A 72,089-nucleotide genomic window follows, 5' to 3' on the forward strand; every position below is an offset into this window, starting at 1 on the left:
AGTTAGTGGTACCAAACACGGGGGAGGCTGGGGAGTTAGAAGCTGTCATTGATACTGGGTGTTCCAGATGTCTTATCAGACTCCCCATCATTGAACAATTGGCTGTAAAGACTAACCCGCTAAAACACCCAATCAGATTTGAGCAAGTGGATGGAACCTTAATTGGTGGGGGCCAACCACTCAATTGACAGAATTAATCAATGGAATTAGGGCTCCATCACGAGCTCATACGCTTCATAGTGGCCCCCAAGATGTTAGAATCAAGAATACTGGGACTTGCTTGGTTAGACAAATGGGCCCCAATGATCAAATGGGAGGATGGATTCAGAAAAATCCTCATTGGACTCGGCCCATTGTCCCCTCTTCCACCCACTACAAAGCCACCAGTCAGCTCGAACCCAGAGCCTGAGCCAGCATCCACGGCATCCCACCTTCTTCCAGATAACCACCAGGTACCCGACCAATACAAAGATTTGGTTAAAGTATTCATTGAAGAAGAGTGTAATGTTTTACCTCCCCATCGAGTCACTGATTGTGCCATAGAATTAGAGCCTGGGGTGAAATTACCAAAACCAAAGATTATTCCATGACGCCTGCTGAAATGGCTGAATTAAGGAAGTACATCAACAGTAATTTGGAACAAGGTTTTATTGAGCCTGCCAAATCAAGATTAGCTGCCCCCGTGTTGTTCAAGAAGAAAGATGGCGGATTGATATTGTGTGTTGACTTTAGAGGCATGAACGCAGTATGTGTCAAAACCATGTATCCTCTCCCTCTTATGAAGGACTTATTGAACCACCTGTTGAAGGACAAAGTATTCACCAAGCTAGATCTCATGGAAGCTTACTATCAAGTCCGCATGAAAGAGGGAGATTAATGGAAAACTGCTTTTAACTGCCCTCTGGGTATCTTCCAATTCAAAGTCATGCCTTTCAGACTTCAGGGGGCTCCTGCAGTATTTATGCAGCTCATCAATGAGGTGCTACACTCACACTTTACCAGGGGGTCCTCGTGTACCTGGGTGACATCCTTATCTTCAGCGAAACCATGGAAGAACATGTTCAATTGGTCCGACAAGTTCTAGAAAAACTTCTTGCCACCAAATTATATGTGAAACTCTCCAAATGCGAATTCAACAAAGAGTCACTAGACTACCTAGGCTACTGAATTCAATAAAGAGTCACTAGACTACCTAGGCTACTGAATCTCCAACCTGGGGATTGAAATGGACCCCAGAAAGGTGAAAGCAGTGCTGGCAACCCACTAGAACCCAAAAACGACTTCAAAGTTTCTTGGGGTTTGCCAACTTCTATAGACAATTCATTCCATCCTTTGCTGAAGTTGCCTTCCTGTTGACAGAGCTATTAAAAATGGGCCGTCACCCACCAAACCAAAGCCGAGTCAACCCCTAGCTTGGATATGGACTGTCAGAAAGCTTTCGAGACATTAAAATGCCTCTTTGCAATGAAGCCCATCCTCAAGCACCCAGACACGACCAAGCCTTTTATTGTCCAAACAGATGCCAGTTGTGTAGCGGTGGCAGCTGTTTTGCTACAAAAAGAGTCTCAAGGCCGACTGATGCCTTGTACTTATGTGTCCAAAAAGCTGACAGATGAAAAACGAAGGTGGGCGGTCTGGGAGAAAGAAGCATTCGCTGTTTGATGGGCTTTATTGACTTGGAGGCATTTTCTAGAAGGAGCACCAGAGGCCTTTGAGGTATGGACTGATCATAAGAACCTAGAGGCTCTAAAGACCCCTAGGAGTTTATCACCCAAACAAGTCCGCTGGGCCCAATATTTCAAATGATTCAATTTCAACATTAAATATATCCCCGGAGGGAAAACATACTGGCAAATGCTCTGTTCAGAGAACCTCAGTTTGACAGCCACCAAGAGGAAATAGTACAAGCCTTAATTTCAGATACTCAATTGGCCGGCCAAGTAACCACTGGAACCCAAGCTAACCACAACCCCAAACTCCTAGAAGATAAACTGACTGCGGAATTGAAAATGGCCCTATTAACTGATTCTTGGTTCCTGGACCATCAAACTGAGTTGACAATAAATGATGGACTAGCTTGGAAAGAGACTAAGCTTTATGTGCCCAGAACCCTAAGACTACTGGTACTAAAGCGTAGCCACGACTCCTGGCTCGGAAGCCACTTCGGATTCCTAAAAACCCTACATTTACTGAGAAGACAGTACTGGTGGCCAAAAATGAAACCTGATGTCGAGGACTATGTAAAAAGTTGTTCAATTTGTGCCATGATGAAACACAGAACTGGAAAAACCCCTGGCCTCCTGCAACAAGTTGCTGAACCAACCCAACCTTGGGAAGAAATCACAATTGACTTTATTGTTGAATCACCTAAGAGTGAAGGGAATATGGTCATTTTGACTATAATTGACTTATTCTCTAAACAGTCCCATTTTACAGCCTGCAAAGGGCTTCCATCTGCAAAAAAACTTGCAAAGCCGTTTGTGAAACATATCTATAGACTACACAGTACTATTACTACTTCACAGAGTAATATCAGACAGAGGAGTACAAATGATCTATCCCAGAAGAATGTACTTTCTGTTCAGAAAAAAAACTCCCAGAGCTTGTGGGTATTAACTTAGTAATATGGGATGTAGGCTTATCTTTTCAGAGGTTCTACCAGTATACAAGGAACAAAAAGGGAAAGGGCAGTGTGTAGCAGAGTTTAATGTGTGGCTAAAGGAGTGGTGTAAAAGGGAAGGCTTTGGTTTTATTAGTCATGATGTCTGCAGCTGGTCCAAGGAAAAACAATACAAAAGAGATGGTTTGCATTCATCAAAGAAAGGGACTGAGTTACTTGGCATTAAATTCACAGATTTCCTGGATAAACATTTAAACTGAAAAGCGGGGACAGAGAATTAATGGATTCACAACATCTCTGTCCCCAGCAACCTAAAACTAATAAGGATACCAGTGCATGCAAAATAGATGTTTGTGCAGGTAAGATTATCAACCTTGATGCCAACCAAAACCAAGCATTAGAAGTGAGTGCCATACCATGTGCACTAATCAAACAAGTGGCAAGAAAGTAGGGGCAGGCAGGCACCACACAGGTTATGTAGACAATAAACATAGTGTCAAACATAAAGATCTCAAGTGCCTATATACAAATGCATAAAGACTGAGGAACAAACAGGGTGAACTCGAACTACGAATACATGAAGGTAAATATGATATAGTTGGAGTAACAGAAACTTGGTGGGATGAAACCCATGACTGGAACATACTGGTAGAAGGATACAAACTATTCAAAAAAAAAAAACCATAAAAGAGGAGGTGGAGTTGCACTGTATGTAAAGGACCACTATATTGCTACAGAAATGCATGAAACCAAAGATGAAAACCTCCTAGAATGCATATGGGTCAATATAAAAGAAAAAAAAGAATGACATGGCCATAGGTGTATATTATAGGCCACCCAATCAAGCAGAAAAAAATAGATGTCCTTTTTGCCAGCCAACTAACAAACATATGCAGGAAACACACAACAATAGTAATGGGAGACTCCAATTAGCCTGATATCAATTGGAAAACTAATTCTGCACCAAGTGAGAAATCAAATAAGTTCCTAACCAACCTAGCTGACAACTTTGTGTCCTAAAGGTAGAGGGTGAAACTAGAGGGACAGCCATACTGGACTTAATTCTTACAAACAGAGAAGAAGTGATAGAGGGAGTTGAAACTGCAGAAACCTTGGGTGATAGTGACCATGTCACACTAGAATTCAGCATAACACAAACACAAGCAACAGAACATAATGACACCAGAGTCTTGGATTTTAAAAGAGCTGATTTCAACAAACTCAGAGAGAACTTGGGAAGGATTCCACGGATGAAAATTCTAAAAACAACTCAAGAATCTTGGGAAACTCTAAAAAGTATGATCACAGAAGCCCAGACCAGCACAATACCACTGAGAAAGAAAAACAAAAAATCCAAGAAGAAACCAGCATGGCTGCAGAAAGATATCTCTGGCAAATTGAAAGAAAAAAAGGACAAGTACAAAAAATGGAAAGAAGGACATACAACTAAGGCAGAATATCAGCAGATAGCCAGAATCTGCAGAGACGAAGTCAGGATAGCAAAGGCTCAGAATGAACAAAGACTTGCAACAAAAGTCAAAGATGATAACAAAGTTTCTTTCAACATATAAATAACAAGAAAAAAATCAAGGAAACAGTTGGTCCACTAAAGAGAGAAGATGGCAAGGAAGTAACAGGCAACAGAGAAATCAGAATTGCTGTACTCATTCTTTGCATCCATCTTCACACAAAAAGAAACTATAGCTCAACCCACCAAAAACATAACAACCTCCAAACACCTGCAAAACACCTCTGAAGGATGCAGCTGCTTCAAGACATGCTTTACTTATTCCAAGATGCTCTCCAAAGTATCCTTTTGAATGCTGTGCATAGTGCAGATAATGTATGCCCATGACTAACAAACTGAAGTGCAGCAGAACTGGTCCCACAGAGAGAAAGAATGGTGCTTTCAAACATCTTTTCCAGGAGGTCAGTGGTCTTCACACCCTGATCCTATCTTCTGTTGTGGGCTAACTGTTTGGTAATTATTGTTATCACTGTCAATCTTCTAGTACAGGAGTCTGAAACTCACAGCCCGCGGGCTGGATGTGTCACACGCTGGCCGCATCCACCCCCATTTTAGCAAAGGGGGAAAAAGTTGTGATATGTCATGTGACAATGTGACGATGCAAGTTTGACACCCCTGTTTTAGTAGAACTACTCACTGGCATGTGAGAAAGATAGGGCTCCAATAATCTGTTGCTTTTCTGGAAAATTTTTAAAAAGAAAAATTAAAAGAGGAAAATGATTTTATTTTTCTCTCAAGGAGGAAAAGGTTCAAGGAAGATCTTTCTTTTGAATTATGTGGATTCAAAACTAAACACTATCTAGATTTTATATGTTTATTTATCGGAATTGTTTCTATTTATCACCTTTCATCCAAGAGTTTGTTTATTTGTTTGTTTGTTTATTTTAGTTTGTCAAGCGTGTATGAGAAAACAAGTATAAGTAAGAACATAACATATAAACATATAAGTATAAGCAGGTATAAGTATATACATAATAAATGAGTACAAATAAATGGGAACAGTAGGACAGGGACGGTAGGCACCCTGGTGCACTTATGCATGCCCCCTTGTTTAAAATGAAGTTTAAGTTTAAGATTAAAGTTTAAGATAAGTTTAAGATTAAGTTTAAGATAAAAGGTACAGCACAACCGTCTCCAATTTCTTCTCCATAGTGATAGGTTTGGGTTGAGAGAGATTAATTGGACTAACATCACCTGGTGAACTTCCATGGCTGAGAGTACTTTTGAATCTCCTCCTTGTCCAGCACATAAAATCTTGCATTGTTCAAGATGCCTAACTCTGAATGTGGGATGCATGCTTGTCCAACCCAATTACTACACAAGTGAAAGAAAAAGTAATTCAGGTGTGAGAGATGAGATGTTTCAAGCCTTGGTTCCTGATTTGCAGATGATGGGTTATGAGGGATCCAATTTCAGGGTATACCAGATGCAAAAAAAAAAAAAAAAAGGTGGAATTTGAAAGTTAAATTTATGGAATTTATCAAGGCCTACCCTTCAATGAAAATGAGTCATAGAAATAGCTTCAGGCAATCAATGTCAAATTAAATCTTTAAATAAAATTTACTCCAGTTTCAGCACATGTACAGAATTTTTCTGGTCCTTCCATATAATGAAGAATACCTGATACATTGCATAATGTCCAATATGTATTTAGAGATAACCAGGGAGTCTATAGCAGATCCTGCTTTATATGTGCAGATATTATTATAGCATATCAAAATGAAATCATATTACTTTTGCTTATGGTATGGATAAACATTATATTGCAGGGCACTTCATAGGTGCAATGCTAGTTATGACACAGTACATGAAAAATTATAACATAGCTCATGATAAACTTCTATATGTAACTTGATAAATGCTAAAATCTTGGAACTGAAGGGAAACACACAATTTTTACTAAAATTAGACTTATTAGATCTAAAATAATAAAAAAGTTATACATATGTGATATACATACATATGATTGATTATTAGAAATGACAGTGGGGATATTGGAGTGATAGATTGCTTCTGCTTTAAGACTAATAAACAAGAAATATGCCCCAGAGTAATACTTTTCAGTGCAGTAAGGAGAGGATTAGAATACTGTGATATGTCTACCTACAATGATCAGAATCATGCAAGCAATAATAATAATAAAAGCTGTGGTGGTGCAGTGATTAAAATGAAGTATTGCAGGCTAACTCCACCAATGCCAGCAGTTTGATTCTCACTGGCTCAAGGCTGACTCAGTCTTCCATCCTTCCAAGGTGAGTAAAATATGGATCCAGATTGTTGGGGACAATATGCTGACTCTGTAAACAGCTTAGAGAGGACTGTAAAAGCACTGTGAAGTGGTAGATAAGTCTAAGTGCTATTGCTTAGTTATGAATGCTTCAATACTGGAAGTTGTTAAGAGATTGTACAACCATTTATCTGAAGTGGTATAGGGTTTACTGCCTAAGCAGGGGGTTGGGCTAGAAGACCTCCAAGGTCCTGTCCAACTCTGCTATTCTATTCTATTCTATTCTATTCTATTCTATTCTATTCTATTCTATTCTATTCTATTCTATTGTTGACGTGGTATTCTCATTCCCTGTGACATACCATGGAAGTGAAGATTGGACTTTAGAAAAAGATTTAAGGCACTTTTGAATGAAGGTGATGGAGAAAACTCCGGAGAATACCATGTACAGCCAAGAAAACAAACAAATGAATCACCAATCATATAATCCAGAGTTCTTATTCTGGACAAAAATAACAAAGCTCAAAGTATCTTATTTTGATCACATTATACAGAGACTTAGCTTTCTCGAAAAAGGAAAAGTAGAAGGAAAGAGAAAAACAGTATGACCAGCAACAAGATGGATGGGCTCAGTAATAGTGGTATGAGTGCATCATTGGAAGTCATGATAGAAAAGGTTAGGAAGAGATGGAATCATGGAAAAGATCAATGATTAAATACTGATGTCAAATCAATAATAATTCTTAGTGGCCACATATATGATCAGTCTCCAGCCTTGCCTTCCAACAATGTATCCATTGCCCTAGTAATCAGTTTCACCAAGAATCAAAAGGATCATAACATAAAAAAAATGATAAAACTGTGTGAATGGTGTATATGCAAAGCTATTGTTTGACTGCAATCTGAACTCCATCTACAAACTGGTGGATTTCTGAAATCCATTTTTCATTAAGAAAAGGGTGGTGGTGGGGATAAGAAATGGGACATATAGCAATTGCATGTATTTTTCACCAAGATAGAGAAATTATATTTATTAAGAGTTGGCAGTATTCTGATTCATTTGGGACTGGGGGAGGGGGAGGAGACAGCAAGAGAGAGAGAGAGAGAGAGAGAGAGAGAGAGAGAGAGAGAGAGAGATTATGCCCTCAATTTCACTGCACTGCACTAGTGTTCATTCAGCTGATGAAGTTCTCAACTCAAAGGGCAACACAGACTTTGTTCTAAGTTCCTATTGGAATGGAAAAACTGACAGGGGAAAACTTACACAAAGGATATTGTGCTGTGAAAGTTTGTTCAAAGCGACACTTGTCAGATCTCTTCGAAATGAAATTGAAAAGGAAAAACCAATTTTCTTTGAGGACAAAGTTCATCTCATTTGGTGTGCTGCACCTGTCTAATTTTCCTCTGCGTAAAAGAAATCTTGACTAGGAAAATTTGAAAACATAGTTTATACCACCGTGGGTATATATCAAAATGTTTAATTTATCCCAGTCTAACATTTCCAGGCAGTATAAATGAATTTCCCTCTGTTTGAAACTGTGATAAATACCTGTTTGGATGGAAATTATTGCACTTGTATTCTTCTCTCTTTCTGAATGTCACTTAAGGGCAATGACGTATAAAAATCTAACATTTCTGGAAGGAGACAAAAGTTTGTTTTTTATAGCTGTTTTACCACTAATGTCAACAAATGAAATACAGATAGAAATTCAGACTATCAGCCTGTGTCAACTGAGGTAAATAACATGCTTTTTCATATATGTGACATGACAGTCACTAGGACCAGAGATAATCTGAATATTCAGTTGGGCAATTGTAAGAAAAATTAAACAGTTATAGTTGTTTCCCCTCCCCTGGCTCTTAACCCTTTATTTACAGCTGATCACAACCAAATCAGTAGCTTTTTAAATATCTTTCAGCCAGTATAATATTTTGTTTCTGAATGTATGATACCAGCTGAGAATTAGCATCTCTTTCAGTGGCTTAAGTGCTGGATAAAAGAAAAGCACGGGTTCCAGCCCTCCCTGAAGTCAGTTGAGTTACTTTGTCCTAGACACTCCCTCTGAGATTTAATCTACGTCAGGTTCCACAACAAGATAGCTTATAACATCTTCCCATACCCTGTTTTGCATTATGCCTAGATAAAGAGAGTCCTGCAAAACAAATGGACCTTGCAATCATAAAGGACAAAGACTAATGCAATAGCAATAATGCACACCATTCCAAACAATTGAAGATATATTGGCAAAAGAAATGGAATGCTAAATGATGATTCCGGTATTCTGAACTCTGGATACTATGTACATTAAACCCAAGATTTTGATTAAAGAGCTGTACACATGAAGGCAATTTACTGCTAAGTCCCTTTTCCATTAATTGACCTTACAGCTAATTCTAAGTGATATATTACAGTATATATTAGTTTGTTTCTGTATCTCTCTTTGTGATTCTTTTGTTAGGGTATTACACTATCTTTGCAGTCTAAAATTGTTCCAAGATCTTTGGTAGTGATGTGTTCTGAACATTAAATTGATAGCCCCTTTGCAAATTTAGTTCATAAACTAGTTCAAAACTATTATTTCAGAAACATGGATATTTACATTTTGGGAGCATCATATTTCACCCCAAATGAATCGAACAGAATAACACAGTTGGAAGAGACCTCGGAGGTTGTTAGGAATATGAGTCACCTAACAGCTATTTGGGTTAGAAATATATAAACCAGGATAAACATTTTAAAACTGTATCTTTAAGAAAATGCAAAACTGTAATTAGGTGTGGTTTCTCAAATGGACATAAGATGGAGCCAGAAACCTGGGTTGTTTAGTCTGAGTCTCAGAAGAGAGTGTGAGTGTATCTCTATTTCCTTCTGTTGGAAAGTATTGCCGTTGCTCCATTTCTTCTAATTGACTGATATTACTGGATTTAATGTAAGTCTGTCACTGAACTGTTTTTTGACACTGGACTTTGATATTTGGATTATCACTGGATTGAAAACTGACTGATTTAACTTGTGAATGACTTTGGATTGCTTATTTTGGACTTTGCTTAAACCTTTCTGGAAGTAAAAACCTACATTTACTGTACTGTGTGTGTATTATTAAAAAAACTCTTCTCTCAAATACGTCTCCCTGTATGCGCTCATTCTCCTAACAGAGAATTACCTCAACAGAGGTCTTCTAGTCCAACCCCCTGCTTAGGCAGGAAACCTTATAACATTTCAGACAAATGGTTGTCCAATCTCTTCTTTAAAAATTCCAGTGTTGGAGCATTTACAAATTCTGGAGGCAGTTGTTCCGTTGATGAATTGTTCTAACTTTCAGGAAATTTCTTCTTAGTTCTAAGTTGCTTCTCTCCTTGATTAGTTTTTATCCATTGTTTCTTGTCCTGCCCTCAAGTGCTTTGGAGGGTAGATTGACTCCCATTTCTTTGTGGCAACCCCTGAGACAGTGGAACACTGCTATCGTATCACCCCAGTCCTTCTTTTCATGATTTTTTTTAAAAAATAATGCTGTTCATCTTTTCCCTTCCACCTTTCTCATCAATATAGATTTCTCATAGGGAGCCAGGGCTAGAAAAATGTGTTCCAAGTATGATAAGTTGAGCCTGATCATTTATGCCCTGAGGGAGCTCATTTCTCAGCTAGACATGATTGACACAATCAAAAACCTTTCTATAATCAATAAAACACACTGACTTCTTGTTGGCATTCTTTAACTTTCTTAATTAACCAGCATGCACCAGCAATAATATCTCATGGTCCTTGACCTTTTCTTTCTTTCCTATTTTATAATTGTATTGAATTTTTTTTTCATAAACATAGCAAAAACAAATGCAAACTAAATAAGAAAAAAGAGAAAGTGCAGAAAAAAGAAAAGGAAAAGACATTAAAGACAATGATAAAGAAATAGCTTCCAACCTTGATCACATCAATAGCAATAACAATAGCACTTAGACTTATGAATAAGACAATCTAATCTGGGCCTTCATTTTACCAACCTCAGAAGGATGGAAGTCTGAGTCAACCTTGAGCAATACTGCATTCTAACCACTGCACCATGGAGAATACTAATATAATAACTTTTAACCTACTTGTAAAATTACAAATAAGAAAAATCTCTTCTCCCCATAGCCTAACTTTTAACAGTACACAATCCAGGAATCTTCATATTTTCAGTCCTAGCTCAGCAAAAAGTCAATTAGAAGTTACCAGAAATAACAAACCAATAATTTTTCTCTGATGAAATTTCTTCCATTGCCACTTTTCTTTTTATATGTATAAGGAATATAGTACAGTAATAGGGCTCCAAACTCTGGAGAATCACAGTCAGTATTTTTTTTTAATCTGAACTGGAATGTATTGGGTAAGATTCTGTCTAATGTGGCAGAGTCCAGCCAGATGCCTGTAGGAAGCTCATAGCAGGACCTAAGATTGACATCCCTCTTCAATTGTTGATGTACAGTGACTGTTATTTAAAGCTTGCTGCTTGTGCTTAAGGAGGTACCATATAACTGTCAAGGCGTATTGCTCATAACAGCTCTATCTTATCTGAACTGGTCGGTTCTCTTTTCACAAATGTCTAAATTGGTGGTTAGCATCATATCTTATATGCACTGCTCAAAAAAATAAAGGGAACACAAAAATAAGACATCCTAGATCTGAATGTGTTGTAGAGAGATGGTAAGGAAGAGGCATGAGACCAGAGCGTACAACTAACAGGCTTTATTGCAAAGAATAAAGGGTTGTCGCATCTGCTTGCTAACTTGCAGACCAGCGGGCGACAACGGCTGGCTCTGCTCGACAGCCGGCTTATATAGCTGGCTGTCAAACGGAGCCAACCAATGGGAGCTGCTGGTGCTCCCGCTCAAACAGCGGACCTGGTTGGGGACTCCAACCAGTTCCACAGACATAACACTCCTTTCCCCCAGCTGGGAACATGCGTAGTCCTGTAGATACGAGGGTTGTCTTCGCTGGCGACCAGAACGTCGCAGTTCGGGTGAACTGTCGGCCGGTGTCAAGTCCTGGTCTTCGGAACGTGCCTTGGCGGTCGTCGGGGCGAGGGTTTGCCCTGCCGTAGTGTCCTGTGGTGCTGATGAAAACCCCTGCTCTGGTCGGCCCGGCTGAGTCTCGAGGTCCGGCTGGTCAACTGGGTCACTCGGTGGCTGGATTGGTGACTCTGGCCAGAAACTCGGGTTCTCCCGCCAGTCCTCTCGCTCGTCAGGGAAAACCAGGTTCCGCAGGGGATCTGCGTCAGGCACTGGTGAGGCGTCGTTGGCGCTGGCAGGTTGGCACGGGTTGGTATCTGTCACGCCCTTCCGCCGCCTTCTGAGTTGATCCATGTGTCTCCGCCACAAACGTCCATCCTCTAGGAGGATCCTGTAGGACCTGGGACCTGTGACTGACACGACTTGTCCTGGCACCCACAACGGATCCCCCGCGTAGTTCCTGGTGTATACCAGGTCTTGTGGGGCGAAGTCTCTGACCAGACTGTCGGACCCTAAGGGGATGTCTGGGCAGTAGTGGGGGTGTAGCCTGTCCAGGGTGGTTCTAAGGCGTCTCCCCATTAGAAGTTTGGCAGGAGATTTGTTGGTGGTGGTGCAGGGCGTTGTGTGCTGGCTGAGCAGGAAACGAGACAGTTTAGAGTGCCAATCCTCCTGGCCAAACCTGGCGAGTGCCTCCTTGGCTGACCTAACTGCTCTCTCTGCCATCCCATTGCTAGTGGGATGAAATGGTGCTGTAAGGACGTGTCTGATGCCCAAGTTAGCAGTGTACATGCTGAATTCACACGATGTGAACTGTGGGCCATTGTCTGAAACCAGCATGTCAGGAAGCCCGTGGGTGACAAATAGACGGGTTAGGGCCTTAACTATCGCCTGGGTGGTGGTTGTGGGAAGTAAGGCTACATCTATCCACTTGGAGTATGAATCCACGACCACCAAGAAGGTCCTGCCATGTACAGGCCCAGCCAGGTCGACGTGCAAGCGGGACCAAGGGGCGTTTGCACTCTCCCATCTGGTGGGCGTGGCAGCTGGAGGGGCAGCCCTGGTTTGTTGGCAAGGCTGGCAAGAGCTTACCCAGTTGGCGATTTGAGCGTCCATGCCGGGCCACCAGACGTAGCTGCAGGCCAGGGCCTTCATTCTTACAATGCCCGGATGACCCTCGTGAAGCACCTTCAGGATGGGCACTCGAAGGGAGGCTGGGATGACCACTCTTGTTCCCCACAATAGACAACCTTGCAACTTTGACAGTTCCTGCTGGCGGGTTTTAAAGGGAACAAAATCAGTTGTACATTGAGTTTCCGGCCACCCCCTTCCCACCCAGTCCAGAACCTGGGCGATGATTTTGTCCTTCTTTGAGTGCGCCGCGATGTCCTCGGCTGTCACTGGGAGCTTGAGTTCATTGACCTCAAAAATGGCGTGGATAGGCGCTGGGTCTTCGACTGGGACTGGCAGGGGGCAGCGACTAAGGGCATCGGCGTGGCTCAAGTTCTTACCGGGATGATGCACTAGCTTGAATGAGTAAGCGGCCAGAAACAAGGTCCATCTGGTCATTCTGGGTGAAAGTACCTGCGGGGTTTGCTTATCTCCAGACAGAAGTCCTAAAAGAGGTTTGTGGTCAGTCACTGACTCAAAGTGGTGGCCAAACAAGAATTCGTGGAACTTCTTAACTGCAGCCACTGCAGCCAAGGCCTCTTTATCAATTTGGCTGTAGTTCCTCTCAGTTGGAGAAAGGGTTCTAGAAAAGAAAGCAATTGGTGCCTCGGAACCGTTGGGGAGTCTGTGGCTCAGGACAGCCCCAATGCCAAAAGGAGATGCATCAGCAGCCAGGACCAGGGGAAGGCATTGATCGAATTGAACTAGAACCGCTTCTGATGTGAGCAGGGATTTGACCGACTTGAAAGCATGGGTTTCCTTGGGTCCCCAGTGCCAGGGCGAGTCTTTATCAAGTAGCCTATGTAATGGTTCAGCGACCGATGCCTTGTGCGGGAGGAATGAGGCATAAAAGTTCAGGAGTCCCAGGAAAGCTTGAAGTTCAGTCTTGCTGGTGGGTGTGGGTGCCTCATGGATGGCCTTCACCTTGGACTCAACGGGGTGGATGCCAGAGGCGTCTATTCTATAACCCAGAAAGTCCACCTGCCTAGTGGCAATGGCACACTTCTCCCTCTTAAGTTTAAGGCCATGCTGCCTAAACCTCTCCAGTACTGTCCTGACTCTGAATGAGCTGGGGGCGGTTCGTGGCTGAGACTAAGATGTCATCGAAATAGGGGACCACTCCTGGGAGACCCTGGAGAATTCTCTCCATGAGTGACTGGAAAATGCCTGGGGCCACGCTGACCCCGAATTGGAGGCGCCTACACTTGAATGCCCCCCTGTGCGTGACTATGGTTTGTAATTCCGCTGTCTGCTCATCGACAGGGAATTGTTGGTATGCCTGGGACATGTCTAACTTGGTGAAAATGGTGCCGGGTTCGAAAGTGTGTAACAGATGCTGAATAACGGGGACAGGGTATGCGCTGACCTGCAGATAGCGGTTGAGCGTGGTTTTGTAATCCGCACAGATTCTCAAACTGCCATCTTTCTTAAGTGGGGTGACTATGGGGGTCTCCCATTTAGTGAAATCAGTGGGTTCTAGCACCCCTTGCTTAAGTAGTTCGTCTAGTTCTGCGTCCAATTTGGGACGGATGGCAAAAGGTACCCTACGTGGTTTTAAACGAAGAGGGGTTGCCTGGGGGTCTACTGAAAATGATATGGGGGTGCCCGAATAGCAACCCAGCTCATTGCTAAATACATCGGAAAAATCAGAAAATAGTGTATCTACATCAGAAGTTGAGACAGCATGGATCCCGGTTACACTAAGGCCGAGAGAAGGAAACCAATCAAGTCCCAATAGACTAGGGAGGGTACCATTAACAACCACTAGAGGCAGATGGCCTTTAAAGGCTTGGAATTGAACAAGGAACTTGCCTTTCCCGAGGACAGGAATGTTCTTGCCCTGGTAGTCCCGCAGCGTCAAGTGGCATCTTTGTAGCTGTTTCCTTGACAGTCTGGGCTGGATCCTCTTCAGGGTATCCCAGGAGATGATTGAGAGCACGGATCCCATGTCCACCTCCATCCTGCAGGGTTTACCTTCTAGGAAAACAGAAATTTTAATTTTATCAGGGGTTTGGGAAGTATGGTTAGCGTGGTAGCAGGTATAGCAGTCCTCCACTTGCCTTTGGGAGTTAGGAGGTGGTGGAGGCCTTTGAGGTAAAGATCGCCCTGCTTGGCAGACTCTAGCGATGTGACCCTTCTTTTGGCAGTTCAGGCAGATGGCGTTTCTGAACCTGCAGGATGCCCTAGGGTGGGAGCCCCCACAGGTTAGGCACATGGGAGGTTGTTTGGGGGTGAAGTTGTTTCTCTAACCCGCTCCTACCTGTGAAGGCTTCTGATGTTTAAGGCGGTTAATGTCAGATGTGTCTGTGGGGTCATCTTCGCTGATTACTTCTTCAGAATGGACAGTTGGCGTGCTGGGTTTAGATTGAGTGCCCTGAATTTCAGCTGCTGACTGGGCTGAGAGCTCAGCAGCCAGGGCTTCCTCCATGGCTAAGGCTAGAGTCAAGTCCTTTTTTGCCAGTAAACGCCTCTGGAGTCTCAGGTCTCTCACCCCACAGACAATCTGGTCCAACAGCATGTCTTCCAAATATTCTTTGAATCCGCACTGTAAAGCGGCTGTTCTCAGGGTGGCCATGTATTCGTTGATCGACTCCCCCTCTGCCTGTTTCCTGACCCTGAAGGCATACCTTCTGGCTATTTGGGATGGTTTGGGCGAATAGTGATTTGAAAGTATTTCCTGTAGCTCGTCCCATGGGACGCTTCTGATGGCGCAGGGTGCGACTAACGCTTAGAGGTGTCGAAGACGGCGGCTCCGCAGTAACTCAGGAAATAGGACTTCTTCCTATGCTCCGCAGCATCGGCTAAACCGATGGCGTCAAGAAAATGGCTGAATCGGTTTTTGTAGGAGTCCCATGTTTCCTCGCTTGGTTTGAATGGAGGGAATGCTGAATTAGTACTCATCGTGGAGAAAAGAACAGGTTCGTCTTCTTCAATCGCTATTTGAAATTTGCGCTCTTAAAAGAACGCGGCTGCGGCTGACTCTCTGGGCTGCGTAGCTCTTTTTGAAAATTGCGCTCTTGGTGAGCGTGGGCAGCCTCGGCTGCGGTGCCTGTGGCTCGTTTCAGCGAATCAGCTCAAACAACATCATTTTGAATTTCGCGCTCTTTGCGAGCGTGGGGCGGCTGCGGCTACAGCGCCTGTGGCTTCACTCTCCGTGACTTACAGCTCTTTGAATAAACGCGTCTGGTTAGCCTTCGACCATCCCATCCTCGTCGCCAGTGTTGTAGAGCGATGGTAAGGAAGAGGCATGAGACCAGAGCGTACAACTAACAGGCTTTATTGCAAAGAATAAAGGGTTGTCGCGTCTGCTTGCTAACTTGCAGACCAGCGGGCGACAACGGAGCCAACCAATGGGAGCTGCTGGTGCTCCCGCTCAAACAGCGGACCTGGTTGGGGACTCCAACCAGTTCCACAGACATAACAGAATGAATGAAATATTCTTATTAAATACTTTGTTAATTACATAGTTGAATGTGCTGACAACAAAATCACACAAAAATTATCAATGAAAATCAAATTTAGCAACCCATGGAGGTCTGGATTTGGAGTTACACTCAAAATTAAAGTGGAAAACAACACTACAGGCTGATCTAACTTTGATGTAATGTCCTTAAAACAAGTCAAAATGAGTTCAGTAGTGTGTGTGGCCTCCACGTGCCTGTATGACCTCCCTACAATGCCTGGGCATGCTCCTGATGAGGTGGTGGATGGTCTCCTGAGGGATCTCCTCCCACACCTGGACTAAAGCATCCCCCAACTCCTGGACAGTCTATGGTACAACATGGTATTGGTGGATGAAGTGAGACATTATGTCCCAGATGTGCTCAATTGAATTCAGTTCTAGGGAACTGATGGGCCAGTTGATAGCATCAATGCCTTCATCTTGCAGGAACTGCTGACACACTCCAGCCACATGAGGTCTAGCATTGTAATACATTAGGAGGAACCCAGGGACAACTGCACCAGCATATAGTCTCACAAGGGGTCTGTGGATCTCATCTTGGTACCTAATGGCAGTCAGGCTACCTCTGGTGAGCACATGGAGGGCTGTGCAGCCCCCCTAAAGAAATGCCACCCCACACCATTACTGAACCACTGCCAAACCGATCATGCTGGAGGATGTTGCAGGCAGCAGAACGTTCTCCACAGTGTCTCCAGACCCTGTCATGTCTGTCACATGTACTCAGTGTGAACCTGCTTTCATCTGTGAAGAGCACAGGGTGCCAGTGATGAATTTGCCAACCTTGGTGTTCTCTGGCAAATGCCAAACATCCTGCACGGTGTTGGGCTGTAAGCACAACCCCCACCTGTGGATGTTGGGCCTTCATACCACCCTCATGGATTCTGTTTCTGACCGTTTGAGCAGCCACATGCACATTTGTGGTCTGCTGGAGGTCATTTTGCAGGGCTCTGGCAGTGCTTCTCCTGTCCCTCCTTGCACAAAGGTGGAGGTAGTGGTCCTGATGCTGGGTTGTTGCCTTCCTATGGCCTCCTCCACATCTCCTGATGTACTGGCCTGTCTCCTGGTAGCGCCTCCATGCTCTTGACACTACGCTGACAGACACAGCAAACCTTCTTGCCACAGCTCACATTGATGTGCCATCCTGGATGAGCTGCACTACCTGAGCCACTTGTGTGGGTTGTAGACTCCGTCTCATGCTACCACTAGAGTGAAAGCACCGCCAGCATTCAAAAGTGACCAAACCATCAGCCAGAAAGCATAGGAACTGAGAAGTGGTCTGTGGTCACCACCTGCAGAACCACTCCTTTATTGGGGATGTCTTGCTAACTGCCTATGCTTTCCACCTGTTGTCTATTCCATTTGCACAACAGCATGTGAAATTGATTGTCAATCAGTGTTGCTACCTAAGTGGACAGTTTGATTTCACAGAAGTGTGATTGACTTGGAGTTACATTGCATTGTTTAAGTGTTCCCTTTATTTTTTTGAGCAGTGTAGTTTAATTTATAGCATTAAGTTAAAATATAGATTTCCATAGTTTGATTCATTAGAATGCTGAAGTAGAAAAATGGTTAATTTTGGGTTAAGGTAGCTTTCTCTGTTCCCTACTGAATAAATTAAATTTGACTTCTAGAACCTACATTAAGTTGTATTTATTTTGCAGCACATTAATGAATGGTAATGTCTGTGGTTAATAGTTCCATTGATTCTGCCCCAAATTATTTATTCACCTATCTGCTATGTGATGTGCAGAAGTTTCCTACCAGGCAGGAAAGTTATCATGCTTTCAACACACTTATCACTATTCTTTCCATGTTACTAATTACAATGAACACAGCTGCCTAGGGACAACTGATGTTTAATCACTAGCTATTAGCATATTAGAACTAGCCTTCCACCAGAAGAAGGAATTACTACCCAATGTGAACAAGTTCTGAGATAAGTGAGTCTTAGAAAGCAAAACGTTCTGGGCTATTTTTGAACACACTTCATTATTATTTGCCTGAACAGATCTGTGTGCATGTGGTTATGTATGTGTGTAGATTATGATCCTTCCTTCCTTCCTTCCTTCCTTCCTTCCTTCCTTCCTTCCTTCCTTCCTTCCTTCCTTCCTTCCTTCCTTCCTTCCTTCCTTCCTTCCTTCCCTCCTCCCTCCCTTGTAAATATATGTCCTATTATAATTCATGCAGTGGTGCATCATACAATAATTTTCCCATCCTTCCTTGAGCAATATACAGTATATAGAATATCGTACAATATACAATGGACAGAATATACAGCTATATAACTGAACAAGATGTCACACATGTATACATACATACCCTACACATACCATACAGACTTACTTTTGAGTGTTTTTCTAAAAGAATGATATCAATAACAGAACAAGTTTATCACTAATTAGAGAACAGCTGAATTGGCTTGAAAACTGGTACTATATTCATGCACAGTGCTGGGCAAAAGTATTTTAAGCAACATTTGCATCCCATCAACTTTTGGGAACAGCTGCATCTTTCATTTAATTGTGTAAAAGCTGTCTCTGTAATCCATTGCCTTTGGATTCTCCCCACTCTCCACTCCTTTCCTCTCCAAAATGTAATTGGCTTGTGCTCTTGGGACAAAAAAATATTTCTCTTTGCATGGGTATTGCTATTAGATGGACTTCACCATCCACACATTCAGTATTCCCAGTAGAATGCTTGTGGGACAATGGCTGCAATAAGGAATGTGCTGAAGCATTCATTCTAGTTCCCAAATAGTTTTGTTTTCACTTCATGGTTTTTATTATCATTTTTTCATGCTTATTTGATGTGAGAGAGCCAGCCTGAAACCAACTGTAACAAAGGAGCCAGACTCATTGGTAGGAAGGATAGGAGACAAGAACTGCACTCAAACTCATTTCAGTGTTTAAAGCCATGGTTGCTTCATATCCTGGCTTGCATTGCACAAAATGTCAGTAAACTGGCATCCCAGCAAATAGGTTAAGCCTCTGTTTAGTTTGCAGATTGGCAAACAGGCGAAGATCACTGGAATTTCAATTATTAGTGATCCAATGGGCCCCTGTGGGTATGAAAAAGGCAAATATGTATTCAGCCTTGGAAAGCGCAGTAGCATTAGAGCATTTGTTTGGAACGATTTGATGTTTGAAAGGATTTGTGATGGAAATGAAGTTGGCAAATATCATCCTATCATTTGTTCCCCACACCCCCTTGGGCCTGGTAGCCTCTTCAATTTTTCACAAACCCTCTAAGGGAAATTTAAATGAGTCACAAAGTTGTCAAATTTATCTTTCTTGTTCAGATGGAAGCATTTATGAATCATTATACTTGAGACAATGAGTGGCATCATTAAGAATACCATATTTCAACTTTAACAAAATAATCTATTCTAGACATATTCTAATATATCCTAGACAAGAGAATACCAAGGTAATGTGTCACATATAATACAACATTTGTTTGTGTTCCACTATCACCTTGTAAGTGTTAATCAGTTATGTTTCCTTTGTACAGTCCTACCCAGAGCTCCCTAGACATGATTCTGTATTTCAAAAATCAAGTTTTTGCCACTTCAGTCAATGTTGTGGTCTGAGGTGACAATTGATCAAGGCCTGGCCATGTAACTGATATATGCTAAATGAAAGCAAAAGGTTCTACCAGTTAAATAACTGTGGGCATTTCTGTCACAAATAGTTTAAGTGATCTCCCTTCACAATTCCTTCTCTCAATAAGAATTCAAGAGATAGCCCAAACCATCCCAGTGCCGACAGAGAGCTTTCTGGCACCTTGTTACAGCAGTATTCCTATTTACTATATATATTTGCTTGTTTGCCATTCTGTTTCTGTTTTTCATGCCAAAAAGTAATAAGACTATTGCTGTAAAGCTCCATTTTCTACTGAATACTGCCCACACCATCTGCCACTATTTCCACTGCCTGGTGCCACTGCTACTATGTATTGCTGTTCCATCCTAAGCATCCAATCTTGGATATTTTAAATAATTTGCTTTCCTGGCTGGGCTGAATAAAAACACAAGCAAAAACAGGATTTGTCTAGGGAAATGAGGATACAGAGTCATAAGCAAAATTTGGGAATAATTTTTGTCATAAAAACTGTCCATCTCTCTTTCTCTCTCTCTCTCTCTCTCTCTCACACACACACACACACACACACACACACTTATACACACATACAAACAGTTATTTAAAATGTTTTATCCTGAGTTTTTGCCAAAAGGTATTTATATAATGCAATATAAACAAAATGATCCAAAGTAAAGGAAAGGGATTTTAAGTATCTTCCTTGAAATGAATGGGGTGTGAAATCTTAAAGATTTTATTGGAGATTATCACTTAGCTTATTAAGTCAATGGCACTGAAAAATAAAACAAACCAAATCATACCATTGGATAGTTTACTATTTATAATTCACAATGATGGATAGTATCAATTTATCCATTGCCAGTTCACTGTGATGTAATGTAGTCTGTTTGGGTAGATCATGCCATTTTATTCCCGTAATGGCAGATTTCTTTCATATTGCCCTTTGTCCCTTATCACATCTAGATTCATCTTAACCAGCATAAATTCTCATTTTTATTACTATTTTGCCAAAGCCTTCTGCCCTCAGTACCTTAAATAGTGAAAGAATTGTTTTGCAATTCATCATTACTGACAGCTTATATAGAAGTGCTTAAGGCTGATTTTACTTATCCTGAGCTTGAAGTAAATAAGGCTGATGCAACTATTACATAACCAGCAAGTCAAACTACTACTAAACTCAAGCTACTCGTGCTTAGGAAATAGGAAGGACTCACTTGAAAGAGCAACTTGAAGTTCACATGTAGATAGGGAAACTCCTTGTGTTGCTGATCTTGAGATCACATGATTGTCAAAACTATGTACTTCTACACTTTGGAAAAAAAACATTGGATATTGATGCACTATCTTGGCTTGAACTTTCTCTAGTTTTTCCATCTACCCAGTAGCTCTCTTGGCATAGGATATATTAATTGGTGCATTTCTTCAAAGCATCTCTTTGTGTCACTGCAGATTGGAGAGTTAGTGTAAGAGAAACTTTGCAACTAAATATCCTGACCTGTTCTGCTTATGGACTATTCTCCACTGAGTCGAAGGGAGAACCAGGATGGTAGTCTTTAGCCTCATAGCTCTTCAGACCGAGTTGAAAACTGAGGACAACCCCCCCACCCAGGTAACGGTCCCCAGTTCTTCACTCAGTCTCAGCATGTTCGGACCACCCTTTAAGGGCTCTGAGTAGTTAAGATTGTAGAAGAATCACCCCCTGGATTGAGTTTTTTTCTCTTCAAGAGGCTTAGAGCAGGTTTGACAGCTAGCTGGCTTGCTGGTTAGCACTTTTGTTTTTCTTTCTTTCTTTCTTTTGACTTTTTTTTTTTAAAAAAAATTCTTTGCTGGTGGACTGGTTTTTGGAATTGTGATTGTAAATTTGGTTGGAGGTGCCCCTGACAGCCCGTGTGGCCTGGACTGGCGGGGTGGGGGGGAGTCAGTGTCTTATTCAATTCACTTTCTCCCGGTCCATTCTTATTGATCTGTGCTAGCCGCAAAAACCGTGAAAACTGCCCCTTTTCGGTGTCGGCAGCCATTTCAGACATTTCGGGCCAATTCTGCAGTTTGTCTCTAGAATTGTCCCTGGGGGGGGGGGTACTGCCCATCTGGATTGAATCCGAACCCCCTGTCCAGTCACCAAAGCACCATGACAGCTATGAGATGATTGAGGCTGCCAAATTGATTGTGGTGCAGCCAGCACTGGCTTGCAAGCCTCTGATCTGTCAGGGCTTGTAGCAATTTTAAAGAGTCAGCCATTTTTTTTTCCTTTTTGCTTTGACTTTTGCCTTAAATTGCAGAGCTGTGCTGAGCTCACCACTTCTGGGTCACACTAGCCTCCTGAAGTGGTGGACAGCTGCTGTGACCAAAGCAGACAGCTTTAGATCAAATAAATTTTATTTTTATTTTGCCCCTTTTTTTCTTCTCTCTCTCCCTGTCAGTGACAATTATTTTTGGTGGGCTCAAAATGGCCACCAGGGGAGGTGGCCAAGAATTATCAGCTGCTCAGCAGAGTAGGAGAGAGCTCCAAGGGGATCAACTAAGTCCAGGTCTGCTGGGCTGGAAGCAGCAGCCAGGATCAGAGCTAGGACCCTAGCCCCTAAAAGACCCTCTAGGGCAGAGGATAGGCAGGCCAGGCATAGACCAAAAGACCTCGATAAGGAGTTTGATAAGGCAGTGAGAGACTCCAAGATGGCTGAAAACAGGGCCATCTCTCCTCTGCTCCCACAAGATGGCAGGCAGCAAGACCCATTGGCAGATAGACAATATTTGACTGCCTGATCTCTTGATAGCTCAAGTACTCAGGATTTGCAGGGAAACCTCCAAATCAAGGCAAAAGCCACTCATAATAATTCTGAGCCACCACAAGGATTTTTGATTGCCGCCCCTGGAAGCCAAGCCTCCAGCAGAACCAGACCTGAAAATAAATAAATAAATAAATAAGCCACCTTTACCCCTTCTGCAGAACAACTGATCTACTTCAGAAATTGTTCTGCATCCCTTTTGGAAAGAAACCAGTCTTATGTTTCCGAGAGGGACCTCCTTCCAGAGAGGGTTTTTTGGATGGGGAGTCAGAGGTAGCAGGTCCCTCCTCCTTTAAGAACCTTTTCCAGCTGACTCTCTTCAAGACTCTTCTGGTTAAGGCTAAGAGCACGGCTCAGCTTAAAAAAGGGACAAGATCACCTGGGATTTGGGGAAGATCAGGAAGATTACCTATTCACCGAGAAAGCATCCATGGTGGACGCTGTACCTGTGCCCCAGATGCTTATGAATGGGATTAAAAAGCAGTGGGAGTCCCCTGGCGGGGGTACATTCACCTTATTTAATGGGTGGCTGTGGCAGCTGCAGGGTAGAATCCCACCTGAGGACTTCAGGGTGCATAACAATTTAAATCAGATAATAGCGGCAGCTCAGTCGACAGCTAATGCCACTCTCAAGTCAGCCAAAATTTCTTCCAGAGCCATGGCCTCATCTGTAACAGCACGTAGGCTCATCTGGCTAAGAAATTGGCAGATGGACACCAGAAACAAATGGAAGCTGGTGTTTGCTCCCTTTAAGGGAGAGAGGCTTTTGGGGAAGGCCCTTTTTTGATGGAAACCAGGGACAAGCGAAGGATCCTGCCCTCCCAGGTGAGGTGTTTTGATTACAGGTCTCCACCCTACTACAGAAAGCCCTCCTTTAAACAGTGGGAAGCTGGGGTAAGCTTTCGCTGTCAAAGTAGGCCCTTCTTCCAAAGGCTGATAGAGCAGCCTTTGCCGCCAGAGGGCATCAGAGGCAAAATCACAGAAGGTCCATTTGGGGTTCCAACAGATCTTTTAGATGCAACAAGTGACACCCAAGCCAAGTGACACTCCCACAGGGGGCCATCTGGGACTGTTCTGGCAGAGGTGGGAACAGTTCACGATGGACACTTGGATCCTGACAACTTTATGGTCAGGTCTCTCTCGTGAGTTTCTTTCTCCCCCCACCCCCCCCAGTGCCTTTGTATGCTGCCCCATTTCAAGGGACCCCTCAAAGAGGGATCTCATGGAATTGGTGATACACCATCTACTGGATGTTCGGGCCATCCAGCCAGTTCCTGGAGACCAGGAGAGATAGGGGTTTTATTCAATTTGGTTTGTGATTCCAAAGGTCTTGGGGCGGGGTGGGTGGGTGAGCAATCCTCAACTTGAAAGGGCTCAACAGACATCTAATCTACCAAAGATTCAAGGTGCACTCCCTCCACTCTATCCTACAGGGCTTGTGGGAGGGAGATTTATTTTTTAAGCTCAGTAGACCTGACAGAGGCTACCTCCATGTGCCCATAGACCCCAAACACCATCAGTTCCTGAGGTTTTGCTATGGCGGCCACCATTTTCAATACAGGGCTCTCCCATTCAGCCTGTCATCAGCCCCATGGACTTTTAATAAGCTCCTGACGGCCGTAGCGGCATATCTCAGATCCTTACCCATAAGGATCCAATGCTATTTGGATGACATCCTGATAGCATCCTCTTCCAGACCCCAGGTGGAGGAGGATATAATGTCAATAATCAGGATCCTTCGAGAGCATTGGTTCTCGATAGACATGGACAAATGCCACCTAGTACCATTGAACCATCTCTTGCATTTGGGGGCTATCATAGATACCTTAACTGGCAGGTCTTTCTCTCACAGGAGCGTTGAGACAGTATAAGGGACATCATATCACAGATCCTGTCTGCCAGAGAGGCGCCTATCATCTTGCTGTCTTAACTTCTCGGCAAGATGATATTGTGCATCGGGATTGTCTCAGAGCCCACTTCCATGCCTGAACCCTGCAGTGGTTCCTGCTCCCCTACCAAAAGGCGGGCAAGGATGACTCACCAAGGAGGGTTCGCATCCCTTTGCTGGTTCTTCATTCTCTCCATTGGTGGCAGTCCCGAGCCATGGATCAGGGTTGCTTGTACAGGGAGCCCCAGAGGATTACCATCACCACTGACACCAGTCTGTATGGTTGGGGGCCCCACCTGGAAGTCCAGGTTAGGTGGTCATGGGAAGAGCTCGCCCTCAACATAAATTGGCTAGAGCTTGGGGTTGCCCACTTAACTATCAAGGATCTAAGGCAGGAGGTGATAGGGAGACAGGTTCTTCTTCTCACAGACAATGTGGCCACCAAGGCCCACATAAACCAGCAGGGGGGCACTCACTCTAGATCTCTAATGCAGGAGGCAACTCGGTTGTGCAGGTGGGTGGAGAGACACCTGTTGTCCCTGCGAGCAGAAAACATCTTGGGAGTTTCCAATGTGCAAGCAGACTGGTTGAGCAGGGCCACAGTTGACAAGTCGAAATGGTGACTGCATCCCAGTCTGTTCCAGGAGATGATGGAACAGTTTGGCCATCCAATTCTGGATCTCTTTGCATCTCCGGAGAACTCAACAGCTCTCGAGGTTCTTTGCACAGTTCCCAGCACTGAGAACAGAAGGGGTCAACGCTCTCTGGTGCAGGTTGCCCCAAGGGCTCTTGTATGCCTTCCCCCCTTCCCCTGATTTCGGGGACAATCAGAAAGGTACTGACAGAGAGTGCAGAGGTTCTGTTGGTAGCCCTTTACTGGCCCAGGTGCCCATGGTTCGCCGACCTGGTGGGCCTGTCAGTTGCCAGACCCTAGAGAATTCCCCTGCACAGGATCTCCCTCAGCCAGGGCCCAATTGAGCACCCAGATCCAGCCTGGTTTCGGTTGACCGTCTGGCACTTGAGCGAGTACTCCTAAAACAGGAGAAGTTTTCCAGAAGGGTCATTCAGACCATACAGGTTGGCCAGAAGACCTTCCATGACCAGGATATATGATGCATCATGGAGGATTTTCTGCGGCTGGTGTGCCAGTCACCTATTGGAACTACTGCTGTGTCTGTGGCAAATGTGTTAGAGTTCCTGCAGGATGGGTTGGACAGAGGTCTTGCCCCCAGTACCTTGAAGAGACAGGTGGCTGCCTTGGCCTTGGTTTTTTTGGTCAAGGACTCAACCACTCTGGCCCAACCCCCCAGGGTGAAAGCCTTCCTTAGGGGAGCCACTAATTTGAAACCACCGGTGGTCCACTGTTACCCCACCTGGGATTTGCCTATGGTCCTGCAGGCACTGAATTCTCCCCCATTTGAACCCTTGCTTGAAGTCTGTCTTTGCCTACTCACGTGCAAGGTGTCATTCTTAGTGGCCATTATTTCAGCCAGGTGTATCTCAGAGTTGATGGCCTATCCATCAGAAAGGACCTGTGCATTTTCCATGCAGACAGGGTGGTTCTGTGGTTGGGCCCTACCTTTCTGCCTTATTCCATTGCTCACAGGAGTTGATTTTGCCTGACTTCTGTCCAGGGCCTACCCATGCACTGGAGAGAAAATGGCACACCTTGGATGTTAGGAGCACCCTCTGTATATACATCAAAAAGACCTCCTCTTTTAGGAGGACTGAAGCCCTGTTCGTTTCCTTTCAGCCATCAACTTTGGGTCACAGAATGACACCATCTACCATGGGTCACTGGCTTAGAGCCTGTTTTGTGAAGGCCTATGAGTTACTGGATCTTCCTGTGCCCAGGAGAATCACTGTGCACTCAACCAGGAGTGTGGTGACCACTGCAGCCTGGGCAATGCAGGCTTCAGTTCTGGACTTTTGTAGAGCTGCGACTTGGTCATCTGTGACCCATTCATAAAACATTATAAAATTGACTCCTTTGCAGAGGCGACCTTTGGAAGACGAGTCCTGCAGGGCGTTCATGTAGAAGTGGGGACCTCCGACCAATCCAGTTCCCTCCTATAGGACAGCCATTAGGCAGCTTTGATATGTCCCATCCTGGATTCTCCCTTTGGAGAAGGGGCATTGGTCCTACCTGAACACTTCTTATCGGGGAGCCGAAGGGAGAATCCAGTCCCACCCTGTATTCTGTCTGGTCGGAGTAGGGAGGAAATGTTTTTTTCTCTCAGTATCAAATAGGCTATCTGTTAGAGGATGAGGAGCAGCTGGATTCACTTCAATGTCGTTCAGAACTGGGGACTGTTACCAGGGGGTGTGTCCTCAGTTTTCAACTCGGTCTGCAGAGCTATGAGGCTAGAGACTATCCATCCTGGATTCTTCCTTTGGCTCCCTGAGAAGAAGCATTCACGTAGGACCAATGCCCTTCTCTGTTTGAAAATTCACTTGTTGTTCAGGTTGTTGTTCTTTTGCTTCTTGCTTTTTCTTCTAGGGATTTTATGAATGGCTACTTTAACTGTTTTAGTAGTTACTTTTGCATCTGTACATGCAGATTTTGGCTTCTATTATTTATGTTTCATCTTACCCAACACATCTGTTTTGATAGTTTGTCTATTTAAAAGCATATTATTCTACTATTTCTGTTTTCATGAACTGATTTTATAAAGTTTCTAATAAATATACGTTTAAATAATTTATTAAAAAGCTACTTCTGGCTCAGATGACAAAACTTAGATAACTTCCAGAAACTAGGTATTTTTGTTACTGAGAGACATCTGTCCAAATGTATATTCTCATGTTTTATGGTAGTTCTGTTTCTGAAACAGCATCTGGAAAAATGTGATAGTTTATCTTTGGATGTTTATCCTAACTTAGTATCCAGAAATGAAATGATGGCAACTAGTGATAGAGATAATGTAGAAGAGGAACAATTTATTTACTTTCTTGTGTGCATAAAAAGAATCATACTTAAACAGTGTGTGCAAATTATAGAAATGATATCTGTTAATATAGTAAATCCGATATGAAAGTCTGATTAGCATAAATTTTGAATTTGAGCGCTGCAGCTGGCTGCATTGAGAAACAAGAGACATGAGAGACAATCTCTTACCCCACTAATAGCCAAATACAGTGCTCCAAAGTGTCTGTGCTAACTTATTATTGATATTACACGTTAGCAAACTAATAATAAGCACTGGTTTTTGGATAGTAAATGCAAGCCAAAAATCTAGGAAGCTAATTTTTCTGACGTTTAATGAAGCAATTGTGCATTTTCATTATTATAATCCTCAGCCATAAGCCAACTTTCAATTTAAACTTTCAAATATTCAGGTGAACAATGCATTGGAAAATATTTCACTGTTTGACAAATCAAGCTTATCAAAATGTTTATTCTAGGATATGAACTTATTAACTGAATTTGTCAAGTAGTTCTATTAAATGTTATAACTATGATTCTTGACAAATGTATTTTTTTTCTTTTTATGAACATTGAGAGAGCATTTGCACCAAAATAAATTCCTTGTGAGTCCAATCACACTTGGCCAATAAAGAATTCTATTCTATTCTATTCTATTCTATTCTATTCTATTCTATTCTATTCTATTCTATTCTATTCTATTCTGTTCTGTTCTGTTCTAGTCAAAGTAAGAAACCCTGTCAGAGCATGAATTGGATGATCAATAAAGTACAGGATAAAGATTTTGATTGACATGTTATTCACATTTTCAGTCTACAAAAGAAAACAAATGTATGGAACATTGTGTAAATTTTAGTGCAAAAATTATACTGTGTGTAAAACATTTTTTATTTAATATCCTTTGAGATTTGAGATTGTTCTCAGCATTCTGGAAATATTTTTAGCTTACAGTATAGTGGGACCAAACCAGAAACAGCTGTACTTCTTCCTAGGTTGAATCTTCACACACAAAAGTGTCTATTATGGGCAGTCACTGTCTCCAATAGGTATTAGGCTCACAATGATTAGTTTTAAGTCTACTTGTAACATCATAAGTGGGATCACGAGCAGTAACAATTATTGTGAAATAGGATTCTAGAATTGTTGTTGTCTATGTATATCAGGGTATGACTTCCACTATTCCTACTCTGAATGATTCATGACAAATTTGTTGAAAATTATAAAAGATGTTATACATTGGAGAAAGCTGCTATAAATCTTAAAATAGGCTTGTATATTAGATATAAATTCCATTCTCCTTTGCATTTCTGTATTTATTAGACAATATTAAAATAATCAGTGTAAAAGAAATGGTATTAAAGTATGTTGCTGTTTTGGAGAAAGGTTTTGGGATATTGCTGAGGCAAGATCTTGATTAAAAGTACTCCTCAACTTATGACCATCCATTTAGTGACAGTTCAAAGTTATGATGGCACTGAAAAATGTGATTTACAACAAGTCCTTTGAGTATTCCCATGGTTACATGATTGTGATTCAGGCACTTGGCAACTGTCACGTATTTACATCATTATCATTTGCAACCTTCCTGCTTGGCTACTGATAAGCAAAGACAATGAAGAAACTAGGTTCATTTATCAACTGCATGGTTTGCTTAAAAGGTTTGCTTAAAAGGTAAAATCAGTCATGACTTACTTAATGACTGTACCACTTTGTGATGTACAGTAAGTTCTGGTCCGAGCTGTGGTTTAAGTTGAGGACTTATCAAATAGCCTTCATTTCTGCTACATGTACAATTTGTAGGGAATATTGCTTGCATTTGAAGGGAACAATAAAGAAAAGAATGAATTAACATGTTATTGAATGATGCTTAACAGGTTATCACAGTGACTTAAAAAATTGCCCTGATTCTTTTGTTTCAGGCATAGTAATCATTTATGAATGCCTTCTGTAGAAATTAAAACATAATACTAGAGAATTATGGGAGACAGAAATGAGCTCATTGTCCCCCACCTTTTAGTTGCACCTTCCTCTAATTATTGTATGATGTCTCCAAAAACCTCAGGTCTCTATTAGAAAGATCTGCTTTGGAGGACAGTTGACTGAACCAAAAGTGCTGGTCAAAAATTGTTTTCTTTTGTTTTTGAAAAGTTTGTCCAGTCATGTCCATCCCCTACACCGAACATATTATTCCATTACAGTTTAGAGATCAAATGTAATAAACTGCAAAAACACAGATAGATATTCAGAATGGCAACTCCAATTTATAAAGAATGTGTTAAAATACTCATAAAGATTATATTTAATAGATTTTGGCAGTGTAGCCATGGAATATATCTAATGTAATTCACTCTTTAAAGTTGCAATTTTAGACTTCATAAAGTTGGTACTGCATATATGTTTGCATTAATAATGCTTATCACTAAAACATAAGTTTTATGACAGCTTAACAAGATTTTAATGTGCCATTGTCTTTCTCATATAACAGCAGTATTCACTGTTACTTCTTTGTACTTATTCAGATGATGTCACTTGAAATTCAAATTTTCATTTCCTGAAATTTGCTATTATGATAAACTGGTTCCAAAGGTGTATTTTAGATAACCAAATTGAAGAAATCATCTTCATTGGTTCTGAGTAATTTAACATAGCAATGATCCTAGTCCATATAATCGCAAATATTCATATATTATTTTTATATTGCATTATTTACTAAGGACTCCTGAAAATTCACAATAAAAACAATACAATATTAAATTTCCTATAAAACAGATGACAAGATAAAACAGATTTAACATTCACAGTAGCTATAAAATCAGTTCAAACAATAGTTCCCATAAAATATAATACTGGACCTATTGTGCAACTCACACAGATAAAACCAATCATCAGTAATCAAATGCTTGCCATCCCTGGAAAAACTTTATCTTGGCCACTTTGTTATAATTGAAGGGCTACATTTGGTTTCTAAGGGTTATGCTGCTCCACTAGACCAGTGTTTTTAAACCTTGGCAACTTTAAGATGAATGGATCTCAGCTTCCAGAGTTCCACAACTAGCCAGGCTCAATTCTGGCCATTGACATCTACATTTCTTCAAGTTGCCATGGTTAAGAAACACTACATTAGAATGAAGCTGCTGCCTAGTAACAGCACTTCCTGACCTCAGCCCTGCTTAGTTCATGAAAGCTAAGGGGGAACACTAACAATACCCACCGAGCTGCTCTGATTATATGGGTTGGTTGCAATTTGAGAAAGTAGTCCAACTACGCTTGCAAAGGATAAAACCAGTGTTGTGAACTGTACCTAGACATGTATGTGAAATTTGTCAGGCTGGCAGCACAGCAATAAGCAGGCCATAAGCAGTTTGCCCCAATTGCAATTTCTAGGTGGTCTTTAGTGGCAACTCCACTATTATTTCTTTTTTATATAGATTTATTTATTACACAGTCATGGAACTAACAGGAAGATTATACCGAATGCTGATTGTCAGTACAGGCAGTCCTTGACTTACAATCACAATTGAGCCCAAAATTTATGTGAAAGATTTGTTAAGTGAGTTTTGCCCCATTTTATGACCTTTCATACCACAATTGTTAAGTGAACCATTGCAGATGTTAATTTAGTAACATGGAGATATATTTGTAACAGATGTGGGAGTGCATGGAAGAACAAATGGGAGGAGACATGGCTGCTAAATATTGCTTTCATGATATTGAGTAGAAGTTACATATTACACTGTAGAATATCTTGCTGAATTCAGGGTTAGATAAGGGCGAAGTGACTGATTAATAAAACCATGGTCAACTTCCTATAAATTATACCTTATATAGACCTACGTTGCCAAATGTTGAAAAGAAGATTCCTGTTCTATTTATTGGAGGAATTTATGTGCCTGTCCTTGACAGTTGGAAGATCCTCTGATTAAGAACTAGTGATTAGAGAAACAATTCTTTTTTAATAAAAGGTTTATTTTAGGAAATATATAGAGGATAGATAGATAATTTCCATCCTGGTTAATTATATTATTTCTGATGACAATCAAAAGAGCAAGTATGCTTGAAAAAGCAATTTATTGGACAAGGAACAGGCAGAGGAAGTTATAAAGATACAGCATGTAGAAGAAATTCCCATGATCTTTGTAGTCAGTAGATAATGAGGTGCTGAGGATCAGCATTTGAAATCAGATTTCCAAAACTCCTTCTCACTTCTTCTCTTTTAAGGAATTCTAAGTTGATCTCTGAGCAAACAGATTGCCATAAATAAGGATGTATATCCATCTGTTGTTTTAAAGCAGGGGTCAGTTTTAGCCTGCATGAAGCCCTCCATAACAAGCATATGGTTCAGCTTCTTGTACTCAACTCTAAGTGCTTGCTTTAGGCCGTGAACATTCTTCTGAAACTTGCACAATAGGTCATTTTTCCTTGGTTCTTCAAAATTCTATATATAGATGTCTTCCCTAGTTTCTCTTCTATACAAGAATGCTGTTTTCACATCACTTTGTTTCTTTCTGTGGCCACACTAATCCAGTGTTCTGTCTGAAGTAAGTTTGACCATTGGTGCAAAAGTCTCATAATAGAGGGGGTTTTTTTGGTCATTTTTGAATATATCCTTTAGCCATCAATCTTTAGGGTTTTAGGTTCTTGATTTTACCACTTCATATTTTACCTTGAAAAAACATTTCTATCTCAGCATTTTCTTTCCTGTAATTCAATAAGTTTTGAAAGCAGTACCTGGTGATCAAAAATATTAATTACTACTGTATAACTTTGGGTTTTTTAATTCATATGGATCAGGATTTTACAATCTTTGTTATTAGATGGTTTTGCACTGCTGCACTGTGCAATTTGGAGGTCCTTCTGGATTCACAATTCCTGCTGAAAAGAGGCAGTCCTGAGTACAAAGGTCCTTGTACAATTTTGTTGTGTAATTGGATTATGAATTCCTAAATCAGAGGGATCTATTCATGGCTACTCATGTCACTTCCTGGTTAAACTACTGTGATGCACTCTATATGGGGCGGCCACTCTTGATGAATATCTGGAATTTTAAATGGGTGCAAAATACAGTGGCACAATGCAGTGTTTCTGGTACAATGCACATCACACTTCTGCTTTTGGAGCTTCATTAGTTACCAATTTGTTGTTGGGTCCAATTCAAAGTACTGATGTTCATCTTTAAAGCCCTTCATGGAAAGTTATTTGAGGGACTGCCACTTCTGCCTATCCTATTAGATCCAGCAAAAAGGGCAAGCTACAAATTCTGTCATCTAGGGAGCTACATTTGGTGAGCCCAAGGCAGTGGGAATTTTCTGCTGTGGCACTTGCATTATGGAATCTTCTCTCCCCTAAGGTGAGGCTGGCCTTTTTATTGTTGAGCATCTGGAGGTCCCTCAAGACCTGGATATGTCAGAAGCCTGGGAACCCCAGGAGATGAGTGAGCTAGCGAGCTAGGCCCTTATGTTTTGTTCACCTGTTTTATTATTCTATCTCTTTCATATTTTTATTCCTAACCCTGTTGGAAGAAGTGATTACAGGTAATTCTCAACTTATCTAGTCCAACATTTGGACAGTAGTCCAACATTTCTGTTGCTAAACAAAGCAATTAAGTGGGTCATGCCCCATTTAATGACCTTTTCTCCACAATTGTTAAGCAAATCACTGCAGTTGTTAAGTGAGTCATGTGGTTGTGAATCTGGCTTCCACCATTGACTTTGCTCATAGAAAGCTAGCTGAGAAGGTTACAAATGGTGTTCACATGTCCCTGGAACAGAGCAAACCACCATAAATACATGCTGGTTGCCAAGTGTCTGAATTTTGATCACATGACCATGAGGATGTGCAACAATTCTAAATATGAGGATCACTTGTAAATTATTTTTTCAGTGGCATTATAACTTCAAATGTAAGTAAACAAATTATTGTAAATTGAGGATTACCTGAAGTGTAATTCAGGAGAATGTGGAGGAAGGAGGAAGGACAAATGAAACAGATCTTAAACACTTTAATACAAAATAATAGTCCAATATTCATCAATATTCCAAAAGGGAACACTTTAACACAAAGCTCAAAGGTGTCCAAATGAAGAGATAAAAAAAAAGTCAAGAAGATAACAATGATAGCACAGGTATAATTCTTTGTGAGTACTGCACATGCATGATACATACATTTGTAACTGCTTCCTTAGGCTGGATAAGGACCCATCCCATTCAAGAAGGTAGAATATTTCAGAATATGGGATTTGTCACAAACAGGATGTGGCAGAAAACTGGACTCAAGTCATATAAGTTCATAACAGACGATAATAAGCATGTTGAATCATATCCGGAAACAATTGATAGTCAATTTAATAAAGATGTCAAATGAAATGACTCACTGGTTAACAAGCTGGAAACTGCATTTTGTACTAGGTGTAACTTTGATGAGTCATCATAGCCCCATGGGAAGAAAACTGCATGGTCCAATTGCCAGATGACAACCACATCAGTAAATGTGGGAGGACATTACTAGTACTTCCTCCTCAAGGAAACAAAGCAGAAATGAAAGATTTTGAGATTAGCAAGGAGAAAGAAGAGAAATAAAAATGAAATTCCATGAGTCTATATTTTACTATGTTTTATGGTCAGTCCATTATGGATGCTTAGATGCTGCAACAAAACTGAACCCTCCAACAGTATTACTCCAAAATTTTAGGAAGCCCAATATAATATTTCTTATAGTACTAACGAGGGCATACAAACATTTGCCAGACCAATACTCGAATACAGCTCATCAGTCTGGAACCCACATTACGTATCTGATATTAACACAGTTGAGAAAGTCTAGAAGTATTTCACAAGAAGAGTTCTACACCCCTCTACTCATTGTAGAATACCTTATGCCACCAGACTTGAAATTCCAGACCTAGAAAATCTAGAACTATGCCATCTTCAGTCTGATCTAAGTATAGTATATAAAATCATTCATTGCAATGTCCTATCTGTCAATGAATACTTCAGCTTCAACCATAACAACACAGGAACCAACAATAGATACAAACTCAAGGTTAATCACACCAAACTTGGTTGCAGGAAATACGACTTCAACAACAGAGTGGTCAATGTCTGGAATACTCTACCTGACTCTGTGGTTTCTTCCCCAAACCCCAAAAACTTTAACCTTAGACTTTCTACTATTAACCTCACCCCTTTCCTAAGAGATCTGTAGGGGGAGTGCATAAGCGCACAAAAGTGCCTACTGTCCCTGTCCTATTGTTTCTTTTATTTTTCTTATATGTACTCATTTCTTGTATTCATAACTATGTTTATCCTTATACCTATTATCTTGTAAGTGATTGACAAATCAAATAAATAAATAAAATAAATAAATAAATAGTAGATCACCAAAATCACATAAGCAATAGCTCTTTCCCTTTGTTGTTCCCCAGCAACTGCTATTCAATTACTAGGTGAAGGATCTAAGTACTAATATTAGAAAAGCAGTATAATGAAATGGAACAAAAGGAACAGAAGCAGAATGATCTGAAAAAGTAGGGAAACATAGAGAAAAAATGAGATAAACAACAAATCTTGGAGAAAAAGAAGGGACAGATACTACCTGGCTATTTTTTTTCTGAGCACCTCTCTGTTTTTCTTTCTTCTGAAATAGAAGTGGGATAAAACTCTGCTTGTTTGATATTGAACTAACTGGGATGGCTATCTCTCTTCCTTCTCCCCTCCCCCTCTCCCTCCTCTTCCAAAATGAACATGCCAGGATAGTATTAGGTGCTTACTGTGTACTCAAATGGTTTTTGAAAATGACTGGAAACTGTTAGCACCTCTTTGTCTATTTAGAACATTTAGAACCAGGGGTGGGATTCAGCTGATTTGGGCAAACTGGAATGTTAAATTTACATCAAGTTCACTGAACCAGTAGTTGAACCAACCGGCTGACCCCACCCATCCCACCCCACCATTCTAAGGAGTCTCTATGTGGCCTGTTTTGGATGTAGGTAAGTGTAGGGTTAGTGCGGAGGTTCTGGGAAGATGAAAAATGGCCCTCTCAGAAGTTGCAGAAGTCCAGAAATGGGCTTGTTTCCAGTTCTGGAGGACGTCTGGAACCCAGGGGAGGGCATTTTTGCCCTCCCAGAGGCCCGAGGGAAGCCTTCAGACTCTGGGGAAGGTGAAAAATGGTCTTCCTGGAAGTTCTGATAGGCCACGCCCACCATGGCCACACCCACCCAGCAACTGGGCAGAGAACCAGTTGTTGATATTTTTGAATCCCACCCCTGTTTAGAACCCCCTATTTTTCAACATAGTAAGAACTAGGATAACTCATTTTAAGCAAATAATGTCCTCTTTGCAAAAAATATTCATGGATCAAAGAAATATAGTGTTGTAATTTTAGACTGAGACACTAATCTGTGTGGAAAGTGATTCTTTTCCATTTATGTTGGATAAGAAATCTTTTATTATTTACAACCCTCAGGAGCTTAAAATGGACCTGTAAGAGATATCTCTTCTGAGTTTTCTCTCATCACTTCCAATATAGAGCTGCCAAACCTCTGGCCAAATTGTTATTCCTCCTTCCCAACCTGAAATCCTTCCTGTTTATCCCCCTGGAAACAAAGCTCAGCTTTCTGCCTGGGTTTATGACAAAAACATAATATGATTGTCCCTGGAAAGACAATCTTTCAAAAATTGGAGGGATGAAGTAACTCTTTTCTTCCACCTCCACCTCCTCCTCCTCTTCCCCTCAAAAATAAATATTAATCAGGTCTCTTACAGAACAAGATTAGTAACTGATATTATGTACGCTCAGAGGGAAAACTGTGGGGGATTGAAACTTGGCAGTGCCAATATAGTAATGTTTAAGTGCCAACTCAATTACAGTTAGAATTCATCTGCCAGTCTTTGCAACACTTTATATTTAATTATTCCAAAGTGTGGTAGGAGTGAGAGAAGTTCTTTGGATTTGCATTCACTGTGCAGGCTCATTTTTCCTCTGTTTTTCACTTTCTTTTAGTTGTCTTACTGTATCCATTTTGAAATGAAATGCAGAAGATTGGACAGAGTATTTATGATCAGGATTTTCTCTTAATTATTTTCTACAAGCCATTATAAAGTTGTGGCATATCACAAGTATTTTAGTCACACAGTTCTTTATATGGTTATTCAAGAATATATATATTTTTAACTGAGCCAATTATTGACTTTGGTGGGAATTAAGAACTTGTTCTAGTGAGCAAAGACAAGGATTTTAAGAGCATTTGGTAGATAATCTCATAAAACAGCTATGATAGGGAGGGAGGCTTGCCCATTCAGAAAAAATATATGGGGGCGATATGTCATAAAGTTTACCAAAAGGCAAAGTCCTTTCTTCTCTTGTTTACTTTTATCTGTTCTATTCTTTCTTTCGTAGCAAATCACTTTGCACATCCATTCACTATGTTTATTTCCTAAGAATGTCTTTGATGTCCATGTGAGACAGAAGTGATATTTTATAAACATGGTGTAATTTGACTTATTTTAGAACATCACATTTAAATTGATTTACTTAAGTTAATCTAATTTTCAAAATGTCCAATCTGGCAGAAGTCTGTTAAGTATTGAGGGATGGCATCATGCTGGAGTGTCCCGATGAGTCATTTTCGATTCCTGCTGGCTATAAGAACATGTTCATACAGCTTTATTGGTAGCTTTTTTTTTTTAAAGAAACAGTTTGCCATTGTCATTTTTCTATGGTTGAGAAAGAATGACTGGTTCAAAAGCACCCAGCCAACTTTATGCTTAAAGCTGAACTAGAATTGATGGCTTTCTAGGTTCTATTAACCGCTATCATATATTTTCTTGAGGTACACTGAGAGAATAGAGAATAAAAAGCTACAGACTTGATAATTAGGATCTGTTAAAGGCTTTATTTAAGATATTTGCAAATAGGACCCCAACTCTCAAAATGACTAGGAGAAGGAGACACCCCTTAAGATGGTTACAATCATTTATAGAATATCACATAGAAAAGATTACATAATCCTTCCTGTTTTTCCACACATAGGAGTTCTAGGGACTTCCAACACAAAGAAATGTGTAGACCTGGGTATTTTTTCCAGCCCATAACTCCTCCCAAACTCCTTTCAAACTATCATTCATGGAAACCCCCTTGTTGCTATCATCAGATTCCTGTTATGTTCACTTAACACAATAAGCCATTAACAAACTTCTATTAATGCCAGGACAACCTAGTATTTCTTATATGAAATCTCAAGCCAAAATAAAACCTCCACTTCAGCCAAGGACACAATATTTTTAACTTTGCAGGATAACAAGTTACAAAACATGATATGCTTATATAAATGTTCAGATATCTTTCTAGAAGGTCACATTATGAACAAAAATGGAGTCTCTTTGGTTCTATACTTTCTTTGGTGTAACAGGCAAATATATATGTTATTTCCACATATAACATACATAGACCTCTGCCTTAATGACAATGACTCAAGTCTAATTTAGTATGATGATATGTGCTATCAAATTGTTGTCCACTCTTAGTGACCACTTAGACATTTTCCTTGATTATCTGCCCCTAACCTGGTCCTTCATCTCTTTCAATGGTGACCCATCATCACTGTAACTGAGTCTATCCACCTTGCTGCTGTCAACCTCTTTTTCTCTGTCTTTCCACCTTTCCCATTATTAGAGTCTTCTCCAGAAAGCTAAGTCTTCACATGATGTTTATACCATGTAAAAAATACCCATTGTACATATTCAAATATTTTGCATGAACTTACTAGGAGGTTGTTAGGTGAATCACATCTGAGTCAGTGAAATATAGGAATAACTGCTGATTCCTGTTATGGGAATTGGCCCATAAATGGGCCATGTAAGGTGAGGATTGAAAAATCTGCCAGATTTGCTCACTACCATGTTGAAATATTAAACCTTAAGGTCTTTTCATCATATTTATGAAGGGCCTTGAGAATTTGTATCATTTTTAGAAATAAGAATTCTTGCCCATCCCTAAATAAGCCTCAATGCTCACTTTCAGAAATGGAAACAAAAAAGGAAATATTATACAGAGAGGTAGTTATTATTATATGGAGAGGTAGTTCATGTATGTAAAATACATCATACACTTTAACACACTGTAGTAACTGAAATTATAATGATGGTTAAACAGGTATCATAATGTTGAGGTCAGTGGCACAGAAGCAGTTTAAATTCTTTGATATAACACTTTCTCCCTTCTGAACATAACGCTTCCCATTTGTTCATGAGGAAGTAAGAAAGCTAGTGATGTTGTGAAGTTTAAATTACTCATGGTGCTCCTGATGTATAATGAATCAAACATCATTTTCTTCTCAAGAAATTATTCTCTGGTTACATTACATACATTTCAATCAAGCTATTTTCTTTCAGGATGAACAATATTATGCAGAATCCAGAAAAGGAATAAAAGTATTAGTAAGTTAAAAGCATGAAAAGCATCATGCAAGAAAACAAAAACAGCTAAAACTGGTTCACAAAAACTCAATTCTTTATATTATTCCATATTTTTCTATCCTTGCTATCCATCTTTGTTTCTATCACATACACAAATCACTTTATATGCTGTCTTTTGTTCTTTTGTTTTGTGGCTGAGTAACAAAGTCAGCATTGGGAGTAGGAGAGTGTTAATATTTTTTTTTCTGTATTTTTTGATATAGTTTGCTGCTGTATTAAATAATATTTTCCACATCACCATGGGCACTGATGACAAATTTAATAGAAATGTATTATTTAAACATTATCAAACACTACTTTTTAAAGGCTCCAATAAAGTGAAGGCCAGCTCGCTCATAGAAAAGGGGAGCTTCATTTTGAGTTTATATGACCCAACCATGGCCAAACTCCTTAAGGTAAATTTCTTCAAACATAAAGCTGCAATCAAAGGATTTGTGTGGTGGCTATATGAATAAACAGATTTGCATCCTTTCTACAGAACAGCCTTGTGGATTAGAGCACACTAAGTTTGAAGAGCTGCCCAATCTAAGTCCATTAAATACAAAAGCATGAAAGAAGATGGAGACAGTGTTTTCTAGTGGTTAAATAGCTGAGTCTGGTTCAGAAACAGCCAGGTTCAAATCAGCATTCGAACACCCACAAAATAAAGAAATAAGATTGTAGTTTTATGTAGCAAATTCATTTGCTGAAGAAAGGTCAAAGGAAATACAACTTCTACCAGTTTCTTTTAATTTAATGTAAAATATTTTAGTGTCACAATCCTGGAAATTTAACAGTATATTGCATGTTAACCTATTACAGCTTATAGAAAAGTAATAACTTTTAAAAGTAGATGCTAATGGAATCAATTGCAAATTAAAGCTTTGCAGGTTTTTCAGGTGGATGTTCTGCTTTGCGAAGACTGTTCTTTCAAAGCTGCTTCACAAAGTATGAGTCTCTTGCTTCTAAGAACTCACTATGCTGTTTTCTGCAGATACATGGCACCAATTGCAACAGCTGGATGAGGCATCTGGATAGATGCTGCATTGGACTGGATCCCCTTCTACCTCTTCCAAGTTTTAGAAAAAGCTTTGCTGATAAGATGACTCCAAGACATGACCGAGGCAAGTCCTATTGCTTCCATGTGTGAAACACAAATCATCACCCAGGGCTATTATGAATCCTTAAATGAACATGTGTTTCAGCTCCATTGCCCTTCTGATTTTTGTTTCTGATTGCATAAAAGCAGTAGCAATAAAACACTTAGATTATGCTTTATAGTGCTTTAGAGCATTCTCTAAACAGGTTACAGAGTCATCATATTGTCTCCAACAATCTTCATTTTACCGACCTTGGAGGGATGGAAAGCTGAGTCAATCTTGAGCCACTAAGACTCAAATTGCCAAACTGCTGGCAGCTGGTGATCAGCAGAAGTAGCCTGCAGTATTGCATTCTAACCACTGCCATCACGACTCTTACATTTGGCAGTATTGCGACAACTGTATGAAGTTGGAAGATACTTAAGCTATTCCTTTCAAAGGAACTGTCAACTCTGAAGTGAACCTGGCTGAGGGTATCTTGGAAGCTTCAGAGTTGCCACACAACAGAAGGAGGGGGAAATAGCTAGATGGGGTTTTGTAGCCAAAACAATAAAGTTTTCCTGTGGGAACCAAGGACATTCTCACGGGTGGCTGGCCAGAGGAGGAGTGAAGTAACCAAGCAACTGGCCAGCACTTGGTTGGACAATGTGTCCAGTGACTTGGGGGAAAGAGGAAACTTTTACTTTTTAATTAGGTGAAAGCCATGGGAACTTTCACCAGTTGTGCCAATATGATATATCCAATAAATTATTCTTTGAGGAATTTCCCTGCCCCAGAGTTTTACTTTCTATGAGTGTATTACTTGGAACAATGACAGGAACTTAAAAAAAGAGAGGAGTGGGGAAGCCATTAACACTTAAATTACCAGGTAAATGTGGGAAATTGGCAAAATAAATGGTAGAGGAGATAAAGTTTAAGCACCTCTCCTATCCACACTACTATGGATATTATGTTCGATCTTTGTTGTCCTTTTGTTAGTTTGTTTATATCACCATTTTTGTTTGTTTTGTTCTTTTTTTGTGTTTCAATGCCATATATTTTAGTCCTTCTGTCCCCAAAGATAGCCCTGTGGCTATATTTGTTAGAAAAAGGAGTCACATACACAGGTTGCTGGTATGTGTCTCCTCTCTATCCCTTTTCTTGTTAACTTACTCATCTTATTCTCTTGCAGAATGGGTGATTTTGTAATGCTTTGCAAAGAGCGCTAAGCTTCACTGAAAAGACTGAGGAAAGTAAATAGTAAATTGATTACAAATACCATGATTAAATAAGGTTGTTAAAATATAATGAACATGTTAAAGATGCCAAAAGTGGAAAAAACAAACAAAGTAGTTTATATTGTATCTAAGAAGTGGAGAAAATGTCTACAATAAAATTCCTAAGTTTTAGAGAAAAACAGATCTTGGAAAACAATCCCTTCTCCTAATCCCTCCTTCTTTAGGTTTTTTTTTTTTTTTTGCCTTCCTGTCCCTTTTCCAAGAGGAGCTCTTTTTAATTGTTTACCATGTAAAAGTTAACTCAACAATTAGGAAAATTGTAGGAAACAAAAGGAATATTTTGCTGGTTGCTGAATAGAATTTTCTGCCAGAAACTCTAAGAAGCCTCAGGTTGTTGTGCACATATTGGAGAGAAATAAAGCCTGAATACAGACTAACAAACCAACTAGTTTTTAGCTGAATAAATAGTTTTTTCCCCCATTTCTCCAGGGAACTGTTTTCATTCTCAACTGCCAATTAAAAATCTGTTCTCATTGTTGGATGCATTAAAAGGATAACTTAAAAGAAAGGGTTTTTTCTAGATTACTTTTAGGTATGTCTTGAACACTCTTTTTAAGTACTCAACTCTGTTTTGTTCCCTAACATAACAATTTCAGAGGAGAAATTCTTCCTTACTTGCTGGTGCAGAAAAACAAGTATGCTCCTTTATTGCTGTCTAGGTAGTAACTATACATAGAAAGAAGTTAAAAAACACTGAACAAAGAACTATCCAAGATATGTAATTTATTTGAACCATTTTAGGAGGCATTAACTCTAGCTTTTCCCAAATTCATATTCTTGTTTTTCCTTTTTCTTTAGGATCTTTTAGATTAGGAATACCAAACATATTATTGGCCCTACTTTGCAATGCTTCTGAGCTACCCCATTGCATTTATCATTCCTGAAGTATGCCCCAAAGGTGCTTTTTCAAGAGGCAACTGAACTTTCTTGTTTTTCTTTGAAGAAGAAGCTTCTTGGATGAGAAGTGAAACATCTTCAAAGAAAAACAAGAAAGTCCAATTGCCTCTTGAAAAAGCACCTTTGGGACAACTATGATGATGACTGAGAATCTCCAGACACTTTCCTGTAGCAGTTGCAAAGAGCCCCCTCTCAAACTGTGCAATAGCCCATAAACATATGTTTAAGGGCACATTGAGCATTCAAAAGTGAAAGGTTAGTAGGTTTGTCCCTTGGAGTGTATGTGTCCTTTTATTCTTTATATGGCAAAAAGGAGAATACCTTTTGATTTTTGCTTCTGCAACTTTGGTTGGGAGTAGGTGTTGGAAAAAGAAGGTGATGGCAGCAAGTACCCATCAAAGTCAATTCTGCTGCATCTCTCAAGGCTAATCCTGGTTTGGTGTGGCAGTCCCAATGGTAAATTGGGTAGTGGTACTGTTATCATTACATCATAAATTAAAAACCTATTTTTACACACATTCAGACTCTTTAACATGGATGAGTTAAATAAATATTGTAGGTAAGGTGATACACCTTGGCAGTAGGCTGTTCAAGGAAAGTTAATATCTTGTGAACAAAGTATGACATTTTCCTAAATTCCAATGGAGCCTCCAAATCTCTAATAGGTGCCAACTTTCTTTGATCTATAGCAAGTGGGCCTTTTGAAGGTTGGAAAAGTGAACATTGGTGGGTAGTGAGAACTGTTAAATTACCTTGGTAAATTGTTGGGAAGAATTAAATGAACACAGCCAATATATAACCAATTCAGAAGAAGAGTTTAAACAATGTCTACATGTTTTTTTAAAATAATCAGATTTCATTGTTGTCCACCAAAAGATCCACAGAAAACATTAACACTGAAAAGGATCAATCTGAACTCAAAGTTGGTTGACTTTTTAGGAAACTACATCTTTTTGAGCCTGAAGGAAGATCAAAACCTGTCTTGCTTTAATCCTGAAAACTGCCGTGTTGATTTATACTTCAAGATTTCAGTTCCACTTTTACAGAAGAAACATGGAAACTAACATGCTGAAAAAAAATACCATAGCAACTAGGAAATGAAATTCTTGAGATTATATCCTTCTCTAAGGACTAAGCCTGTATTATAAAAGTTAAAAAAATGTGGTGGTCTTTGGTAGATGTATAGAAACCTGTCCATAGGATTCATGTATGCCTAGTTTCTATGAGAGTCTTTCCCTACCAAATATATTCTTAGAAAGATTTGTGAGCATATCAGCAGAACTCAGTTATGTACAACCCTACTATTGTAAACCTCAGAAAAAAAGGTAATTGACAAGGCTGGTAAGCAAATTCAGTTAAATTTAGTTTCTGCAGTTCTTGGCATTGGACATGTGAAGATCTTTGGCCATTGATTTTATGATATCTTATGCTAACTGCTATGCAAATATTGTTATATTTAAATAAATATTGGTGGTTTTTAAGTGAAAAGCATAAGCTTTTTGCAATTTGGTGCTGTTTGGATGGGGACTGTGAATTTTTTTGCATACTTACAATGCATGTTTACAATGACTATGAAAACAGATTAACTGATGCATACCAGTGGCATATGTGTTGCAATTACTAAGGCTGATGCTAGTGTTTTGTTAACATTTTTATTGTTTGTGGCCCTGAAAAAGACCATTTAGATAACCAAACATGGTTACTAATATGAAATTAGCCAGCCCTTATTGCTTATCACCAGGCAGTATCGCTTCGGCATAGACTGTATAAGCCTTTGCACATGAACTTTGGTGACAATGTGGTGCCGGGCTGCAATAATGGATTCAATCAGTTCTTGCTTGGTCTTCAGATGCTTCTTGCTTATTTTGTAACCAATCTTGGTCCACAAGTTCTCAATTGGGTTCAAATCTGGGCTCTGAGCTGGCCAATCTGGGAGTCGAATACCATGCTTTTTCATCCACAGCTGGATGGACTTGGTTCGATGACAAGGAGCATTGCCATCCTGGAAGTAAAATCCTTCCCTACAAGTTGCTGAGCTGAAGGAAGCAGGGTCTTTTCCAGGACTTCAACATACTGCTTGGAATTCATGATTCCCTGCATGATTTGTATCTGACCAATACCAGAAGCAGCGATACAGCCCCAGATCATCACATGCAATGGATGCTTCACATATAGATTCAGGCAGTATGGCCTAAATTCTTCAGCTGGAAATATTTTGACATACTTATTGCACTGATTTCCAGTCAAGTAGAAATTGCTCTTGTCACTGAAGATGACTTTGGCCTACTGTTCATTGATCCACTTGTCATACTTCTTGGCCCATGTACGTCGACAAGAGTGGTGAGTGTCTGTGAACAAAAGTTTACTTATAGCCCTGCAGTCTTTTGAGTCCTCTGGCAAGCAGTCTGTGATGTACTGCTTGTGCACACTTCTACATCACATGTTTCACCCCAAATTCTTGTAATCTGAGTGAGGTGAACTTCCTGACAGCCTTCAAAATGTGTTGCAGAGCCCAATCTTGCTGTTTTGTCAAACTTTCTTGGTCTTCCAGAGCGGAGCCTGTCAGTAACTGAACAGTTATTTGCTATTTTTCAACCATTCTGCTCACTGTGGTGTGATGACATTTCACTCTTTTGGCTATTTCTGTACAGGAGTAACCCTTTTCATGAAGCACAATGATGTGATGCCGTTGCTCAGTACTGGTGAAAGCAAAGGCCTTCATCCTTGCCCGCAGCCAGAGCTAATTTAAATTTCTTGATGGTTTTCATGCCTATTTATAGTCAGAGAGTATGACAACATTGATTGGCTCGTAGATTTAGCATCTGTGAATATTGATTGGTCAGCCAAAGCTCGCTGCTGATTGGCTACTTTCAATCCTAAAATTCTCGAAAATGCAAGTTGTGTTTGTTTTAGCACAAAAACTAACTCAAAACCTTAAAAAGACTTTGATTATATTAATAAAAATTATGCATCTCAATCTGACTAATTTTTATCAAAGTACTAATTTTGCATGGTTTCTATGAGTGAAAAATTGATTAAACATGTAAATACAGCTTAAAACTGAAAGTGTGCAGGACTTTTTCAAACAGCTGTGTGTGTGTGTGTGTGTGTATGAGAGAGAGAGAGAGAGAGAGAGAGAGAGAGAGAGAGAGAGAGAGAGAGAGAAAGTATATACAGTATATGCTATATTAATAAATTGCAAGTATAGTTTTCATTGAAAAATTACTTCTGTTGATGAGATTCTTCATGGCTTTGTGAACTTTTGGGAGCTATATCCATGTTGTTATTGTATAGTATACAGTAAGTCTAAAATGTAACTCTGTATAACTAAACTACATATAATATATATATGTATCTATATATAACTAAAACTCTCAATTGCATGACCTTTACCTTGGTAAAATGGTGCATCACAGGATAACAGTTTTTCAATGAAGGTGTCTCAGATAGGCTAACATACAGAATACATCCAAAATATTGGATTCATGACTCCTGAGGGAAGGAAATTTGAGGATGTTATGGCCAACTCAGCACCACTAGATGCTGATGTACTGCTGGATTGCTACTATAGTCATGTGATCTTCATTTTCATGTCCATGACATTTTCCCAGTCAGTCTTGCAATCCCTTATTCTCTCCCCTACCTAGCAGAAGTTCTTGATATGTGATGTGCATAAAGTAAAGGTAAAAGTAAGGATGTTTGTAAATCTAGAAATTATTTTAGCAAAAACTCAATGTATCATTATTTCAGTTCTTATCTCAAACCCTTAATTTCTTCTGCTTATTATGTCTTATTTCCTTTCTGTGTCTGAAAAAACATTGCTTAACTTGAGGGGAAGTGTTTTACCAAGTTCCATCTGAATGCTTCCATTGTTGTCCTTTCAAGAGCAATGATTATGTAACTCTTAGTTTGATTCTGATATGATCTATTATTATAATTTTGGAAGGTTTGTTCTTGCTCTGGATTTTAGCACCCACATGCTCAAGTCAGTTCTACAACATTCTGAAAACTCCCAATAATCTTTTTCATGTATCGTTTGAGAAAACAGTTAGCCTCTTTTTACAATCTCTGTGGAAGGAATACAAAACAGAAGAAATAGCCATTTCTCCACCATTTTCCATGGTCTCATCATCTAAAGGCAGTACTTTGGGCACATTATAGTGGTCTCCAATCCATAGTCACCCTGGTTTAATTCAGAGTGTATTAAAAGTATCAGTGAATTAATAAATCAGTATACATTTTCCTTTCCTTTCCTTTTTATTAAGGCATTTTACTTGAACAAATGTCACAAGATTTTAAAATTTCTTCCCCTTACTGAACTCCCAAATTGCATGTGGAAGAAGGAGCTTCAAGGACAAGGTGACACATCAGTCTAGTCTCACATGTATTAAAAATATGCCATTGAGTGTGTGTTTGGGTATTAGCCCAAGTTTGACATAGCACGTTATGTACTCAAATTCTACCTTGATTTTCCTTGAAAATAACATTAGAGGTCATTTTCTAGTTTTTTGCAAAGTTTGCATTTATGTTTATCTGAAAAAAATATGCTGATTTTTTTTTCCCTTGGAGCATTTTAATTGTTAAATTGCTTAGAATGGAGTTGTAACACATTACTTTGGTTCTCAACTTCCCCTTAGAGACTTTTTGCATGTGGTGTAGCATAAAAAGCCCCTCAATTTTCAGAAGCAAATGAAAAGCATTATAACATTAGTGGGCTGTTAAAACAAATAGCCATGAAACTCTCAGAACTGCAAACATAATACAATGCACATTTTCCTGGTATCAAGATATACAATTAATTACATCAAGCTACACTGGTCCCTGTTTAGTAATAAAAGGCTGAAACCACAGTTCCTGTAGGGTTTGGTTCTAAAGATTGCATAATTGAATTACTCACTAGAAAGAGAGAAACCGAGAATGAGAGAGAAGTTTCAGTAATACAAATTAATACTCTTTTTTTCAAATGACTGCTAAACAAAATGAAGCAATTCAAACTATATTTAGGCTCCCCCCTTTCCTCTTCTTTTCAGTATTAATTATAAGCACCAGAGATATTGGCAAGAGCAATAAATAGCCAGATCTTGCGAGTTGAATGCCAACTTCACAGAGTAATCAGGCTCTGGTGGGATGTATTATAAAAATTTCCAGACTGGGTCATTATAATGTGCTTTTGAAAGAATTATACATATTCATTCCCCACATTTAGTGACTGAATGACAATGAGCAGGTGGGAACATCAGTGTGATACATCAAGCAAGACAGTTGCCATTATGAACAAAACATAAAAGAGTGTGACAAGAGCTGAGAAATGGTACGAGTGTGCCATGCATTCCTTCAGACATTGTTTTTCTTTGATAGTTAAATGAAGCTTGCTGGAGAGAGGGGTGACGTCTTACTGTCATCCCAGCTAACACTTTCCTGACAAATTACACGGGTTGCACATTTTTTTATAAAATTCATCACAAGTTATCTTTCTTCCATTCTTTAATATACCCTCCACGTTGTAAAGGTAGGAAAAGTACCCTTTTCTTCTGACTACTTTTGTTAGGTACCAGCAATCTTTTCTTGTGAAATGGAAGGCTTGATTAATCAATAATCAACTAAGAATCACTGCTTTATCTTGAAATAATGAAAGGTAAAATTATATCATGCCATTGCTGAGTGACAAAAAATCAGCTCCTTTCCCTAATTGTATAATAAGTACTGTTGGCAAGTCGTGTTTTGGAACTAGACAATAAATGAGAAAACTATTTTATGAAATTTACCTTTTCTCTTTTTCCACCTTTCATCAGGGTTATTTTTTTCAAACTATAATATTGATAAGATGTTGTTTACTATCCCTAAAACCACTGTCTATTACTGATGGATCATATCTAGCTATCACTCAAGAGAAAACTGATTTTTGAAATTAAGACTCACTGCTTTGTAACAAGAATGAATGCTTTCTACTCCAAAGCCAGGATAAGGAATTGTGAAATATTCCCCATAAGACATTTATGTGTATCTGGGGTAAAATTATTGATATTCTTCAGGCAATATCTCCCAATATCCAAGGGGCTATCACAAAGAAGAGAGAGTCAACCTATTCTCCAAAGCACTCAAAGGCAGGACAAGAAATTTCAGATGGTACTTATCAAGGAGAGATACAACGTAAAATTAAGGAGAAATTTCTTAACAGTGAGAATGGCTTGCTTCCAGAAGCTGTGTTCCATCAGTAAAGCTTTCTAAGAAGAGCTTGGACCACCATTTGTCTGAAATGGCATAGGGTCTCCTACTCTAAGCAGGGGGTTGGATTAGGAGACCTCCAAAGTCCAAATCTGTTATCCTGTTAGTATATGTTAACTGATTCATTTTGCTGCCTTGAATGAAAAAATGTCACTGAGGTGGATATATATTACTTGCAGTTGTGAATGGGTGGGTTGTCCCCTGTCCACTTGTCCTGGTCTTTGCAAATGAGAAGGTTAACTTTATGGAGGCGCTTTTCTTCAAAGTCTCATCTGACAGTCCCAGTATTCTGAAGGTATGTATGCATGTGCAAAAAGTGTTTCTAGTACTTCCAATAACAGATTAAAGGAGTAAAAGAGATCTTTGCTTCTGTGATGTTGGAACTGCCTTCATTTCTGGATGCAGAGTGGAATAGGATATTACTCCATCATGAAACTTCTAAAGAGTGCTTTGCTGGAACTAGGGGCACCATTCCAAAGCACTTCTAAAGAGTGCTTTGCTAAAACCAGGGCACCATTTCAAAGTTTTGAAAATGCTTACTACACACTTTGACATTAAGTAGTTCATCTAGAAGTGGAACACAACTTCCACCCATGCAGTAAAGCCCATACTTCAAAATAGGTTTTTTTTATTTACACCAAAAGCCAGTTAAAGTCTTTCTCAGGAGAGGGGTATAATCGTTTTGGCTTCTGCTTTTAAAAAAAAAACCCATATTCTTTCAAATGGGTGATTTGAAGGCTTCTTTCAGCTAGAGGAAAACTCACAACTACACATGCATAGAGGTTTCCATTTTAAACATTGTCCAGTTATTGCTTGGTAACAGTGAAGGAGCAACATATATTAAAGCAAAGAATAGGCTGTTAAAAATATTAAGTTGAATTAATACAGCAAAGAACACGAGGCCCAAGTGTGGAAAAGAAGGAAATAAAGCATCAGGAAACTTGGAGAGCAAGTGCACATGTTGTTTTGCCACATTGCTAGTGTGGCAAATAAGTATGAATGTGTAATGAAACCATTGGGTTTCAGATAAATTGCCACCGGCTCTTCTGAGACAAAGCAATCTAAGTGTCTCGCCATGTTTTAAGGGTAGCCAGGAGTTGGAGGATGGGGGCTGGAGAGACATGATTTTCAAATGTTTTCAGGGAAACCAGCATTTATTAAAACTGTAGACTGGTATGACAAGAATGGCAGGTAGATTATTTTTTTTCTTTTTTGAGAGCTAAATAAAAAGGATAGGAAACAAAATATAGTAAACATCCAAGATAATATGGATTGGGATCCAGCTGGCTAAGAGATATTTCATTTCATTTCATATTATTATTTTACTTTATTTTATTTTACTTATATGGCTGCCCATCTTAAAGAGATTGTGGTGGCTCACTGCTACAGTAAATGAGTGACTATAAAGCAACCATAAAATAATAAAACAGTAACACGAATATGTATGTATGTATTATTTATAGTATTCGGCTTTGTTCGGGTATTTTCTCACATCTTTATAGTTGTGCTTTTAAAGCTGTAGCAATATCTCAGCAGAATCTCATCTGCCATCATCAGGCTCATGTGTTGGGTTCGTCTTTGTGGTGTGTGTCAGGCTTTTGCAGCAGTTTCTGTTTTAAATTTGGTGCTAGCTTCATGCTTTGTTTGAATGGTTCTTTTCTTCATCCTGATTGTTTGGGAGTCTTGGTCTGTGTTTATTGGTCCTGGAGTTGGCTGTGTTCTGCTTGATGGGTGTTTGTAATATCTTCTGTCTGTTTTGTAGCGCTTTTTTGTCTTGATTATCTGGCAACATTGTGTTTTGTGTATTGGGGGCTTTCAGCATGGCTTGTCTTCAGGTGAATGGCTGGCTGTCATTTATTAAGAAGCTAGGTTTCATCTGAGTAGCTGGCTGGGGTGTGTTTGGGCTGGAGGTATCAGGGGTGTCTGTTTGTGCTTGCTTGGCTTGTGGTGTGGAGAGTTTTTTGTTTGTGAGTGCAGGCTTTCAGATAATTGACAGTCTGGTGGAGTCATCTCTTCTATCATGCTTTCAGGTCATTTTTCAAACTCTATGGCTTTTCTGATAATTCTGGAGCTGAACACAGCCAACTCCAAGACAAATAAACACAGACCAAGACTCCCAACCAATCAGGATGAAGAAAAAACCATTCAAACAAAGCACGAGGCTAACATCAAATTTAAAACAGAAACTGCTGCAAAAGCCTGACACACACCACGAAGATGAACCCAACACATGAGCCTGATGATGGCAGATGAGATTCTGCTGAAATGTCGCTACAACTTTAAAAGCACAACTATAATGACGTGGGAAAATACCTGAACAAAGCCGAATACCATACATGTAAGTACCCACGAAAACTTAAGAGAATATATATATATATACGTATATGTATACATATACGTATACGTATACGTATACATATACATATACATACATACATACATACATACATACATACATACATACATACATACATATGTGGATCTTTGGTTATTTGGGTTCTTTGGTTGTTCGGGTTTTCACTCTGAGAAGCACAGAGCCGAACACACAAGCCTGAAGATGATGAATGAGACTTCATCAAAATGTTGCCTAGATACTTCCAATCTTACGCGGGAGAAAACCAAATAACCAAAGATCCACATACAAATACCGTGCTTTAATAATTCTCCTATGATTAGAATAGGTAAGCATAGATACTTTAGCATAGCAAAAAACATAGATAGCTCTCATATCCCATTTTATTCTATCCTATCCCAGTGTCTTGGCAAAAAGCCATGTCTTGGTGGCCTTCCAAAGCCTTAAAAAGATGAAAGTCTGCTGAATTGTCAGAAGAAGCATTTGCCAAAGGATAGGAGCAGCCATGAAAATTTCTCCTGTTATGAACTTACCTTATCCTTAAGATCCAATAAAAGGCATTTTTTCTGAAGACGCTGCCATAACTGTCAGAGGCCATTTATTCTTAGACTAATGGAGAGAGCTGTTTTCCATTCTTCCTAAGCTATGGGTCTAGCCTCCAGACTCTCTACCTTTAAAAGAACAATTTAGCGACTCCATTTCAACCAAGTTCCGATATCAATTAACTTTAGAATTAGTTTTATGGTGTGGAGGGAGACTATATTTTATTCTGTATTCTGTATATTTAATTTTTCTTAGCTGCTTTGCATACCTGATTGAGTAGAAGGCAAGATATAAATTGAATGAATTAATAAATGTCTTCACATTGAGACTCAGGATAATAATCTTGTAGATTTAAATTAAGCACACTATAACAATTGGAAGATGAATATGTCATGCATCAGCCAGGATCCAAAAGAAATATTAACAAGATTTTTTTTTAAAGAGGCTTCTCTCCATTATTAATTATATTCATAAATATACAGACCATATAGAAGTATGAACATTGTAATCATAGGGACATCAAGGGTGTGATCCCGAAAAAAAGGCCATTTCTGCTTACCCAAGAAGTTCATACTTATAAGGATTTGTCTGAGCTACGATTTATTTATTTGCAGGGGAGATTGCTTTTAGGTCATTCACTAGGAAAAAAAACAGAAGACAATGCTACAGAGGTTTCTTCTTCAACAAAGGCTTGTTGCATTTCTAGCCAAGCAGTTTAGCTTCTTTAAAATCTTTGAAAGGAAAAAACCAATTCAGAAGACATTTTTTTGTTTATTTATTTGTCAAAATTGTACAAGATAACAAGTATAGGTATGAACATAAACATGAACAAAGGAAGTAAATACAGATAAATGGGGACAGTAAGTCTGGTGCACTTATGCATGCCCCTTTTAAGGACCTCTTAAGAATGGGGTGAGGTCCACGGTAAATAGTTTGAGGTTGAACCTGTGAAGGGTTGAGGCTGCAACAACAGAGTCGGGTGGAGCATTCTAGGCATTGACCACTCTTTTGCTGAAGTCGTATTTGCTGCAATTGAGTTTGGAGAAGTTTACCTTGAGTTTCTATCGGTTGTTTGCCCATGTATTATTGAGACTGAAGGTGAAGTCCTTGATGGCAGGGGTGGGATTCAAAAATGTTTACTATTGGTTCTGTGGGCATGGCTAGATGGGCATGGCCATGTGACTGGGTGGGCATGGCTTTTTTGCAGCATGGCCCCCTGTTTTTTGGTCCTTCTAGGTCTCAGGGAAGCTTTCTGGGGGCATTTTTGCTCCTAGAAATCTTCCCTGGGCCCAGGAAGAGAAAAACAGAGCCTGGTGGGGCCACACAACACCCCCTGACTCCATTTTGGAGCCTTCTGGGCATCAGGGAAGCCTCCTGGGGGGCGTTTTTGCTCCCAGGAAGCTTCCCTGCGGCCTAGGAAGGCAAAAAATGGAGTGAGGGGGGGTGGGGGGCTACGCCTCACTCACTCCATTTTTTGCCTTCCTGTGCCTCAGGGAAGCCTCCTGGGTGAAGCAGTAAGACAGCGAGGAGAATCCTGGCACAGCTGATCATAGGAACAGCTGATTGTCAGGAGGAAAAAAAAGAAATGCCTTAAGGAGTGAGTGGGCAGGGAAGAACACAGTCAGCGATGTGGGGCATGTGCATGATGTTGCGCATGCACGATAAGGACTGACTGGGTGGGGAGAGGAGGGGCAACTGGGTCAGTGGCGTGGCCAGCCAGAAGTTATTACCAGTTTAGCAACCCACGACAAATCCTTGCTACTGGTTTGCCTGAACCAGTGCGAACTGGCTGAATACCACCACTGGTTGACAGGCAAGACGTTATAGCAGACAATTTTGGGAACTATGCTTAGATCAGACCACAGGTGGTGCAGTTCCAGATTGTCCAAATTTCAAGCCTGGAGGCATAGGGAATACTATTGTGAGTAGAGGAGTGGAGTACTCTTCTCAAGAAATACCTCTGAACGCACTTAATCATGTTAATGTCCAATATACAGTGTGGATTCCAGATGGACAAGCTGTATTCAAGAATTGGTCTGGCAAAGGTTTTGTATGCCCTAGTTAGCAATTCAATGTTACTGGAGAAGAAGCTTTTTGGCAATGCTACTACATTGAGCATTTTATGGTCAAGATGTGTAAATGTGGTTGCTTAGATTTAAATTCTTTTTGGTTACCTACATTTTAATAAAGTTCTGACCAAAGACCTCATAAGGAAACTTTTAGGCAAGGTGAATTATGAAGAAAAAAAAGACTATGTATCAGAAAATTTCTCTATAACATATGCTATATCATTGCCATTATCAAAGAAAACATATAAAAACTGAAAAGAAAGAAAAATCTAAATATATATTTACAAACATCCTGAAAACAAAACAAAAACAAAAACCCTTTTGTAAGGGGAATTTTTTTTTAAGAAACTGTAATTGGATTTAAAGTGGGTTAAACTGAGAGGAATTTCAAGGAGGTTGTACATATCAGGTATTAAAAGGAATTATTTCTATGTAAGTCTGTGCAAGATTTTAGCCTTAATCATCTTCCATTGGGTCTAATTTGTAATTAGAGTCTGATCTCCCTTACTCTTTTTAATGCTCCTTGCCTGCTTCTTTATTTTGGCTCTGACCTTCAGAAGTGCATACCTACCAGGTTATATTTTAAAACTGAAGTGTTGTAATAATTCCCCCCTGCTGCTGACATACATCTTATGCAAATGCCAGTAGCACTGAGCCTTTAATCTCTTTAATCAGAACTCATTTTAACATATCTGAAGTAGTACCCATTGGTTTTCATTAAGCATGTCTTCATTGTCTTACTCATCAGTAGGCCACCTTTTCATTATGGAATGGCTCCAATGGGTTATGTAAAGCAACTCATGGCTAGATTGAGACTATAAATAACCTGTGATGGTTGCTGGCTCAACTATTTTTCAAGAAGATCTCATAAGTACCTGTAGCTTGGCTGTATTTTTTTTCCTCCTCCAGGTTTCTTTTCAAGTTACACAGCAAAGCCAAATCTGTTTTCTTCAGTTAATTGTGGCTCCTGTGACACTATTGCTCTGATATTATGGCACCTGGGTATTTACTGTCATTTATACATCATGGTTGCCTTATTTCCAATTATAGGACTGCTGTAACAATTCGTATATGATTAGGAAGATCTTACAGGTGGCTTTTGCTAATGGAAAGATGTATGACTATTAATAAACCATTCATATTGTTTATCATGTTACCTTTTGTAAGAATCTGGAAATTTGGTACACTAGTATTCTTTAGTCCATAGAAATCAGGATAAGATTATAATGATTCTGATAATTCTTTAGAGAGAGAACACAAACAGGATGAAGATAGGATAAATGGCATGATATACAGGTGAAACTCAAAAAATTAGAATATCATGCAAAAGTTCATTTATTTCAGTAATGCAACTTAAAAGGTGAAACTAATATATGAGATAGACTCATTACATGCAAAGCAAGATAGTTCAAGCCGTGATTTGTCATAATTGAGATGATTATGGCTTACAGAAGTGGTCCCCAAACACCGGGCCCCGGACCGGTACCAGTCTGTGGATCGTTTTGTATCGGGCTGAAAAGAATGTTTGCTTGGGCGCCGCCATCTTGTTTCAGTGTCCTGAGTTGCCTTAGCATGCTCAGTTAGTTAAGAAATGCCCTACCCAGAGAAGGAAGTGGTGCTGGAGGAGGAGGAGGAGGCAGTAGTGGAGAAGCAAGCAACTCAGGGCCCTACTGTTGTGGCGGCTTTGTCTGCGTTTCCAAGGCTTCGATGTTGGGAGAGGCAGCAAGGGCTGGAAAAGGGAGAGCTGTGCAAGGCTCCCTCTCTCTTTCCTTTCCTGTCTGCACGTGGGGGGAGGGAGGAAGAGAGAGAGAGCCGGGAGCAATTCAAGGCTAGAAAACCAATTGGGAGAGCTGGCAGTGGGCACTGGGGGGAGGGGACTGTTGTTGCTGCTGCTGCCGCCGTGTGTGGGAGCGTGCATCTCAGAGACCTGAGCCGGAGGCACGGGAACTGCAAGTGGGAGCGTTTGATGATTTCAACTCCTGGAACACGGTAGATTGACATTTTGTAGTTCTCAGTGAAAGAGTGAGTTTTGTTTCACCTGCTTTCCTCCCCTGGTAATGCGAGAGATACTTTCTCTCTTCCCCCCAATCCCCAAATAATCACTGGCTGTGGCTGGGTTTGGCAGCAAAGTGCTAAAGCGAGTGAGGTGCCCCCAGGGACACCTGTCCTAGCCTGTCTCCAGGTGAGGCTGGAAGAGACCCCCCACCCCAGCTTTTCCTCAGCTGCAGATCTGAGTCTCTCAATCCTCCACCCAGGATCTCAAAGGAGGTCCCACTTACTCCCCCTCCCCTCCCCCAATTAATCACCAAGAGCGGCAGTCCTTCTGCAGGCAGATACCTGCTGAGAAGCCCCTGGAGTGGCAGCCAAGGGATGCTGCCCCCGAAGGAGAGCAAAGCCCCCTTTCTCCCTCTGCTTCTCCCAGCAGCAGTTGCCCCGAGGCCCCTCGTTAAGACACACTCACACACACACACACACACACACACACACACACACTGACCACCTGCTCTTCTGTCTCTTTGGAAGGTGCCAAGTGGGGGAGGCTTCCAGCCCAGAACATTTTATTTTGTTATCTTTAAGCATTTACATTTTTGTTATAATTAAATAAGTAAGTGTGTGTGTGTGTGTGTGTGTGTGTGTGTGTGTGTAACATTAACATAAACATTATATTAAATATATTAGCTTTTTAAAAAAATTCATATTAGTGGTCCCCGGGATTTAAAAGTATGAATTTGGTGGTCCCTGAGATCCAAAAGGTTGGTGACCCCTGGCTTACAGCTCATGAAAATCCCAAATCCACAATCTCAGAAAATTAGAATATTGTGAAAAGGTTCAATATTCTAGGGTCAAAGTGTCCCACTCTAATTAGCTAATTAAGCCATAACACCTGCAAAGGGTTCCTGAGCCTTTAAATGGTCTCTCAGTTTGGTTCAGTAGGAAGCACAATCATAGGAAAGACTGCTGACCTGAAAGCTGTGCAGAAAACCATCATTGACACCCTCCATAAGGAGGGAAAGCCTCAAAAGATAATTGCAAAAGAAGTTGGATGTTCCCAAAGTGCTGTATCAAAGCACATTAATAGAAAGTGTGGAAGAAAAAGGTGCACAAGCAGCGGGGATGACCACAGCCTGGAGAGGATTGTCAGGAAAAGGCCATTCAAAAGTGTTGGGGACTTTCACAAGGAGTGGACTGAGGCTGGAGTCAGTGCATCAAGAGCCACCACACACAGACAGATCCTGGACATGGGTTTCAAATGTCGTATTCCTCTTGTCAAGCTGCTCCTGAACAACAAACAAAGTCAGAAGCGTCTTACCTGGACTAAAGAAAAACAGAACTGGTCAGTTGCTCAGTGCGCTAAAGTCCTCTTTTCTGATGAGAGCAACTTTTGCATCTCATTTGGAAACCAAGGACCCAGAGTCTGGAGGAAGAATGGAGAGGCACACAGTGCAAGATGCTTGAAGTCCAGTGTAAAGTTTCCACAGTCTGTGTTGATTTGGGGAGCCATGTCATCTGCTGGTGTTGGTCCACTGTGCTTCATTAAGTCCAGGGTCAGCGCAGCCATCTACCGGGAGATTTTGGAGCACTTCATGCTTCCTTCTGCAGACGAGCTTTAAGGGGATGCTGACTTCATTTTCCAGCAGGACTTGGCACCTGCCCACACTGCCAAAAGCACCAAAACCTGGTTCAATGACTGTGGGATTACTGTGTTTGATTGGCCAGCAAACTCGACTGACCTGAACCCCATAGAGAATCTATGAGGCATTGCCAAGAGAAAGATGAGAGACATGAGACCAAACAATTCAGAAGAGCTGAAGGCCACTATTGAAGCATCCTGGTCTTCCATACCACCTCAGCAGTGCCACAGGCTGATAGCTTCCATGCCATGCTGAATTGAGGCAGTAATTGCTGCAAAAGGGGCCCAAACCAAGTACTGAGTACATATGTATGCTTATACTTTTCAGAGGTCCGATATTGTTCTATGTACAATCCTTGTTTTATTGATGGCATGTAATATTCTAATTTTCTGAGATTGTAGATTTGGGGTTTTCATGAGCTGTAAGGCATAATCATCACAAATTATGACAAATCACAGCTTGAACTATCTTGTTTTGCATGTAATGAGTCTATCTCACATATTAGTTTCACCTTTTAAGTTGCATTACTGAAATAAATGAACTTTTGCACGATATTCTAATTTTTTGAGTTTTACCTGTATTCAGAAGGTTCAGGTGACCTTTTTTATTGTAACAATGTTTTTTTTTAAAGTTTACAGATGAATCTTAGTCTGCTTCTTGGGTAAATTCTTTTACTGAATAAGATTTGAATACTTGATTGCAAGGAATAATAATAATTAGTGTATTATTTCAATATTTTCTGATATTCTTGATTGATAATCCCATGCTTCCATTTTAAATCAGGACCTAAGTTTGACTTGGAAAATTAAGTTGAGTAAAGGCAAATTTTGATAATATTAGTTCGTCCTTTTGGGATTGTAAATTTATTTAATAATAATTTATTAATATTTTCCATTTTGTGTGTGTGTGTGTGTGTGTGTGTGTGTGTGTGTGTATACGCACACATAGAGCACTATACTATTGGACCAATCCTTTGGAGAGTAATACTGGAATATTATTATTAAACAAAATCTTCCATAAGATTATGCAGATGCCTCCAAAGAACAAAAGTAGAATTGTAATTTCACCATCAATTTTCTTGACATAATATTTACATATGTAAATCTCCATCCTGCCATGGATGACATTATGGAATGGAAATTATAAATGTATTCCTCTCTGTCTCTAATAAAAATTAATCAGATAAAAATGTTTTAGTTTGAGAAATCTGAAAAATCTGGGGTTGTTTCTATAACAAGCTGAGTTAAGAATTATTAAGTTGAATAATCCTATTTTGGAAGTTCAAATTTTAGATTTGAGAAAATTGTATAAAACAATGAGATATCAGAAATGTTTCTGGGAATCAGAAAATACTCAAAACTATGTGGAGCTGGAAAGAAGTATATAAAATATGTACATCAGAAATTGTAAGGAGATATGAATTCCCTTTCCTCTTCCTTCCCTTTATTCTCCTCCTTCTCTTCCCTTACCTGACAGGGGAGATACTATATCACGACTGAACTTCTTAGTCTGTTATTCATTAAAAGACTAAATAGACTTAGGTGTTAAATATGCAACCTTACTAATATGGAGACTAAAGTGGATCTGACTCAGAGTTAGGTACAGTTGAGGGAAGTTCAACTCTCGATAATGCTATAGATTTTAAAAAATAGCATCCAGATATTAGTCCAAGGACAGTCCTGTAACTTCTTGATCCATAAGATCCATTGACTTTCCCTTTTTCTATTTCCGCACCATTAGCAAGCATAATCATTTTTTACCTTCATATTTTGTTTGCATTGCATGCCTGAAGTGTGCAAGTTTCTGCTTCATAAATATCATCTCAAGAGAATAGTCTGTCTTTATTTGTTTCAGGATTCGTTAATAGGTTCTTCTTATCTTCCATGGAACTCTTAATAACCATCTGCCGATCCATACTTTGAGGAATTCTATCCTCTTTCTCTTATTTTTTTCTCAGTGCCCAGTTTTAACAGCTGTTCATTACCACAAAAAACACAATGGCTTTAACTATTTGACCTTCATTGTTGAAATATCCTTATCCTTCATTACCTTGTCCATGTTTGTCATTATTTTCTTCCCTAGGATTAATCTCCTCTTTACCTCCTTAGCACAGTATCTATATTTATCTACTGAGATAACAAAAACATCTACAGCTTTAACTTCCTTGCCATCAAGTTGAAGTTAATTAAGCATACAGATTGACACTGACTTTGTTTTATCAACATTTAACAATAACACAGATGTTTCATTTCTCTATATGATATATGTTCAAAATGATGGTTATCTGTCTTCCTTTCAATTAACAAAATAGATATTTTGGACTTCTATTTTGATTCCAGCTATCTGTACTGGTGCATGGCAATGTCCTTGGAAGATCAGAGGGACAGGTGCAGACTGACAACTAGTGTGTAAAACATATCTCAGCCCATAAAAAGAGCTTGGGTGTGGGAAACATTTTAGAAGGGAGCCTGCCTGTTTTTCCAAACAATGAAAGGAAAATAATGGAAAAATACTTTTAATCTAATGAGATACTGTTAATGTAACTTACTACAAAGTTAGACCCAGTACTCCTAACTGTACCTCAAAGGACTAACCCCATCCCTTTCTACTTTACTATTCTTTAGATATACTTATGGTGTTTACTCTTTTTCTATCTTTTCGGGTTCTTTGCTTTTTGTATTTTATTATTGCAATATATTTGTAAGCCACCAAGGGAGGTTATTTTTTAAATTGTAGCAGGGTAACTATTGAAGAAATCAAATATTTATGACATTACACTGACACACAGTCATTTGGTCAACATTTGCAGCCTTTACAAGCAACTACTTACAAGCTAAGTCAGTGGGGAAGTTAAAAGTTGTGGTCATATAAAAGGAATATAAAATCTATTTATTCAACAAGGGTTAACTGGTCATGCTGTTATTCTGATTGTTCTTTTTGGATTTACTGATATCATGTGTCAGTGTTCCAAGTAATGCACTCATAGAAAACAAACTCCAAGGCACTCGAAAAACAGTTTATTGGATACATCATTTTGGCACAAACTGGTGAAAGCTGACTCTGATGTTTCCCGTGGCTTTCACCTAATTAAAAGTAAAAGTGTTCCTCTTCTCCCCAAGTCACTGGTCACACTGTCCAATCCAGGTACTGGCTGGTTGCTGGCTTACCAGCTCCTCCTCTGGCTAGCCACCTTTGAGAATGTCCTTGGTTACAATAGGAAAACTTTATTGTTTTGGATACAAACCCCCTCCCAATTCTATTTCCCCCCTCCCACTACTGTCCGGCAACCCTGAAGCCTCCAAGATGGCTTCGGACAGGCTCACTTCAGAGCTGATATCATGACTGAAAAAATGAAGTATACTGGCTTATATTGTATTAAAACTTAAGGATAAACTCTTTTTGTTAAGCTAAACTCTAATCTTTTTTTTATATTAGGATATTGAGATTATTTTATATTTGTGAATAGTTAAGAAATAGATTGTTTATTTGAATGGGATATGTTGCTGCTTGGAGTGGTTCTCTGTTGAATTGTTGGTACATGGAATGGAAGAAATGTTGTGCATTGGAATTTGACTTATTTTTAAAGGAGAAATTGTCTTTTATTCTATGCTAAACTTTTGGTTCTGTTTGTTTATATTAGGAACTTTTTATGCCTTTTAAATAGGGATTTACTCACAGCTAAGAATTGAATGGAAAGTTGGGTTTATAAGTGTTAATTAATGTTTAATATTTTAGAGCTTTGGACTTTTTTCTGATAATTGGAAAAGGAAAAAATGTTACTCATTTGATTTGCCTATTATTCAGTAGTCGGTTATGAGATGACACCTTTTATAGTTGTTAATTAAGAAAGGTGAAGAGATAACAAAACTGTTTTTACTTGTCATGGGGAGAGTCAGAAGTTGCTTTCTTAAAGAAGAGTTCTTTTTATCTCTCGTGTTCTTGATTTTTTTTGCTTTCCTTTTTAAAACTTTATATTATCTTCTCTCTAAAAAACTTTTTAAAAATTATGAAAAAAATTCCAAGTCATGGTCATATGACATCATGCTTAATGACTGCAGCCAGAACTGACATCATATGTTGGTGTCATCATGTGATAGCATGCTTAGTGACTGTGCCATTTAGCAACAGAGTTACCAAGTTCAATTATGCTAAGTGAGGATAACATTTATTCCAGCCCTTAAGCCACATAGGCTCATTCCAAATTTGTTGACTTAAACCTGTTAGCACTTTAACTGACCCTTATTGTGCAGTTTTACACATTTTAAAAATGTTTTCTCTATAACTGGGACTATAGGTTTTACAGTTAGATATATTGCCCATAATACACCACCAACTAGTAGAGTTAATTGCTGAATATTTTTGATACTTCTGTTGATCTACAATCAAATATGTACAAGTTTTCAGTATAGTCTTTCAGTCTCCCTTTAATATCTTTTTATTAGTATTGTGTATTTGTACCTTACCTGTATATTTTCACTGATCTTTTTAGAAAGGATTTCATGTTCTTTTTCTTGTTATTTTCTTTTATTTGATTATGTTCTTGATTGAGACATCATTCCTGGATCTTTTTTGCTTCTTTCTGGAGGTATGTCTTCAGTTGTTATATATCATTCTTATTGCTCAAGGTTTTCATCTTTCTTTGGCTATGATAAGAGCTATGATAAGTCCATTGGTTCTTTTTCTCTGCAATATTGAAATTTTTTTCTCCATTTTGATTTTCTTGATATCTCCTATTTTCTCCTGGTCTATAGGTTCTCTTTTGCATAAGTTAAGTGTATTGAATGTGTTCTTACATTGATCTTATATTCTGACTGTAAGTTCTCTGTAGTGGCAACTACTCCCTTTAATTTTTACTAATAATTTGTAAACCTAGGTCCAAAATCTGTACCTAGACATATTCTAGTTAATTGGATTGAAGTCTTTTTGCAATATCTATTATTTATTTTATGGTCTAAATGATTTTGATGTTTCTATCCAGTGAGGTAGAATATATGTTTATGATTCCGAAAGGAGTGTTGGAAATGAAGAATTCTGTTTTCAAAACTCAGTCCATTTCTTCAATCTTCTAGTCATCGTTTATAAGTGTCAAACGCGTGGCGTCATGTTACCATCATATGATACTTCATGACATTTTTCCCCTTTGTGGAGCTGGGGTGGATGTGATGCATTGGCCCACGAGCTGCCAGTTTAAAACCCCCGCTTTGTAAGTACTACACCCATCCTTTATGATATATTTAACATTGCTTGCGATATAGCACAGAATTGTTTAGGGTTTTCCATCTATAGTGATATACATATTTCTATGACATTGCTATTCACTAAATATCTATTCAGCCTAATAGATATGATATAATTCTTTATTGGTGGATTATTTAGCAACACCTTAACTGAGCATCATTAGCTGCTCCTTTTATTTTAGAATTCTCATTTTCTGAATAGTACATCTTATATGTATTTGATTTAAAATGATCCAGTCTTGTTATCCAAGTTTCTACTCCTAAAATATTCATTGCAAACTCATCATTTCTATTTTGATAAATTGAAGTTTTCCTCATCTTGTGCTTCTCGTATTCCATATATGGTCAGTGCTGGCCTCATCACTGACTGGTTTGCCTTGAGGTCTGTGACTATCAACACCCAGTTTTTCTATATGTTACAACCAAATACATGTTTTTCTGTGATATTACACAAGTGCTTTGCCATTCTTTCATTTATAATTGAATATTTTCTTATGAGTCACAGAGCACTCCTACCTTCCCTTTTATTATGGATTAGTGTTAGCTTTGCTGTTCAATTATACCAGGATACTTTCAGGTATACCAAACAAGACCTCACTAGTTGAACTGATTCAATTTCCCCCCATTCAGACCAAAACTGTTTATTTTTTGTAAAAAGTTTTTTGTTTTTTATATTTCAAAAACATCGCTTTTAGTGAACAGCATGGCTCCAAGTTTTCACATTTCCATACAAACATGACCTTAGTTACATATTTATATTTCACATTTAGTTTCATATCATATCATTACATTTTATATTTTCTATAAATTTTCTCAAATATTCTTACATTCCTCAAATTTATTTTATCTGAAGAATATAAGAATATCTGAGAAAATTTTCTATACCTTTCTTAACTTATTTCTTCTTATTTTAAATAGTTCTCATATCTTCATCTTCATTATACTTTATATTTTAATCTGTCACATTTGCAATTTCATCACATATTCTTATTTCATCATTCCAAAAATTCAATCTTAATTTTAATAATTCAAAAAAGTTTCCTCTTTGATTACTAATTTGAGTGTACTATCCCTTTATCTTATACATCATTTAGTTAACTCCCCTTTAATTCATAATAGTAATTTATCACAATGTATTCACTTTTTAATAATCACCTTGAGAATTAGTAATAATAATCTCCTAATAACTACTTAACATACATACATTTTAGGCCAGATTCTGCATGGTATTTTCCCCTTCAATTACATTAAATCATTTATAATTTCAAATAAATCATTCAATTAATCATAAAAAACTGATGTTAGTCTTTTTGTAGCAATCCTCATAATTCATTTTAACTATATTCTTAAGTTTATTAAACATATTTAGCATATTTATCAGTTTCTCTTTCCCACATTTATTCCATTTATCTCTGTATGTAATTTAACAATATCAAGTAGTCTAGTAACAAAGAAACATCAGTTCCAATCTTTTCATTTTAAGAATCTATGTTTTTCTATCTCCTAGATAATTTATTACTTAAAATGCCATTATACTACACCACATTACCTTGCAGAATCCCCTTTCTTAATCCTAATCTATCCATTATCTTTATGTCTCTTGACTAAACGATCTCCTTATATTTTTATACAATATCCATATCTCCTTATTTCCTGGTCCTTTCTCTTACTGTTTCTTTTTTCCTTCAATTTTTCCTTCCATTTCTTGCTCCTGTTTTTATCCCCCTCCCTCTTTAAAATTTTCCTCTGTAATCCCCTTTTCTGCTGTTTCCATTTTCTTTGTTTGGCTTTCAGAACATTTCCCTTTTTAATTGCCTTTTCAAATCTCCAAGTTTTCCCATTCTTTTTCTCTTTTGCTTTAATATTCATTGTTCCCTTTGTTCATTGAAGCTGGCGTCTTCTTTAATTAGCTCCTCCCCTCCTGGCACTCCTTGCTGTTCTTCATACTCCAAAATCACCATTTCTAACTATTGTAAAGCTAGGCGGTACGTCTCACCTCTTTCATGTAACATTTCTTTCATGTTTCTTAATTCCATTTTTAGTTCCAAAAAAAGTTCTGCCATTTTTAAACACTTCTTTTATATTTCCTTTCTTTAGTCTTTAAATCCAAACCAATTGTCCAGTAATTTAATTCAACCAGTGTCTTTGACGTTTATTTCCAATGATGAACTTCTATTAAATACTCTTTAAGTTTTTTCCAAGTTCATCAAACAGGCCAGTGTCCATAAGTTTAAATTTATGCCAAAATCACCAGACAGTCCCAGAGTAATTCCTTCATGTTTCTTTCTTTTATTTTAATATTCTGTGTTTTCACCTTTCACTTTCCAGGGTTTCTATTTTATTGTAACAAAGTTTCTCTTATTTTGTATCAAATTCCACTTTTGAAAGAATCAGGCATTTTAAAGAGTCACTAATTTTTTTCTTTTACCATTAGGTGGCGCTCTCTGTTATGTCCAAGTTCCACTCCCCCCCCCTTATTTTTCTCTGTTTAGGACTTTTAAATTAAAAAAAAAAATCCAATAAGTCCAATTATCAATTACTGTTCTTCTTTTTTGACACATTCAAGTTCAGCTTTTATTTATGCCTATTTAGTATCAAAATCATATATTTATCCAATTTAAACAAATATTTTCTTCTGGCTTCCTCCTTGAATTTAGCTTCTTTCAAAGTTCAAAGCCACTTTCAGCTGTCAATTTTTTCCCACTTTCTCTGGTCGCGGCTTTTACTATCTTTCTTTCTTAAGGTTTCTTTTTAGCTTAATTCAGGGGTACCTTAGTGTCAGTTAGTTTGCCTGGTCTCCATGCTTCCCGCTTCTTCTCTTCTCCAGCATGATCTTATTTCTCGAATGGCTTCCCGTCTTCAGGGCAGTCATTAAAGACTGTGGCTTATGACTGTTTTCAAGGGGAGTATGCCAAGCCAGAGAGGGGAGATGCGGCTCCCCTCAACCCAGCTGGCAGTCTCCCCATCTTTCCCCAACCCTCCAGGGTAGATCCGGTCCCATTTGGGACCCTCCGACAAGGTAAACACGGATCAAAGCCATGCACAAACGCATTTCATCCGTTGTTGATGAAAGCACCACCAGAAGCCTCAGACCCAAACTGTTTTATCTCTGAAACATGTGATTAGGACAGTATATATTCTTGGACTAGCTTATTTAAGTTTGGGTGATGGAAAATATAAATCAAAAGGAATGGTAGTCTTCATTCCATGGGTATTTGTGGATCTGCATTAGTGTATTAATTTTTTTTCCTGTTTCCTATGTACTACATTCAGTTATTACTGTAAATTTATTACTTCCATGGGGGTGGGGATAGAAGAGAGGGAGGGAGGGAGGGAGGGAGAGGGAGAGAGGGAGAGGCAGAGAGAGAGAGAGAGAGTAATATTTTAATATTTTACAAAATATTGTTAGAGGACATTCAGAATATTGTTTCTTGATATGGCTACAGTTGTCTAGCATCTAGATTTATAGATGGTTTAGCAAAAGCCAATGTTTACTATGTATTGGAAATCATTTTTGTGATGTATTAGGAAAAAAATGCTTAGTGATTTCAGTAGTTCTTTCTCTTTTTTTCTTCTGTTCTTTCAGTCTCCCTGCAACAATGAATACACAATATAGGCATAACTTCCCCACATGTAGTTTTGCATATGGTAAATGAGAGTTTTTTTAAAAAAAATAAAATGTGAAAAATTAAATCACTTTGGAGATAAATTATCCTGGTATAAACCAAAATAAATTTACATTTTAATATTACTTTTTAACTAATTTTAAAGTAATCTTCATTCTTTTGCAACTAATCTCCCAAACTTATGGACTACTTTGATCATATTTGTGCAATAAAATTGAAAATTTCAACTATGGTAGGTAATCAATTTTAGTCACCTCATCTGTGTTTCCAATCTCATTACAGATTGCAATTTTCAGTGCAGATTACATGATGACCCATCAGTGACTTTGTTGTTTCTGAATTACCGATTCTTCGCCTACTGCCAGATAAGAACAAAGCCTATGCATCAGTCTGACAGCTTGCAAACAGAAAATGGGCTTGTAGGATTGGATTTAAATCCCAGGTGTAGGGGATAATTACCACATCAGTCATGCAGTAACTGAAAAATGGTATTTCAACAAGAAAAATTACATTCCTTTTATAGTGCCAACAGAAATCATTATTTGAGGCTTCATACTGATTCAGTGTATCATTAGATGTGCACTATACTCATTAAATGTAATGTTTGCTACAAAATAAAGAAAGTTATTGTTTCAGATACTTTGGATGAAACAGGTAGCTTAAATTTAAGGTTTAGCAAACCTTGAAAATGTAGAGGTCATTTTAGCTATAATATATATCATGCTGCTGGAATAACACTATAACACTAGGCTTTCAAGACATCCTCTACTTCTAGACTGTGAAAGGAAAAGAAGAGATAGGAAGGACTGGTGAAGAATAAATCTTCCTTGTGCAAAATTGTAAAGATTAAGGTCGGAATTGGAGCTTTTTGAACTAGTGCTGCTTTGAAATTGAAGTACTGCAAGTACACTTTGAGAATCCTCAAAGTACACTAAGACAAAGTTTGCTTTGCACAGACTTTTCATGGGCAATTGCAAAATAGTATGAAGTAACTTACAAGGGCTGAACTTTGGGTGAATTGAAGAAAATTACCACAAAAAATAACTGGTTAATGGATTCTCTCCTAAATCCCATTAACTTGATGCATGATTAAATTGATGTTAACTTTATGAGGATATTATGAGTTAGACATAACTAGCTAAAGTGGAAGTTGAATTAGAATGGATATTATTTATTATCAGTGATTACCACAATTCAATCATCAGAATGTAGGGAGGATTAATTTGATCAGGCAAGCTGGGACTTTTGCCTAATTCCCAGTGAATATGACTATTGTTCACTGTTAGATCGCAGGAAAAGAGACTCGAGACCAGTGTGACATTTCAGCTCTTTATTTAATGTATAGATCTGTACAAGATCTCGGAGCTGCGGCAGCCCTTCATATAGGGATTGCTCACAGCTCGCCAGCCAATGATAGCTCTTTGAATCTCCCGCGATCGGTCTGGCCAATCGCGGTTGATTCATAACGAGCCAATCACAGCTGTTTACTCACCCAATCATCTTGCAGGATTGGTGGACAAATCAGATAGGAGTATTTGGAGTAGGCTAATATAGAACATTGACCACATTGATTGCCATCAGATACATTTGTAATTATGCTTGTGTTCATCTTTTGCTTCACCTTTGCTTTTGAGTACTGTTGATGAATTGGGCAAATGGGTTCCTGACAAACTTAGCAGACAACTTTGTCATCCAGAAGGTAGATGGAACCAGAAGGACAGCTGTCACTGGAGGTTTTCAAGAAGAGATCGGACAATTGTTTGTCTGGAATGGCTTAGGGTCTCCTGCTTGAGCAGAAGGTTGGACTGGAAGACTTCCAAGGTCCCCCCAACTCTGTTTTTCTATGATTCTCTAGACTCTACTTTCAGTTGTGAGATTTTTCATAAAATCCCTTAAAATTTTAGTTTTAAGCTGCAGCAAAGAGAACACAAGCCACATGTATTACCAGATGGACTCTAATTTTCAATACTTTCCTAAATCAGGGGAGGCCTGCTATCCTATCAACATTTGCTAATGCTATAATATAGATTCTTAGTTAGATGGCCCAGTGATCAGATCTTGGTTTAGCCTATACTGAAAATTTGGAGCTATAAAAATGCAAAAGTTCAAATTTCTAACCAATTTTTTAAACCTTGTTTAAGGTTTGCTGTAGCATTCCCATGGTATTATATGAGACATTTTATTATTTACTTATTAACTAGATTTATAGGGCCACCCAACTCAAACGTGACTCTAGTATACAACAATAAAAAACAAATAATCTTCCAATATTAAAATAAATACAATAAATAAATAAAAAGGTCAGTCACATATAACAAAACACCTGTAAGCATTTGCTTGCTTATTTTTTATTTAATATTTTGTATAGCCCTAATATAGAGTAACCAGCGCTTAAATAATTATCTATTCTTCCTAAAGTTTTTTTAATTTTATTTTTTTTTAATTTTTTATTTATCATTTCAATTTATATGATTTCCAGCCCAAATATTTGATTATGAGTAGTTTACAATAATTAATGTTTGTATGTGTTTGGTGTGTGTATGTGTAGAAACTCCAATTTCATGCATTGGATTTCAACCTGCATTTTTCTAGTGATGGATATTCCACATTTCCAGATCATAAAATAGGTTTTATATAGGTTTTATATCAAGAGGTTGTGACAATAGATATTAAAATGTACCTTTAATGCAAGCATGTTCACTAATTTATCCAATCAGTTGTTTGGATGGATATCTCTTGAATGGGATGATATTCTGATCCTAATTGTGTGTGGCAGGCCTTCATGTGGATTTAATAAACCCAATCAGTTTATCAGAATCACTGTACAGTATATTATGAAATCAATTGGCCTTTTAATAAAACTTCTGACTCAAACCTTTCCCCCTAACTGCTGCCAAGAGATTAAGCTGTTCGCTCTTGATCATCTAGAGCAAAAATAAGTACAGATATAATATCTACAAACTAAACAGCTTCTACTTTGTTCTATGAGTAAACTAAGCCACAAAAGGGTTTTCATTTTAAATCAAGGTTGAGATTGTTGCTGATTTTGCTTTCTCAAACTTTAAAAAATGATAGATAATGCTAAAATTATTATACATTATTAAATCATATTCACACTACCTTTACATTATAATAAAACAGTGGAGATTTCGGACTCCGAGCTTGGTGTTTTTGCTTGCATAATCTATTTATACAGCAGCTTTCTTTGCCAATTTTGATGGGGATGTGATTTCCCTTTTGGTGATTTCTTCATTAAAGTATTATTTTCTGCCTGATTGTTTGCCTGGTGTTGACCCAGAATGTATTCTATGTATCATTAAATGTCCTTCCTAGGTTTGCTCTTTATTTTTATTGTCTCTTTTGAATTGTGTGTAAATGTGGTTTGTTTCTATGTATCTATTGATGGTTGACTTGTCTGAATGCCAATTTTCAAGGAATTCCCTAGCATTTTTGCATTTATTTTAGTCTAATTCCTAAATCTGTTATTTTTAATAATAACAGTGTAAATAAATTCATATTAAATATTGATGCATACAATAAGACTTTGAGAACCATATAAACTCAGGTTGCTATCTAAAAGTCTGGTGTTGATCATAAATTTTATAAGCTGCCTAGAGTTGCTGCAATGGTGAGATGGGCAGCATATTTATTTAATAAATAAATAAGTAAATAAATTTATATATTAATCTCTCCATGTACATAATCACCTAAGTAGTCTTAACTGATTTAAATCTGACCATTTGCTGCAGTCCTCACCAAAATGTCTCCTTTATAGGACCTGCCGATGAAATAAAATGGCTTTTTTAAGGGTGCCATCCAGTTCTAGGGTTGTCTTCTAGGGTTGTCTTGCAAGATAACTCTGGCTAGTACTGGTTTGTTTCATCAGGAATGTAATCAACAATCTTTTTCTCCCCCAAACAAAATGGTGTTCTATGGAACTTTTACTTCCATTGTATGTTACAGGGAAAACAGTTGCTTACACAGTTCTGATCTGTGTAATTATAAAGACATCAAAGCATCTGAATATTCTTTTCAAGGCCTTCATTGTGCCCTCTTTTTCTGCCTTCTGTCATTGTTGATGCTTGGCAATTGTCTGGATACATCCCTGCACAGTTGTTGTCGTTGTTTACAAAATTAGAAATGTATTTTGCCACTGCCCCCTTTCTAGGACTGAGACAAGTGACTGGCTGAGGGTTATCCAATTGGCTTTGTGTCTACAATAGGATCAGAACTTGTCTCCTAGTTTCTAGTCTAATAGCTAAACCATTTCACCAAATTAGTTCTTCTTGTGCTAGACTGTGGCATATTTCTTGAATGTTGGTTTGCTTACTGTTAACAGTTAATACTAAAACACAGAAATATCTACCAATTCTGTATAGGAGCCCTGGTGGCATAGTGGTTAAAATGCAGTGCTGCAGACAAACCATGTCCACAGTTTGGAGTTTGATCCTGACAGACTCGAGATTGAGTCAGCCTTCCATCCTTCTGGTGTTGGTAAAATGGGGACTCAGATTGTTGTGGGTAACATTATTTAAAATAATTGGCCAAAGAATGCTGTGAAGCACTAAGAGGCGTTATATAAGTCTAAATGTTATTGCTCTATCTTCATTGTCAGTTCTAAGTTGTTTTGGTTGATGTACTTGTTACCATTAGTTTGGTTTTCTGTATATTTTATTGTAAGGGAAAGAAGAGCAAAACTGAAAGCACATTCTGCACTTTAAAAATGCAGCAGTGAAAACACTGAAGGCATTGCCTGGTGCCAGGAAGAAAAACACACATACTACTTTCTTCAGGACAGCTCTCCTCCCCCCAAAAAGGAGCACAACTGTCTTTGAGGGACTTTTTGTTTGAGGGAGAAATCCTCTCTCCATAGCCTCCTCAGAGATAACTAGATTGGCCATCCCACACTCTTAGATAGTCATCTGGTCCTAATCAGTCAGATGGCCACACCCATCAATTTAACTGGTGTAACCGTGAATAGCTGACCAGTAAGCCAAACCATGACTTTTTCAACAGTGTGCCAAGATCCATAGGCTGCCAAGTTAGCACACCTCATTCCACCCACAACCAGTGACTGCGCAGGTAAGTGAGAGAAAAGAAATGGCAAGATGATGAAGAGGGAAGCAGTAGCTAGGGAAGTTCATCAGCCACAGGAAAGAAATGGAGATTGTATGGAGCTGTCAGACCCATAAACCCTGGTAGCTATCTCAGCTTGATCACTGTCTGCAGCTCAGCTTTGGAGCACAGTAGTGACATTTCTTAGATCGGAGTTTGGAATTTACCCTGGAGTCTGGCAGTAACTTTGCTGTGCAATTGTATTTACCAATGGAGATATCACACTGAGGCAGCAGATTACTAAAGACTGTCAGAACTTTTAGAGATAGACAAAGTCTGTATTCCACTTTAAAAACTGTAAGGGCTGAGACCAAATATCGGTTTTCATGACTAAGGAAAGATGAAGGTCACATAGGTTACCATGAGAACACCAATGGATAGCATATATTATCAGAGCTTTAGGGAGTTACCCAGCAATCCAAATTCAAGTGATTTCAAGTGCTACTCTCTGTTTTTGTCTCCTTTGAGATTTTTTTTCAAAAATCTGTTTCCTATTTTCCAGAAGGTTTCTTGCAGTTCATTCATGGTACTAGTTAAGCTCTGGCTGGAGGTGAAGGAGTAATTAAGGACAAGTCATCTCCCCCAGTCATCTCTTAGCTTTCTAGGGTCATTTACCTGTAATTTCCTCAGCAGAAGATGTGCCTTGCAACTTTGCCGCTGATTATTAAGAGTTTAGTCAGTTTAGCTCCATTAATCCTTTCCCCTCCTTGTTCTGCCTACAGCACAGAACAAGACTCTACCAAAACTTTAGCTCAATAAAATTAAGGCAGCTGACAAGCTCAACCACAGTTGAAACTCTTTTATTTTCCAAAGCTCAGAAACTTCTTTTTTCTTTGTCTCTGCCTTTCCCTTGTTATATTTTCCCAACCTGATGTTCACTGATGACACTATGAAAAATTGATTCGCTTTAGCAGGAGTGCTGTCCTATACATTTATTTATACTGTTCCAGCAGATAACACTGCCTTGTATAATATTTATATTTGTTGACTGTATAAATCTCACAATTATGTATTTTTGAACTACTGAAAAGGTAAAGTATTTCCATTGCTTACAGAAATCACTGTCCAAAGATGTTCTCATATCTAACTTTTTAGATTTTGATTAGATTTCTAAAGCTAAAAATCAAGCAATAATGTCTTCAATATAATGTAACATTGGTTTAAAATAATATTTTCATAACCAACACACACAAATATCATCTTCCTCTTTCAATATTCAACAAATAGATCTCACTGTGGCCTTTAGGAACCAAGAAAAAAAAGAAAAGAAAGCTGTATGCAATCCATGAGCTATATGTTCTGAATTCTGAACAGTTCTGAATTAGCTGAGCACATTCACATAAATTCCTTGATTCTGCCATTGAACCCAATCATTTAT

This window comes from Pseudonaja textilis, chromosome 1 (assembly GCF_049901715.1).
Source record: "Pseudonaja textilis isolate UNSWEBS1 chromosome 1, rPseTex1.2, whole genome shotgun sequence".
Classification (NCBI taxonomy): Eukaryota; Metazoa; Chordata; class Lepidosauria; order Squamata; family Elapidae; genus Pseudonaja; species Pseudonaja textilis.